The sequence below is a fragment of the Parasteatoda tepidariorum genome, chromosome 10 (assembly GCF_043381705.1).
Source record: "Parasteatoda tepidariorum isolate YZ-2023 chromosome 10, CAS_Ptep_4.0, whole genome shotgun sequence".
In the NCBI taxonomy this organism is placed as follows: domain Eukaryota; kingdom Metazoa; phylum Arthropoda; class Arachnida; order Araneae; family Theridiidae; genus Parasteatoda; species Parasteatoda tepidariorum.
The window spans coordinates 78218305-78290393 of record NC_092213.1 but is presented as its reverse complement, the minus strand read 5'-3'; the positions used below and the strand labels follow the sequence as shown (position 1 = coordinate 78290393).

Below are 72089 nucleotides of genomic sequence, written 5' to 3'. Positions count from 1 at the left end.
CGTCGAACAATGTGTTGACATCAGACGCAACCTAGATTTATTGATTTAATTTAAATTAATTTTAAACACCGCTATGTATTAATATATTAGTCATGTATATATAAGCATGACAGCCATATAATAGTGTGTTTAAATTCTGACAAAATTAATTTTAAAAAATTATATGTAATTGTAATTCAACCATTGTCACTTGAAAAAAATCATTGTTGGATAAAGCATAAGTTGGAAGATATGAAATGGTGGTTTGAAACTAGAACACATCGAATATGAGAAAATTCGCTTTATCTCCATACTTCTAAGTCGTTTATTTATTTACACCCATGCTTGTGAAAATTGTACCATGAAGGAATTATGCAAATTAAACCCAACTTACATGAAATATAAAGTGACGTAAGAGACGCAACTAATTAGAATTGCAAAGCGATTGCGCATCTTTATTTTACCACTATCAGTATGAATTTGTATATGTGGAATAAATTTCATTAATTTTTAGCAAATTGGCAAACCTCCAGAAGACCTCCCATCCCCAAACAAGGGTTCTATGACGTCAGCTCTAGCTAATCTTAGTCAGCAAATTGGCGTATTAAAGTTGAACAAAGTTTCTCTACATAAATTAGTTATATACATAAGTTAGTTATATGTTAATTAACTATAAGTTAATTAAATACAAAGCCGCATCACATATCGAATTAATTGAAATATAATTCCTTCTAGTCTACTTAGTTTAGACTTATTATTCGTTTATGCATTTTATTGTAACCGTGATATATTTTTGTTTAAGTATACCTGGGAACTTCGATGCATAATTAGTTTGTTTATGTTCCACATGCCTCCTGTCTTTGTGCTAAGTCTCAGTGTAAATATATAGTCAGAAAATTTAAATTTTCGAGAATGAATCTTTGTGAAAGAATTTAGAATGTGTCACTTAAGATAATTGATACTTGACAAGCTTAGCTTACTCGAAATAGAATGGAAAGAACATTTGATAAAGTAAACAAATGCCACGTTTCAGCAACCAATCAGGATCGAGATACCCACCCTTCGTTACATGCAGGTACCCCATTCCTCCATGGTGTTGAAAATTTCACAAACATTAGTGCATTTATTTATTGTTTCATATAAGCCCAAGTCAAATTGATGAACAGACAACTCAAGTCTGAGGGGGACATCACAAAGATGCATTCAAAATTACCATGGGATTCGAACCCTCTACCTCCACGCTAAGAGGGTCTGGGAAAGAAAGGTCCTTTAAAGTGGTTGATTAAAAGACGAGTAGTTAGAGAAATAAAACTATTACATTTTTAGTGTTTAGTATTATAGCTAAAAATAAGTGGTATCATTATGATATATCGGCCCCCACAATGGACTAAAAAAATTAGAAACTAAAATGAGCAAATAATAATAATTACTATCAAATTCTAGTGTGAGAATTTAAATAAAACCCAAACAAATATTAACGATACTCTTGTTAGCACAGACAGTACTTCATCAGGGGACACTCTGACATGCTAACTTGGTGGAGAATTTCTGTTGTCAGTGTGTCCCCAGATGAAGTACTGTTAGTGCTAACATGCGTATCTTTAACATTAGCTTAAATTTTTTTTTAAATTGTTTATATGAGACAGTTTTGGCTTTAGTTGCTTATAGCGCTTTTCCATTTTGACTTATTTTACTTAAATTCTGGTCTTCATTTTAGTTTCATTCAATTTTACATACTTATATTTGATATCAATTACTAGTTATAAAGGTTACCTTTTACTACCCCATTACAACCCCACTACCCCATTTCAATAGCGTGCCGAGGACAACAGCCCACAACACTTAGCGATAGAGGACTTCATTCGACGTCTACGACACCAGAGGACACTAAAACTCTAAAAACTGTTGTTTTTTTCTTAAATTGTAAAATCAATACTCTCAAGTAAAATCATTTTAAGGCGAATTAAATACGATTTTCATACAAATTTAACAATGAAGTTTTTGATCATTCAATATTTTTTACTTGTAAAAAGTGAAGAATATTTTTTTTACAAACTATACTTTTTATGATAGAAACTTTAATTTATATTGAAAACACATTTAGATTTTTAAAAACATATTAAACATTTATTTCCTCTTTTCAGTTCTTACCCTTTGCACGCGAGTGACCAACGCCTCCTATAACTGAAAGGCTCCACACGGTTTCTTATGAGCAGTCCGATCTGACCACTATGAAAAGGAATCAATTAACGAAAGAGCCATTTAATAGAAAATCTAGTAAAAATAAGAAAGTGGTTGTAAATATATGTCTAAAAATTTGTTTAATTTATGCACGTGATTGGTTTGTCTTATTTACTTGTTAACCACTACAGATTCAATTCTCAAATATGTATGATAAATTTCTCTCAATTACTTTTAAGATAAAATTTGGGTAAATGCGCACAACTGGTTCATTTTTTAAATAGTCTGCGCAGACTACTTATTAAAATCAGTGTGGGGGGCTTTCTGATGTTGGAGGTGATGGACAGAACCGATTTTAACCCATTAATGCTCAGCCACTAAGAGTGAACCATACATATGAAATAAGTGGTAGTTCTTATTTGTTTATAGAAGTGGATATCTTTTAATTTTACTTATCACTTTTAGCTTTAGAAAAGGCAATTAATCTTCATTTCTGATGCAAATATAAGTATTTAGATTGTCAATATATTGTGATAAACGAAATAATCTCGACTCTGAAAATGATAGTCTAGTTAGGAAAAACATGTACTACCACTTTCTTTTTTTTATATGAAAAAACGAGCTGTCCTTTAAAAATAACGCTAAAACAAGGAATGAAAGCACTGCCCTTATTTATCAGAACAGAACTACGACCCCTATAAGAACACTTATTCTTTAAAAACAATAACTACACTTACCTTTCTTTATGTAGATAAAATCAAAAATTGGCGTTTACAAGGGATTTAAATTCATGGTACAATTTACTCTTTGCTTGCTTATCTTTCAAACATAATACAATTGGGACTAAATACATACGTTATTCTAAGTCTGCGGTTGAAAGAGGGTGCATATTCAGTTTTGGAAAACATATTCGAGTCTCGCGGGAAAAACATGCTCTCAAAGGTATCCATAGAAACGGTCACGTGACGTCACGAATAGAATATAAATGTATTCTTCTCCTTGTTCTGTTTTTTCTTCTTCTTTGAAATACTACGAGGGAAAAAAAGAAGAAGCAAAAATAAGATTCTCTGAGGACTAGATACATCCTCTTAGATTTTTGCTTTTTTAGAAAAGTTACAAAACTTTTCAAACAAAAGATTAACAGTTTCAAGATCCCTTTCACTTTTAAGCAAAGCGTTTTACTTAAAGTTGATAGAAGAAAATACTTTTCTCCGACCGCGGTGAAATTTAATCTTTCTTATTTTAAAGCTCAAATCATTCCACATTAATCTGAATTATTTTGCATCAAATTAAATGGTGAAAACCTTTTTAATTAAAGATGTTTTTTAAGCTCAAACCATTTTACATTTATGGAAGTTATTTTTCACTAAAATAAACAGTGGAAGCTTTTAATTAAAATTGTTGTCCAATCTCAAATTACATTAATCAAACTTTGTAGCGTAACTACCACTACAAATATTAAATACCAAATTACTAGTATATAAGACATAGCTAAATATTTTCTTATTTGAGGTGCCTTTTGATGGATGAAGGTTGACATAGTCGTTAATTAATTCCTCTTAAACTTAATTTGTATTAAAGTAAATTTCAAACTAAAATCATTTTTATTTATAGAAGTTATTTTGCATTAAAATAAATATTAAAAGCTTTTATTTAAAAATGTTTTTCAAGCTCAGATCATTTTACATTTATAGGAGTTATTTTTCATTCAAATAAATTGAGGAAGCTTAATTAAAAATGTTCTTCAAGCATACGTCAGAGTTGGTCTAAAACGAACATAAAGTATAGTCGTTTTAGTTAGATATCTAATTTTGATTTAGAGGAGATAAGAGCTTGAAGTTTAATTTATTGCAGCTGTTGATTTGTCTAGGGTGTTTTTTACGAGGTTTTTCCAAATGACATTTGAGTTTAGTAACCACACCAATATAAGTCACTTTTGAGACTATACTCGATCATTGAGGAGAGTTAGAGAGTTGTTGATTTTTGACTTCTCCTTATTTTTTTGAAGTGAAACTTCTAATGCGACTTCCAACAAGGTTGCGTTAAACGTTCAACGCTACCATGTCAACGAGCGGCCTGTGATCCTTGCAGGAGATTTTAATGTGAATTTCTCGTTACGTGAAGCTGAAACATTATAAACCTTCCTTAAAGATAAATTTGGATTGGAAATGATAAATGGTGGGAATGATCCACAACCAAAGGGGGAACTACCACTGATGCAGTTTTTGCAAGAAATATTGAAAAAATAGAACTTAAACATTTCGTATCTTACTTTAGTTATCATAATCCCATTGTAAATGTTATAGATCTGGATATTTCTCCACTCGAAAATTATAGTTAAAAGATGCGATCAATTGTGAATTGTAAGCATTGTTAATAAAATTTGTCTTAAAGAAACAATATGATTTCACTAAAAATCAATCTCTACCCCTTCCTATTTTCATTTCCACGTTACGAAGTTTCACTTCTTCAGCGCGGAGGGACTCCACGCACTGTTTTTTCTCTTATGATGAGTATGTTGTATTTTTGGACATTTAGTTTCTATTTTCCATTGGTGCCAGTTCTTAAATTCAAAAATCTTTGTCTTGGAGATATATACTCGGGAGCAGAAACCGTCTTGCACGGCAGCGAGAGCTTCAGATTATTTTTAATCTTAGTTTTGTTTTTATTTTTAACACGTTGAATGCTACTCTAATTTTACATGACTTGCCCGTCTGGCCAAACGGTAAATAACTACAAACTAAATTTGCAAATATTAGACAGATTTTGCTAGTTTTTTTAAAAGGTTTAGCATGCCATATCTGATAAAAGTGGTAAATTATATAAACCTAGGAATTGTTTAGAAATAGTGCAGATAAAAATTTACTAAATTAAATTTATTAAACCAAGAATCACAATTAATAAACTATCACTTGAAAATATTTATTCGCTGTCCGGAGCAAGTTGGCATCTCTGTGTATATAAATAAAACGATTTTTGTGTGTTTTATATTGCATTAATTTCTTCAAACCATTTTAGTATCGATAAGAAAATAAAAAAAATTAAAAGCATTAAAATTTTAATCGAATTGTGTATTTCTAATAATCTGGGTTTCGCCGGTCACCGGTGAAACCCCGAACAAAATCAGTGCCGATCACCGATGACCCCCATTGCAATCAACGTGCTAAAAAGCAAATAAACAAATGTGAGGAAATTGCTGAGACTCGTTTTCAAACAACTTCTAAGCTTGTTACTAGATAAAAATTTAAAAGTTGAATAGAGAGAACATAACAAACAACTAAGATAGAAAAAAATTTGTTAAAAAAAATCTATTACTTGATCACAAGTTTAACTAAATAGGAATGTATTATATTTTTTTAGTATCAATGCATGAAACTCAACTTAGATTTAAACAATATAAATAAAGTTTCTATGTTTAAGAATCTTATATTTCTCAAATTTTGCTGCACGTGTGTGTTAGACCAGGGGTTTCCAACTTTCATGAGGCCGAGGGCCACAATTAAAAACACAAATCAAATGGCGGGCCGCAACTTTATCAAAATTTTATGTAAGACTCTTTTATGTTTGAAGGAACATTAAATATTACTGTCAGTCTTTTACCAAGTTGAACAAAACAAAAGTATTGAATTACAAATTAAAATAAGAAGAGGATTTTTAAAAATATTTAATTGTTATTAATAATATTTAAAAAAAATAGTGCGTGGAGTCCCTCCGCGCGGAAGAAGTTAAACTTCGCAACCTGCGACGTTAATAGTAGAAGAATCAGCAGTCGTAGAAGGATCACTAGTTCTATTCAACGACTCTTTTTCCTGCTCCGCTCGCTTCCGTGCTCTGTAATCACGGTAATATTGTGCATTTTTCCCTCGTGGACCTCTTGAACCAGTGGAAGTGCTTGTGGTTGCCTCATCGTCTCGCCCTGGAAAATGTATTTGTATTAATAATGTATGTGAATGCGTCATAATGTAATTTCAAAAGAGAAAACCTAACAATCAATTGATATTCACAAGAGACGTACCTTGACATAACCTTAAATCCGTCGCATTGTCCGTGGGATTGTTTTCACTCATTTTTTACAATTGTTATCCACTAAATTTGAAAATAAAAAATACTACCGTATTAAATTATATGTGTATCAAAGCAAACTAAAAAAATATTTATAGAAAAACAATACTTTTATTATATTTATGCTAGTGAGAACCAAAACAATATGGAAATGAATGAGGGAAAACTGGATCCCACCACGTGATTTCCCGGCCAATAAAAATGTAGCGTTAAACGTTTAACACAACCTTGTTGGAAGTCGCATAAGAAGTATAACTTCAAAAATATTTAATTGTTATTAATAATATTTAAAAAAAATATTAAATAAATAATAAAAATTTGGGCTACAATAACTGTAATGTGCACCCATGTATTAAACAATTAATGTGCAACAGATATCTAATTGTTAAGATATAAAATTTTAAAATGTTTGGTATTAAAACTTACATAGTAGCCCACGAAATATTCCATAAGAAAATTGAGGCTTGTCTGCTGCAACCATCAGTAAATAGATATTTACATTTTAAATTTACAAATGTGTGTGCAAATATTTTCGTCCAAAATTAGTGGTTTCAATAAGTTAAATCAGAGAATATCTTCGAGAAAATTTCTGATACGCACATGCTAAATTATATTCACAAAATACAAAAAATTGAAAAAAAAGAGCAACATACACGATTATTTTTGTATTTGAATAAATATTTTCTTGGATTCAAAACCTGAGAAATAAATTTCTTTTCACCGTTGGTATGTTAAATTTCACAGAAACGAAGAGATTAGGTTTTTATTAACGAGAAAAGTACTTTAAACTCATATAGATTTTTTACGAAAATTGTCCCCAAAAAAATAACAACTAATATATTTTAGTTCGCGGGCCACAAAAAAAGGCTTCGCGGGCCGGATGCGGCCCCCGGGCTGCCTGTTGGAAACCCCTGTGTTAGACTAAACTGAATTTTTACAATAATAAACTCTGTCAGGCAGCTTGGAGGTCGCAGACAAATTTGAGTTTATGAAAATAATTCTGCAGATTCACTTCGTAAATTCTGTTACCGGAAGTGTATACAATTTTTAATTTATTAATATATTACCATTAATATCGCAAGGAATATTATTTTCTGAAACTACAAAAATTCGTTGTTAAAAGGTATGCAACCACCACCTCAGCGATTTTCAGAGAACGAAAATCGATAGCTTTCAAATTCATTAACAAAAATATCCATCACTTGCTCTCTAAAAGTTCACTTGTGGGCCCTCAAATTAACGTACTCATAAAATACCTTATGGGAGAGAAGAAAAAAAAAGTGAATCCTATTGTACCAGTTGCAATTAGGAAGTGACCAAAATTCTTTCTTCAAAGTTCAAGCTTACCCATCTTCAAAAACTTAAGATTCTAAAAATGTAGTTATTATTCCGGGGCAACAACATTCATTTTATGCAAGCACCGACTGCTTACAAAACTGTAAAAAAAAACTGTTAACACCCGTAAAATTAACTATCAACATTTTATGAGCTCACATAAATCTTAATTAGCTCGCCGGATCTTAAACCCTCTTTAAAATTCAAGTAATGTGAGATTAATTAATAAATGGTAGTAAATAAATCTAAATACCTAATAATTTCTAACACGACATGTTAACTTTTTCAAACCTTTATTTCTAATTAATTGAAGTTTTCCCGTGGGTGCCTAGGTTAATGGATCCAGTAAATGTTTTAATCACATTTTTGAAGGCAAACAAAAGGCAGCACTCGCAGTTTACCTAATAGCTTTTACCTAAATTAAACCTGACGACAGCTTTTACCTAAATTGAATTTCGAGGAGCCATTTTCACTTTTGATGTGGAACACTTTCTTTCAAAATGCATTTTTAATCCATTTAAAATGTTTATGCTTACTTTTTTATGCAAATCTCATTTAAAGTATTCTTTTGAGAAAGGATTTTGAGTAGAAAGATCACTTTTGACATTTCAAAAATCGATTGTTTGTTTTTTATTTAAAAGCAATTGTTTGGAAGTATTAAATGCGTTAAAAAAGTATAAAAAATTATAGTTATTTTTTTTAATAGTTCTAACATTAGAGTTGCCATTAGTACTATGGGGCGATTTTAAGATGGTTGGATAGTTAGAAATTATAACCTTATCCACTATTTTTAGGGATATGAATAAAAAATTTTATCCATCGATATTTTGTAATAATATATTAAGGCATCGATGCAAATTTTTATTTATTTATTTTTGTTGACAAAAACGGTAGAAGTCTGTTATAAGGACAATGCACAATAGAGGGTGGAAATGTCGTTAAAGCTATTTTGTCGCTATAAACAACTACCCATAGTTAAGGTTTTTTCTCCCAATCAATAGGCACTGAACTTCTTGATTTTCGCCTCAAAAAATGCCAGAACTACTGCTTATTTAACGTTACCCGGCGCGCATTTGTGAACCTAAGCGGAAGCGAGTAAATTATCCATGCCACACTGCCACAGACCGTTCATAGGGTGGGCCAAATTCGCGAAGACACCACACAGACAGAAACATCCATGAACGGAGCGGGATACGAATCCGCAACCATTGGCTTCGCAGTCAGGAGCGTTGACCGCTCGGCCGCATGGCCGGCACACAGTTAATGTTAAAATAGCAATGAGAAAAACTGAAGACTAATAGTGTCCAATAGTTTTAGACATCATTGATGACATTGAAAGATACAGGGACAAAAATATGGAAACACTTCGATACTAACTGTATATAAACAATCTTTTTTCTTTATCAGTAATTGTTTTCGAAAATTTTATGTGGCAAGACTGTTGATACAATTTGAAAGATCATGTTTGAAAATTTTAGAATCTGTCATATTTACTCATACCGAATTCGAATGGACCAAAATGGAGAGAGGTAGTTAATAACTGCTTTTTAGCTTTAGTGCGAGCAATTTTGAAATCATTCTTAGGATTAGAATTGTTCTGGTTACTCAGTACAAGCTTTATTGGGCTCTCAATGATTCATCGGATTTGACATGACTCAAAAAATAAGACTAAGACACGGCTAGGCATATAACCTAGAATATGGACGGCAGAAACATTAATATAGCAAAGAAAAAAAACGCACGGCTGATGGAAATAACCATATCATAATGGTATTGGAAAAGAAAAGAAGATTTTTAATTCCTTACGCTCATTTTTGAGGGTGCAAATTTTTTACAGGTAAAAAGGATACCATTTCTAAAAAGCTTCAGGCAAATTGGGGAAATTTTTCAAATTGTGCCAACAGTTCCGCCATATAAAATCTTCTTAAACATATACGGCTTAGAGAAAAATTGTTTACACATAGAGTTAGTATAAAAGTGTTTCCATATTTTTGTTCGACCCATGTAGATTACGATAGTTAGCTGCCATTAAGGAAAATAACGGGCTATAGTAGAAAAGTAGCCAAGAAAAATGTACAGCAGGATTCTTGAAAATAGCAACAAAAATTTTTTTCATTTGTAAAGAAGATAATTTGGTTTGAGGTTTCTCCTCATATATTTGCTTTATTTTAACATATAGTACTAAAACTGAAAGAAGAAAATATTGTGAAATGATGTTTGCTTCTGTATTGCCAACCCTTTCTGTATTGATACTTGTCATTAATAAAACTTCTTCCGATTTGCTCTTTTTCGTATAATTTTGCTCATTCAAACAGCTGTCAAATATAGGGTAAACTAACCAGTGAAGGAACATTTCAGCTTTGCTTGCCTTTTAAAAAATCATATTAATTTCAAAATTCGTAATTTTAGTTAAATGACAGTGTCAACATACTTGTTACTAATTACAAATTATGTAAAAAAAAATTGTAGAGAACTTTTATAGTATTGTTTTGGAGGTTCAAATAACAAGTAGTAAGAAGATCAAGTGAAGGAACAGCTCTTACCAGTGAATGAACACCCAGTAAAGGAACACTTAATTTTGGTTATTTTTTAATGCTCTTTATAAATTTATAAGCCACACAAATATTTAAAAGCAAGCCTATTCTTTAAATTATTACATATAAATACTTCAAAAATGTTAACTTTTTTTTGTAATCATGAATCGAAAATTAAAGTGTCAACATATTAACACATACTGTTCATTCACTGGGAAATCGATGCCCAGTAAATGAACATGCCTGTTCCCTCACTGGTTAGAAGTTGTTTTTCGTATTTTTAACATACTCTTGATGCGGAACATCACTGAATGTACAAGAAAATTAAAGTTTACCTTTTATTTTCATTAACTTAGAAAAAAACCCNACCAAATCTAGAACCCGACACTCGAAATTTTTGCTCTGTTACAATCGTACTCTGTTACAATTGACCCCACTCTCCCCTGCAGCAGGATTCCTGAAAATAGCAACAAAAAAATTCCGTTTGTAAAGAAGATAATTCGGCTTGAGGCTTCCCCTCATATATTTGCTTTATTTTAACATATAGTACTAAAACTGAAAGAAGAAAATATTGTGAAATGATGTTTACTTCTGTATTGCGGCCCTTTCTGTATTGATACTAGTCATAAATAAAACGTCTTCCGATTTATTCTTTTTCGTATAATTTTGCTCATTTAAACAGCGGAAAAATATATTTCCTCAAAATAAATTTTGTCGCAATAGCAGAAGGCTAACAATTTTTAAATTGTTATCAACATACAATTTTTGTATCTTGTAATTTAAACATTTTGACGGTGGACTTAACATGACAGGGTCGTTACATCGATTTTTAAGCTTATACTGCATATTAATTTATTTAATTTTATTTATTTTCTGGACATATGTTTAATCAATCTGCAATAGTTAAATTCTTTCTTATCCTAAAATGTAAAGATATTTTTGCCTATAACTGTAAAGTGGTTATCACTTCTCTCTTACTTGAAAAAATATTTCTTGAAAAGAATTATTGAGCTACATGAAATAAAACGTAAATTATTTAAAAGCTACTACTGAGTGCACAAATTTTACTTCACATGTAAACGTTGCTGCAGGTATACGGATTTAGGTTATGACACGCTCGATATGCTAGTCATCATTAGCTATGATATGGCACAGACGAATAACAAAACTCTGCATAACCCGCTGAAGTGCCGGAACATCGAGGCTGTCGATGACGTCCTGAATGGCAGTTTTCAGCTCAGCAATGATTTTGGGGTTATTCCTGAACACGTTGTCTTTAATATAGCCATGCAAAAATGAGTCACTTATGTTCAGATCTGGAGAATATGGCGGCCAAGTGAGTCCCATCCAAGCGGCGGCAAAACACAAAGCGATCCCCGAAATGTTCCTCCATGACATCAAGCATTCTCTTGGTCCAATGAGGTTGAGTTCCGTCTCGCGTGAAGCCATATCTTGTCGAATTTTGGATAATGGGGATGAAATCATTTTCCAAAACCTTCTCGTATCGTTCAGCAGTCACGGTGACTTCAACAACCATGACATTTTCACCTGCAAATGGCTGACGACAACAAGTTATGTGCGCATGCGCATACTAATTCTCACACTTCTCTGCGGTCAACCACGAAATTTGAACTTCATCACGCAAACCGTTCAGAAATTACGACTGTTTTATTTCATATTGTTCACTAATTGTCATCCAGTATGAAGATGCATACAATTGACTAAGCAAGGTCCCGCAGTGGACTGATCTTAAAGACACGGTTTCCCAGTAGGAAGTCAAGCATCGCTGGCTGCGGTCAGTATGCGGGTGGGTGACCAATTTGATCAGCCTGCTTAGAGATCGAGGGTGCACGGTATCTGTCCTCGTTAAACTGTTCTACCGTTAAGTGCTCGATTTCGCTTGCAGATCGTCGGGATACCAAAGCCAAAGGAGCCATCACCTCTACAGAGGATCAAAATTGCGATGGTATGTCTTCGGATCATCCTCAGGGATGCTTTCCAGACCGTCGCCAATAGCCCATCGTGCAGCTCTAGTGCAATGTAAATAAAGTACTTACTTACCTGAATAAGCGAATTCCACTAATACAAAAATCTTCCTTCTAAACCTTCGATATAATTATTCAATTTGAATATTTTGATTTATTAGATATTACTCATAAAAAGCTGACAAATATCGATTTTTCAATCTAAGTCTAATTTTTTTTTTTGTAGGCATCTATTTTTCTTCACTAAACTCATAGAAAATTTTACTTACCAGAAAATGTAGTTTTTGTTATTTATTGAAAATATCTCGGCCTGCACTTTAAATAAATTTTTCTCTTCATGCGTGTGTTGTTTTATTTCTAATCAAATACTAGAATAAAGAACTTAACTGAAAGAAACAAGATTTGTCCCAGATTTAAAAAAAAAAAAAAAAAAGAAAGAAAACAAGGTTTACGTTGAATAGTTAAGCTCGCCAATTGTTTGATTATCTGATAGTTATCGCATAGGCATAACACTAATGCAAAACCTTCAGAATGTATTGATTATTGGAAATGGATTGTTGTAAGCCGATATTCTTGATCGAAAATCCAATAAAACTTTCACGATTCAAATGCAAGACAATTAGAGGCATTGGTCTGGATTTAACTCTTTTCTATATTCAAAGCAGATAATAATAATCTTGCTAAGAATGATCGAAAGCGCCTGAATAGAGTGAATAGATTTAAAATGAAATAATTGAAAGTGGATTTATTTATTAATCATATTGCTAGAACAAAGCTTTCGAGTTCCTACGTAATTTAAAGGTACAAAAATTAACAACATAATTAAATGCTTGCGAGAACAAATTATGAGTGGTTAAGCGATTAAAAATATATGTTTATAATTCGTAATTTATAATTTCCCCGTGTACCGAATTTACGGGATAATACATTTTATATAATTGCTAAGAAAGTGTATGCGTGAATGGATTTAAGATGAAATAATTTTTATTAAGTTTATTAGTTATAATCAGAACAAAGCTTTCGTGCTTCTAATGTACTAATGTGACAGGAACTATTCTTAATAATGCATAATTTTTATAACCTCATTCATATTTAAGATAAACGAATTATTTTTACACATTTTTTATTGATATACAACAGGGGTTTCAAACTTAGATGAGGCCGCGGGCCGCAATTGAAAACACTAGTCAAATGGCGCGCCGTAACTTCATCAAAATTTTATATAGGACTCTTTTTTGTTCGAAGGAACGTTAAATATTACTGTCAAATTTTTATCAAGTTGTACAAAACAAAAGTATTGAATTACAAATTAAAATAAGTAGATTTTTGAAAATATTTAATTGTATATAAAAAAATTCTGGCAACAATAACTTTAATGTACACCTATGCATCAAACAATTAATGTGAAACAGATATCAAATTGTTAAGATATAAAACTCAAAAGTATTTTAAACCCATATAGATTTTGTACGAAAATTGTCCGCAAAAAAATGACAACTAATATATTTTGGTTCACGGGCCGCCAGTTGGAAACCCCTGATATACAACATACATTTGAAATTAAGCTTGTGTGCTCAATTAAGGCTTATAAACCTTTGTCAAGTAGAAGAACTGACATCACGAAGAATACATCCAGGGTTACGGCGGGATTCGAACCCGCTACCTCTACGCTTAACAGAGCGTTTGGTGGGCTATACCGCTTGGCCAGGGAGGCCCATACATATTTTTTTAAAACGTTCTGATTTTACCTGAACATTTTTATTTAAGTATAAAAGTGGTATTAATAGAGTATTCACATTAATTTCCACTTTAGATTAGACGCTGAAATCTAAATTTCTCAAGCTCCAAAATATTTTAAAAACTTAATTATCATAATCTTATTTTGGAATTATTATTGCAAACTATATGCGAAATTTCCATAGAAATAAAAGAAATTTAGTTTTCATAACTTAATTTTTGAAACATTTACCAATATCTAGCAGGATTCGCTCACAAACCCCCATCGTTGCTTTTAATTCATATTAATTTTTTTCGCTTACTCCTCATTATTAAACAAACACAGAATACAAACTAGGGCAAACAACGTTAAAGAGCACAAAAATATTTATAAAATACAAACAGGTGTTTCGGATGCTCAAAGGGCAATCTTCATCAGTGCAACAGGATGCTAAGGCAAACAACGTTGCTGTTGCACTGATGAAGGTTGCCCTTTGAGCATTCGAAACAGCTGTCTGTATTTTATAAATATTTTTGTGCTCTTTAACGTTGTTTGCCTTAGTTTGCATTTTAGCACAAAGGTTGCCCACTTGTGTATTTATAAACACAGAATATTTTGTTTTCAAAACATACACTTACTGTAGCTTTATGTAAGAACATTTTTCTAACATGTAAATCGTAACGAAGAAGACAATTACCTAGATTTAAAAATAATCTTCTGTATTTAACATTAACCCAAGGAATACAGATTGCGGGACTCAATAAGAAGAAATGAATGAAAAGACAGTTAACTCGATGCCGAAACTTATAACAATTAAAATAAGAAACGGTTTTTAACACTCTTTATTAATGTTTTATTTTTTCATTTTAAAAATTTTTTTACAAATGTTAAGATTGATAATAAACAGACAATAGTTCAAGCAAAAAAAACTGAAAAGTAATCATAAAAAATGACTTAAATTTGAAGTAACTTTCGAACAAATTTGAATTTTGAAACAAGATTTGTATGAAGTTCACAAATAAAAATGGTTCTTTTAGCACGCAAATTTTTAACTCCGTAGTTGCATTTCAACAGGCTACAGATCGACCAAAAATGGTATTTTCCCCCCTCCCATTTTAACAGTTAATACGAACTCATAGTCGAATCTTAGTTTTCCTTTCTTCTTTTTTTTATTCCATCGCACTCCCTGTAGGTTATTCTACTGCGTAATTTCAAGTTTCTACATCTGATAGATTTTGTGCAGCAAAGCAAAATCTAACATAAAGCAAGAAGAAGTGAGAAAAAAAAATCGCAAGAAAAAAAGCACTAAAAATTGCAATTCGGAAAAACCTCCAATATTTCATAAACAAATATGGCTCTTTCAGCATAAAAAATTTCAAATCTGCAGTTACAGTTATAGTACTTGTTGAGCGGCAGAATATAGTTTTTTTCCTACTAATTTAACAATTAATAATCCTATAACTAATTATCAAATGTTAAATTTTTTATTCCATCGTAATTTCTGCACACTTTTCTGCGCACCTTAGTATTTTCAAGTTTTTAAGTCAAAACAGCGGCGTCAGTGGCCCTTAAGATTTTTTAACATAGGGGAAATATTAAACAATCTAAATATTTAGCCTGCGTCAAGGTTTTTTTTATTTTATTATCTTAACCCCTTACCCTGTGTGCTCGAGTTAATTCGAGAGAGCTGAACAGGCCAAACTTTGCACACTCGAGATAATTCGAGCGGCGTTGTATTTTATGCTGATATAATTTTTCACACTCGAATATAATCGATAATTGAAAATAACAATGTGAAAACTAAGAAAAAAAATCGCTTTATTGATATTTATCATTTACATAGCATTGTAAGCTATAACACTTATTTATCAAAGAATAAAATATACAGAGATGGCAACTTGCTCCGGACAGCAAATATATATTTCAAAGTGGTAGTTTATCAATCGATTCTTGGTTTAATAAATTTAATTTAGTAGATTTTTATCCACCACTATGTCTAAATACCCAAATTTAAATCTAACTTATATTACTAAATATTCATTATTTTTTTTAAAAAAATGAAAGATTAAATTTAATAAAAATCTGACAATTGAGTGAGAAATGGCTGGTTTTATATTTTTAGAAAACTATCACTGAGTAAAAAATTAGGATTTTTATTTTTAACTACGATTGTATTAAGTAAAAAATAAAAGAAAAGAACAGAAAAGTTTACCACTGCACGAAGGAGTGCCTCATGCTGTGAGTTTTAAGTTTTTCCAAAAGGAGGACATTTTTGCTTTAAATAAAAAAATTAATGAAAAATAAAAAAAATCTATAAAAGCCAATAGAAATGATCTTATTATTAGAGACAATGCTCTTTAAATTTTCGAGAAAATGTTTCAGCCTTTCTTAAAAGAAAATTTATGAATCGTTACTCTTACAGGGTGCTTAGCCAGATTTTTCAACAAAAAATAAGCACCTTTTAAGCACTTAAAAAAAATATTTCAAATCACTTTCCAAAAAAAAAATTCATTATTAGGATCGGTCCAGTAATAAAAATTATTTTTTCTATCGTTTAGAGTTCTTAATTTATAAACATAAAATCAATAAAATTTAAAAACTTTTTCAAAAACTTTACATAATCATGATAAAATAATTAGTTTCTGATAAATATTGCAGAGAAAATTGTGAAAATCATGCATTTTTTGCAACTTAGAACAATCGACACGCCAAAGAAATTTTAAGATAGAAAATTAAGTACTTTTTACAAACCCCAAGTTAAAAAAAAAGCACCTTTAAAGGCTTTAAAAAAACGTAAATCAAAAATAAGCACCTTTAAGCACTTTTTAAAAACGCTGCGCAACCTGTCTTATTTACAAATTTAAAGAAGTAAAGTTATAATTTTTTTTAAATTTAAATTATGGACAAAATAAAATGCAAATAAATACTTAATAATAAATTATAATTTATTAATATTTCGTAGCAATTTTCAAGAACATCAGAATTGCATTGTATTAACATATGTTTTTTTGATATTCTTAAAATTATTTGAACATATAGAGTTATTGATGCATCTAGAATATTTAATGTTACTTTAATCGTTACGATATTTTAGTCGTAAAAAAGAAAATTCGAAATTTAAAAAAAAAAAAAAAATTCAGTAGCACAAAAAGCTCTTAAAATAAAAATATATCATTTAAAATTCCTAAAAAAAAAAAAAATTAGAAAAATAAATAATATGGGAAAATGACCTTATTATTTTATGATGAAAACAGCTGATGCAATGAATCATAACGATGTAAATGATGACGATAAATAATAAATGATGACGCAACATTTTATGATGAAGACACTGTTAGTTTTAGTTACTGTTTCACAATTGTAGTACATACATTAAATTACATTTACTTTCATAAAAAAATATGTAAAACTAATCAGTCGAGGCACGAAATGAAACAAATGAAATTTAAAATTCTAAAGAAATATTAAGAACAAACTTTTCAAGCTATTACTAAATCATCTCTTCGGCTTAAAATATTTAACGAATTTAAGGAGTGACCAAAAATGAAATGATACTTTTAAAAACAAATTAGTGTGCGAAATTGCTTTGCTAACAGAGCGAAATGACGAGGTTTTTTACTAATAGAACCGAGAACGAAAATCTTTGACATCATTCATACTGAGTAATGCTTGTATTAATAAAATATATTTTGAGATATTTTAATTGAACAATTTTTGATTTTTATGTACAATGAACATTTGCAAACCAAGTAATAATGATTTTAAAAATTATGTACAAAAAAAAACTTTATTTCGTACTAAAGAATACAATGGTTTTCAACAAAGTAAAACATTTGAATGAAATTGGGAAAATTATGATCACAAAAATCAACAGGCCAACAATTTAAATAGAACATAATGAAAACAGTGTTATGAACTATTACTTTCTGACAACAGCTTTTACATAACAGTTTCAAATGGAATGATGTGAAAATAATTGCACTGGTCGAAAGTAAAAATTAATTTTCAGAATTTATTATTTACTTTAACTGAAGGGCTTGGAGTAATATACACACAAGTAACATTTTTTTTCTAAAAATTATGTTTTCAAATCACACTGTTTAGTATTTTATCCAAATATTATTTTCTGCAACTGCCACTACAAAAAAAAAGCGCAATACGCAGAAATACATTATAGCTTACATGAAAATTGTACTTATTCACCCTTAAAAAAATGTTATCCTGAGCAACTGAAAAATGTGGCTTATGATTATATTGCTCAAAAACCCTTCAATTGTAAAATGGAAAATAATAATAATTATATATAACTCAAAAAAAGTTTGAATACTATTACAATTTTAAAAACAACAACAAAATGCCGAAATAACATAATTTTTGACCAAGGTGAAGCTAATTTTTTCAAAAAACATTTTTTTACTAAGCAATATACTAAAGACAATATACCCTGACAAACAAAAATTAGCATAGCAAAAAAAATGAATTAATAGAGAATTAAGGTTGTTAAGTAAGCCGAAATTCAATAAATCTTTATAAAAAGGAGCTATCGTATTTTAAAAAAAAAGAAGAAAAAAGATTGGAAACTACGCATAAATATTAAAATTTGACCTGAAGGAAATGTTTACACATTTTAACTTTGTTTTCCTTTTTAAATGTTCAAAAAGGAAAACTTTAATATTTCAGCAAATACTTTATACCATATAGTATTAAATAAATTTATTTAATCTATATACAGTGCACAAAATAAAAACGGAATCTGTGAAACATTTGTGATCTAAGGATCGGATTTTTACGTCTTAAAATGCAATTCAAATATTTCAAAGGGTAGACTTTATATATATTAATTACTCAGAGTGAAGATATTTTAAGTTACGAAATCAGACACAAAAATGTACACTATCGCTGAAGGATTCAAATTTTTGTCCCTCAAAACATGGGGAGGGGGCAGTCAAAATCTGGAAAATACTATAGTTATAAAACTAAAAGAAATCAAAATATTTTTAAACTCATTGAATCCAAGTAAAATTTCGTGCAAAAAATTTTTTTAAAAATTATTTATTATATAGTATTAATCATTTTAATAATGAGTGAATAAACTTTCAGTTGTAAAATACACTAACTTTTATAACACTTAAAACTAAAATAGAAAACTGAAGCCATAATCACTCATATAGTATTTGAGTTACCGACTTTTGATAAAGTCCAGTTTTTAAATCTTCATTTCTCAAGAAAATTTGAACTCGAACTATTCAATATTTTGAAACTGTGACCAATAACTATTGATGTCAAAAGGAACAAAAAAATTATTGAAATAATCTAATTCGCTCAATAATAATTTGATTCATTTGAGAATAAATCTAAGTTAATATTGAAAAGTTAATATAATAAAAGTAGAACAAAAAGGAATATGTATAATCTAAAAGAGAAAAATAGCTTTTACTTTCCAGTACAATCAATTTTTTTAATACATAAAACAAAAACTAATTCCTAAATGATCAAACACAAAAACTGAGCATTCACAAATAAGAACAAACATATGTGATTAGAAAAAGGGGAAAAAACAGGAAATATTATACTTATTCCTATCATTTCTTAAATATAAAAGAATATTATCCTCTTTATTTCTTAACAAATGTAAAAGAATAATATTCTTTTATCCTTTCTGATTTATTAAGGAATATTATCATTTTATTCCTGAATAATTGTTAAGGAATATTATTTTTTCTTTTATCTCCTTAGAATTATTACTCAGAACAAAAATCCAAAATTGGAGCAGAATCAGTCATGCAGTATTTGAATTACCGAATTCCGAAAAAGCCCCATTTTTAAACTTACTTTTCCTGAGAAAATTTGAAAAGGAACAAAGAAATTATTAAAATAATCTAATTATTTTGATAATAATTTGAGAATAAATCTAAGTTAATAATGAAAAGTTAATACTATAATAAAAATACAACAAAAAAGAATAAGTATAATTTAAAAGAGAAAAATAATTTTTATTAAACTTTCAGCACAATCAATTTTTTTAATACATAACTAATTCCTAAATGATCAAACAGAATAACTGAGCATTAACAAATAAGAACAAACATTTGTAATTAGAAAAAAGGGGGAAAAAGCAGGAAAAAAAAACAGGAAATATTATACCTATTCCTTTTTAAATGTAAAAGAATATTAACCTCTTTATGTCTTAACAAATGTAAAAGAATAATATTCCTTTATCCTTTCATATTCATTAAGGAATGTTATCAATTCATTCCTGAATAACTGTTAAGGAATAGTATTTTTTTATCCCTTAGAATTGTTATTGTTTTCCATTTTATTAGTCCTCGAAAATTTTTAGGAGCAATATCTTTTTTTATCCACTTATTCATTCATATTAACTGATGAAATAAAACAATTTATTTGTGCACTGGAATTATTACTATACAGAATTAATGGAATAAGGAAAAATGTAAAATAACAAAAATAGTTTATTCAAATTTTGGTAAATATAATTGAACATAACAAGATAAAAACAAAATGTTGTTTTTACAAAAACAGTGCATTATTAACAGTAAACACTTAAATCAGCATTTTAGACATAAAGTTATGTTGTTAATAAAAATGAATGAGAATTAAGCAAATATTTTTTTAAAATTAAAACAACTTGAATTGTTTTTAAAAAGAGAAAAAATATTTCTAAATAACTAACTACTTCTAAATACATAGACAAAGATTTTTATAACTTAATAACTAATTTATTAATCTTTAATTTTAATTAAAACAAAGAATTTTTTTGAATAGAATTCATATTAAAATAATATAGCACTGCATTAATGAGCAATTTGCATAATACTGTTGTGTTAGTTTACAATCTAACTACAATTCATGTAAGCACTTAATGGTGAACATTAATTTTTATAAATATTGCAGAAATTGTTAGCTGTACATTTTTTGTGCAGTAATACAAGCAAAATAAAACTTAAAATTCCTGTATAATCTTGTTATTATTAAAGATGATTTATTTAATATGAAATTTGGGCAAAAATTTTGTACAATTTAAGAGCATTATGAAGTTATTTGGCATGTTGAACAAGATGATTGAAAAAGAGTCACTTGTAAAGAAGAAAAGTGAGAAAAAGTATGAAGTATTAACAATTTACTAAGTGTTACATAAACGTTGTAGTTTCATTTTTATTACGAAATATATTTATGTATTCCAATAGCATAGAAGGGCATAAAAATATTACAGGCTCTTAAAATTTATTACATTTGCTAAATCGAATTTTTTCTTCCGTAGAACAATGGGCTTAATTTAATAAAAAATATATTATGAAAGAAATAAACTGTTATGCAATGCATATATAAATATATATTATCAACTTCTCCAATACACAATGACCAAAATTTACAAAGTCCACCATTTTGAAAAGAAAATTTCATATTAGGAAATTACGGGATTCTTCAATCATCAAACAGTCGATGGAAGGAAGCACATTCTTTCCAAAATGCAGACCTTCTAACACAAAGTGACTTTGGAAATATGTATCCCTCCTCTTCACTATGGTACAATTTTATAACTCTAGTTAGAGTTATAAAACTTGTGTCTAGGGACAGTAAAGTGGCACCGGGCAGCAACAACAAAAAAAAATTTAAAGTCACTTTACTTAGCCATCTGTTTGAAAACTGTACAAATAGCATTCCTGCTTCATAAAATAAATGAGGCAAACTGGGCTAAAGAATTGAAAAACATCAGTAATTTAGACCAAAACTCAACGCTTACAAAATGCATTTATTTGTTCGTAATTTCCTAAACTGTAATGTGATATAACGGTCTTAAAAAAATACATGATTTCTTCCAAAACAACAGAAACAAGAGAAGTTTGATTTCATTCAAAACAAATGATTTCTTCTAAAACAAAGCTATGACAGAAGCTAGAGAACCGAAACAAAGCTAGAGATGATTGAATTTCAGAATAAAGATTTTATGATGAAATTTTGTTTAAAGCTATTTGNTTTTTTTTTTTTTTTTTTTTTTTTTTTTTTTTTTTTTTTTTTTTTTTTTTTTTTTTTTTTTTTTTTTTTTTTTGAGACAGGAATATTACTTTTGCAAATTTTCCATCAGGTGGTGCTTATCCACTTTGATATACCTAAACACAAGTTTCATAACATTAGTTACAGAAGTTCGAAAGTTACAAGGGTGAAAGTAAATATTACTGGGCACCCTATATACTTGTCACAGTGTATTTAGACTATCAATAATAACAATTTTTATATAAAGAGAAAAGCTCTAAGGTAGAAAAAAATCAGAATACATCTCAATGAAATATAATGGTTCGAACCCCCATATCTCAACCCCTAAACCCCCATATATGTCCAAGCTACTAATATTAGTATTAATGCTGTCTTCATCAACAGAGGTGACATTAACTTACATCATCTAAATTATTGCACATGCTAATTTTAATACTACTAAGACAACTGTAACAGAATTTAAAAGAGAAATAGTACATGTAAGATTGTATACAATATTGGAACTATTTATAAAAATAATCAAAAATATGCAACAATTTGTGATTATCTAGGAGTAGCAGAAGTCAAAAATGACTAACATTTCTATAAAAGTGAATCATTCAATTCATCTGAAAAAGTACCAGAGGAATCGGATTCAGGAGGGAATCGTGATTAAATCTATGTTTAGTATATATTTTCTATAACTTTTTTTTTCCTTAAAATTCATAAAATATTTTCCTAAAGATCGAAATGTGCACTTTACAAAATTTGCACACCTAAAGACAAACTATGCACAACCTATTGAGATCAAACCTGGGTCTAGCACTCACTCACATTCCTGAAATAATATTTCAAAATGAAATAAATATATTATATATTAATCTGTAAATATATTAAGTACGCAAACACATAACAAATAGTTTCTGAGCATTGAAATCAAATACAGCAATACATAAAAAACAAATTTTAAGTTTTTTTTCCTGCCGTGCACCATACTTGAACATGAGGAAAAACAATTCTCTAAGCAACATCTCACACAGAATCAAATAACACTTATAAAATATTTTGTTATAACAGGATTGCCACTCAAATCTGGAAAAAAAAAATTCCATGTGTTATCTCTGTACATATTATACACAATATATTAAGAGAAAACAATTACTGTGCTCTTGTGTCAGCTATATTGGGTTAACTAAACTAATTTTGAGGGAAAAACTTAAGAGGAAAAAAGGAACAGCACAACATACTTAAATAATGCTGTAGTAAATGAAATAGTTTAGTATAACTGAAATATCATGGATAATATCCCGAAGATTACGCTTTGAGTGGTCACCATTTTTTAAAAGACAAAAATAAGAAACAAAATTCCCTGTATTTTCCTAGTTTGTAAAGAAAAAATCAAAATTCCCTGTCATTTTAGGTGAGTTTAAAAGTTCCCTGTATTTTCCCAGTGAAGTAGCAACCCTGTGACAAAAAACAACAAAACTGTAAAATGAATAATCCGTCATTTGACTTGACAGACATAATTATCAGTACTATCATACAGAAATCATCATTTTCTGCATATAAATGATATTAACAGTGTTAATCAGACATGCACAGCAAAATGTTATTTTGAGTGTGCATGACTGATGAGTCATGCCCACTCATGCTACCTAATCAGTCATGCACATTGAGTGTGCATGACAGTGTTTTTCAGTCACGACATTTATTTGCCTTGTCATATTAGACATCATTACTAGCACTACCATTCAAAAATATCATTTTAACAACAAAATCGATTTCCCTTTTTAATTCAAAATAATAATGACCAAGAACATCAATTTAAATTACATTAGAATTAAAGATTTCAATGAACTATGAGCTTAGAAAGAAGGTGCCATAAAGTGAAGGTGAGAAAGTTTGCGAAAATTGTCACAATTGCAGAAAATAAACTATAAAGTAAAATCTTCAATACATTTTTATTATCTATTTTACAGTCAGAAATTAATTCTTCCAGCATAATTTGAAATACAGTCGTCCATGTCACCTTCCTTTTGCTCTCTAAACCATTTAAAAATCACAATTTTTCACACCGTATATAATAAAACATATTTCCTGCATTTCTATCATCATTTTGCTTCATTTGTAACAAAACTAGATAATTACAGGTTTGCAGAAACACAACTTCTTTCACCGACTAATTAGTCAGTTCAATACTTTAACTACCTAATTAGTTCGATTAGTCTCAGCACACACTCCAGCTCAACACTTGGAGGACACGCTATCATATCTTATCCAAAGTATACTAAAGTGAAATTTTCTAAACAATATGGTTATTCAACATAAAGACCCAAACCCAAACTTTCTTTAATGCATTTAAATGCAATAAGTTCTAAATATCACTTTAGAAATCATTTTATTAAACTCTCTGGTGGTTACATACAAAGAAAGTCTCATTTCAAGCTGCATTTTTCTCTGCAAGGCAAAACTAATTTTTTTAAATGTTATTTAGATAAGAAAACTACCTATAAACTATTCAAATTTTTTCATTAGTATGACCAAAAATGTCGTAACTAAATAAATGTATCTTGATGAAAAAAAAATTGGAAAGATTAAATGTTTAAATAAATTACTTGTCTTAAAAAAGTGCTTAAAATGGAAAATGAAACAGAAAATTTTCAATGAAACTAACAATAAATATTTGGTTTAAATGTAGATAAAATACTATTAAACAACATCACCTCCAAATATAATATTAGCAATGCTATAATTTAAAAAAAAAAAAATTTTTTTTTGCACTTTTTTGTATTAAAAAGTACAATATGAGATTAGAAAAAGTTGAAAATGAGAAAAGATTTAAAATTGAGAATGTGCACAACCATATTCCCGAGGGATGTTTATTATTTTTTTATTAAAGATAAAACATAAAAACAGCTATTTTTCTAATAAAGAAAATATTTTGATATTTTTAAGTAGAAATAATTCTTCACAAATATCAATTAAATCATTTCTAATATTTTTTGTTGACTTAAAATTTGTGTTATTAGCAGTTATCTGTTTTATGCTAAAACATGTTAGGAAATACTTAATCCTAATAAGAATTAAATATGCAGCAGGAGTTTACCTGCTGATGTACTTTAACATTCCCTTTAATAATGTTAAGTGAAAGATACTACTTTCAATAAATTAAATAATTTTTAATTTTTTTTAAAGTTAACATATTCTTCAAATATCATCAAATGATATGGGAAATTTTTAAAAAAAAGTTACGTTGGCAAAAAAATATTCCCAATTTTTACACCTAGAATTTAGTTATCATAATAACATTTGTCATTCTTACACATTACATTAAAATAAATTGCTCTCTCACACAATTGGCACTAAATCTTACACTATATCCTTGGCACTCATATCAATTTCTAACATGTGAGTGATACACTAAAATTATATCAGCTTTGTCTGGAGAAAAAAAATCTGTAATGTAATTGAACTATAAAGTATCTTACACACGACACCCAAGCAATGAAGTCCTAATACAATCTTAAACCCATTAAAGAAAGAAACATTAAAACCGGTTTTGCAAGTTTAAGTTGTTCTTACTTTGTTGTTCGAATACTTTCCTCCCCAAAACTAGGATGAAAAAACTTTCTTTAACCACATGTTTTATTATCTTTACACCCATTTAAATATCTTACATTTTATTATCTTACACCCATCAACACACCCATTTAAATAATTTTTGACGTCTAACTTTTTTTCAACAACTGCAGTTTTAAACCCTAACTAAAACATCAAGAATTTTATGTCAAAAATCAAACCACCATTAATTCTTATTGATATTTTTTATATTAAAATTTAATTTGCATAAATTTGAATATTTATTTAATTCATTTATTGTTTCCTTTTTATAATCTAATTCCCATTTATATTACGAAAGAAAAAGCAGAAAAATTACTCAAGTTTAACACAACAATAATAATAAGACTCTAATCCTTGACTTATCTTATAATTAGGAATAATATTTTATTTCATTAAACTGAAATTGGAGAATAAAAAGACTTTTACAAAAATAAATAAGGAAAGTTAAACAAAAATAAAATTATTTTTATTACATTATATATTTAAATCACTAATCAAAATAACAAAAATATATTATTGCTTTTTTCAATGGTACATTCTTATGCATTTAATAAAACACCTTTAAGCTATTTATAACAGATAAATAACAGGAAGTATTACAGCTATCTAACAGAAAATGCATCAGTGCATAATGTACAATCAATAACTTTTAAACAGAATTCAAAATAGAAGTTTTACAGTCCTAAATATACATGGCACCTACTTATTAATCAATATCAAATAATATAACCGCTAACATCAATAATCCCATAATATCACAGGTACGCCTTTCCTTAGTAACAAAATATGTCATGAACAGAATAAGCTATTGATAAAACAATAAGAAAACATTAAATGACAACAAAAAGTGAAAATTCATGAGTGAGAAGTGCTTAGACAATGGTCGGCTTAAACTTTCATTTCCCTTCAATTCTATGTCTAGAATCTAGAATTTTAAAGGTTTATTACTGTGACTTGTCTTTGTCATTTTTGGTCTTTGGAATGAATAATCTGACAATGGGTGCTAGAAGTGGCCAACCCAAATAAATAGCATGGCCAATAAAGTAAACAGACCCATACACCTGCAACATAAAAAGACAAACAAGTGATGAATGTTGAATAAAATATATATAGAAAAGAGTATATGGAGAAATGGGTGCTGAGATTTTCTGTAGACATTGTTTTCAATTTCTGAATAGTTTTCACCAATTCAAGTAAAAGACACATTCTTTTTTCGGATTTGGATTTTTTTAGACTACGAAAAGGTTTGAATGGGATATGCTTTTAAATATTTTCTATAAAGTGAAATACACTTAAGATTTCAACTATTAACTTATAAATATATGTCGCATAGCACCAATGATATTCTAAAACATACATGTTTTCAGTTTTAGAACTGTATTTTTTCATTTTAGAGGAAGGAGTCATATTTTTTAGGCCTTAGTAAGATATGAAATAAGTATTACAATAACATAACATAAAAATTACATAGTGCCTTCATTATTCTAGAATATTTTTTAATTATTAAGAGTGCCGTGCTAATTTTTAGGTATTTTATTTTGTAATTAAATTAAATTGCTTCAAAACAGTATTTCTTCATATACTGTTTAGAAATAGTACTGAATAATACTGAATAGAAATTACAGTATTATACCAAAAGAAAACTTTCAAGAAATAAGCAACAATTGCCCCATTCTATTATACTATGCCTAAATTTGAACTAATGTTCCTGTAATGCCGTAATTATTTACATTCACTAACTTGCTATAAAATAAAAAGTTTATACACTTCATCATTTCTTTTCAAATATAACCTAAAAAATTATTTATAATTCTAAGTTTAACATAAAGTCAAGAAAAACATAATTATTCACTACAAAATTTTATGTATATTATGTCATAGTAATTTAAATGGCTTCAAAACATTATTTGAAGAATTACAGAAAAAAAAACTTTCAAGAAATAAGCATCAATTGCCCTATTCCATTATACTATGCCTAAATTTGAACAAATGTTCCTGTAATGCCCTAATTATTTACATTCACTGATTTGCTATAAAATAAAAAGTTTATGCACTTCATCATTTAGTTTCAAACATATCCTAAAAATTTATTTGTAATTCAAAGTATAACATAAAGTTAACAAAAACCTAATTATTCACAACAAAATATTTTATGTATATTATGTCTTAGTTAATACTTTTAGGGTAAAAAAGACTTTTGAGCGTTATGTGAGTTATAAGAGGTAATTTTAAAAGAGAACAATAAATATATTTATTATGTTATGTCTGTACTCACCTGCATGTATCGATCCCAGGACAAGAGGACAAAACTAACAAGGCAATATCCCATAAATATGTCAACATATATTTTCAGAATAATGTTCACTGGGATCCTCAAGGCACTTTGAGTCAGTAACTCCTTCAGTTTGGGCAATCGCTTAATCAGTAGTGATTCCACCTGGAATAATCAAGTCGCAGCACTATTAGAAAATGTCTTTTTTAAGAAATTACTTGTAGACATATTACAGAAGACATAACCCTTATATAATGTAAAAAGAAAAAAACATTTTAACTAAAATACTTATTTAGAACAAAATAAATTCACTGTAGCTATTTCTAAGTCAAATTTGCTAGAATTCAATGGGAAATAGCTGTTACACAATTTACTCTAATAAATTTCCAATAAGATAAAGACATTCAAAATCTTAGTTTAAGCAATCACTGATTCAATAATGATGAAAGAACAAATAGAAAATATAGTCTCGTTCATAATGTTATTAAAACAAGAAATTCTTAGAAATAAAAGATCATGTAAATTTATATAACCTCATATATTTTTTAAAAAAATATTAAAAAGGTACTTTTTGCTAAAATATTTAAACTTTTCTTGAAAATAAATTCACTGTTGCTACTTCTAGCAAAATTGTTATAATTCCACAAGAAATAGAAAAATCAAAACAAAAGATTACATTCAATTATGTAATCTTTTGTTTTGATTGTATACCAAATCATATTATTTAAGTATTTAAAGTATTCATAAGATTAATGTAACTTTTAGTATTTCTTAATATTTGATGTAAAATAAAAATGTGTCACATTATTATTCTACAAACATCTTTTTATAATTTTCTAGATTTATCATAAATTTCCAAATTATAACCTAAGCCAAATAATATCAAATTATTAAAGAAAATTAACTTATGACTTCTTAAAAAAAATATTTTTCTTTTCTTTGTATGACATAGCTTACAAATAATGATGACCATAGTATGTGATTAACAAATAAATTTGGTGAAGAAAGTTATTTAGTTTCCATTAAAGGAATATGATCACTTTTCCCCCCACTTAATTTGAATATCATGACACCTATTACTGCTATGCAGAAGCATTTCACTGACTGAATTAATAGCAATTTTCGGATCAACCGCATTAAAATGCACCAACACAGTTGTCAACATTTTTAAGGAATGTTTTTTGCTGTTGTTGGTAGCGAAATAGCAGAAGCATTGATTTCTAAACAGATTTATTATTATGATTAATATTACCAGCATCTTAAATCTGAATGAAATACCTATTAGAATTATCAAATATCTATCAAACTTATTTTAAATCGCATAAACTAAAACAAGAATGAAATATCAAAGTTTATATTTTGCTAAAAATAAAATTTTCTGAAGAAGGAACTGGAAAATCTGGCAGCTATGTACTAGTGCACCGATGTTATTTATAAAATTTAACTCTGCTTGCATCAGATTTTCTCTTTTACTTATTTTTTTATATTTTACTTTACGACATCATGCTATGGGGCTCAGCATGAGGCTCAATCACTTAATATTATAAGCGAATTGCCAGCAGCATTATTTTAAGTCAACTATCAATAGTGTCAGCATTAATTACTCATGTGTAAATAAATTAGTAAAAATAAAGATCCCAGCCATGTAAGCTATTATGGATGATCTCTTCTTTTGCTTATATTCTACTATGCTTGTACTTCTATATTCATGACATTTGTCTGATGATTATGTTGATGCTATTGTCAGTATCCATGTTGTATTATCATTATTTATTCTATGATTCAGATTCAATTGTAAACAATTGTCTGAAAAAGTCACTGTTATGTCATTCATCTGCCTGATTTTGATAATGATTGCAAGACATGCCAGTAAAATTTTCATGCATCTACTTATATTCTGCTAATGCTTGTACTTCTATAGTCATATTTTTTTATTGTTACACTATTGCTATCGTCAGTATCCATGTTGTACTGTCATTATTTATTCTATGATTGGGATTTAATTGTTAACAATATTCTGAAAAAGTCACTGTTATATCGTTTAGCTTCATGTTTATCAGCCTGATTTTGATGGTAATTGTAAAATTCTTCTGCATCTACACAATAAAAATGAACTGCAATCTTAGAGTAAAAAGTGTCAGTGTTACTTTACTTATTGTGCATTTACTTCCTTTTGTTAAAAAGCAAAATAAGGTTGAAAAAGATCGAGTCCCATCAAGTTGAAGTATGTCATGACACATATTCCCTCAATAATCAGAGTTCACTAATTAAAATGGATAAACAGAAAAATTAATCGGAAAATTTTAATTCTCGGAAGTAGGTTCAGTCTTAATTACTTTCAGTGAATGAGGTTCTATTAAAAATACAAACATTAAAAATTGACAAAAAACAAACAAAATATAAATAAAGAGAGAATATTATGACTTACATCTTTCTCAAAATACATCACAATGAACTCATTGAAGAAACACACATAATATCCGGAATGTAAACCGTGCCAAACTGCAAGAAATGATAGAGCGGCAGCTTGAGATAGATAGCGGTTTCCAAGGAACTTCATCCGTTTAAACACATATCTGAAAATTTGACCATGTTTGTAATTGCCAAGAAACTACTCAATTAGAGAAATAACTAGATATTGATTAATGCTTTAGCCCTGTATTAATTACCTGTGTCAATTCTTATATTATTAGTAAGTAATGAATGTTATATCATTACCTTTTGTAAGTACTTATTTTAATTAACATAAATTTTTTCATACAAATAAATATCAATTCATACAAATTAATATAAATAAATATCAATAATACAAGTAAATAAAGTATGAAAAATTAAAAAGAATGGCATAAAACATAAAAGTTATAAAATACAAAATTTTCAAAGATTATAGAGTTATTTTAAGTCCTTTAACCCAGCTTTCTCGGGCAAAAAAGAAAAAGACATACTAGCAAATACTTCATTTCTTTTGTTAATTAAAATTAATTTATTATTAATTTTTTCATGTGAATAAAGTACTAATTCTTTAATAACAGTTAATGATCACTTTCGGAAAGAAAGTGAATTGCTTGTTTTTAGTTAGGTTCATAATTAGGTTAAAAATTTCATTAGGATCAAAATGCGTGAGGTGCAAAGCTTAAAAGTTTGGAAACATTGAAACCAGCTATTCAATTAAAATTAGTTAAAAACATAATTTTAAAAAAAAAGTAGTATTATAAACAAATGAACTATATTCAATCACTTATAATTTACGTTTAGATTTTATATGCAAGTAATGAGAATTACATCATCATCATTTATAAATATATATTAATATTAAACTTTAAATATTTTTTATATAAAAAATTATGAAACTTAAAAAAAAATGTTTTAAAATATATTTCAGAGTGATTTTAAACATTTCCCAATTCAATTTCTACCTGTAGATAAAGGTGACTTATTTGTAGCATTTCATTTCAGTCAATATTAATTTATTTTAACTGTTTATAACAACTCAATAATATTTTTCAATAATAGTTAATATTAATTTTATTAACATTAATTTATAATAACCACCTTCAAAAAGAAAATGCGCTACTAGCTTCTTAAAAAAAGGGGGTATCACAAAATCTAAAAGTTTGTGAAAATTTCAAAGTATTTGGAACATTTTCAAAACATTGCACAGTTTTTTAAAAAAATACAGATTTTAAGTTATAAATGATATTTATTTTTGTTTTCTTTTCTAAATTTATGAAAGCGTTATTCTTTTATATAATCACTTATATTATAGTTTATTTCACTTTTACTAGTCAGCATTGAGAAATGCAGAAAAAGGCAACAGTAACCTTGCGCATAAGATCTTGGTTGTTTTAAATATCAAATAACTAAAGGAGTACAAAGCTGTAAATGAATGTCATAAAATATGAAAATGCTGACATAAATATCACAAACATTAGATATGACTATTTTTGAAATATTTTAATTATTGAAAAGAGGACTTTTAAGAGAAAAAAAAAAAAGAAGAATGATACATTAATATAGAGAGAAAAATACTGACTGTCCAACCCATAAGTTGGTGTTGATGTTAAAAGCCTTAATTATTCCTTCAAAAGTTGTAGTTTTAGAAAAGTCCCATAGCTTAACATTGGCACATCCATCCCACAATTCATTCCCATTGTTGTCCATTCCATTATATGTCATTCCTGTCAATATACAGCTTCCCTCCTGAAATGCAGTAGAAATTATATAGTACAAGCAGAGTTCTCCTTAAGAATAAAATACGACAGGGCACTTCCTCTCATAAAAGGACACTTTGAGTTTTAAAGGGCACTCACTTCACCCTGTAAAAATTTATCAAAATGTGTCATATTATGTAATAACTGAATTTTATCCTCCAAATTTTTTAAATTACTTTCTAATACTATTTTATGTGCCTGTTTGAAAGTAATTCTCACTCATTATAAAAATAAGAGAAACATTTGTAGTTTATAAAAATAATTAAGGGCATGCTAAAAGACAATATCTGCGCATAAATTTTTTTCAAAAAAAGTAAACAACGAAAAAAAAAAGATTAATTCATAAACAGCTTGAAAGCTCACCTCTATAATTTAAACTGAAAATTATGAGAAAATTAACATTTAAAGGTGCATTTAGAAGGGAAAAAAAAGCTTTTAAAATAACAATTTAGAAACTTAAAATCACTTAAAAAATTTATTAATATCCTCCCACTTATAAAAATAATTAAGAGCATGCTAAAAGACAATATCTGCGCATAAATTTTTTTCAAGAAAAGTAAACTAAAAAAAAAAAAAAAAATTATTAATTCATTAACAGCTTGAAAGCTCCCCTCTATAACTTAAACTGAAAATTATGAGAAAATTAACATTTAAAGGTGCATTTAGAAGAGAAAAAAAAAGCTTTTTAATTAAACAATTTAGAAACTTAAAATCACTTAAAAAATTTATTAATATCCTCCCCCGAAAAAAAAGAAATACTTGCAAATATTTAACCAGTTGAGAAATGATCCCAACACAGTAAATATTGTAATAGTAATCAAAATTAAACCTATTAACTCAAATAATTTTACTTGGTTGCAATTATTATTTAAAGAGTTAATTAATCTTTTAAAACTCAGCCTTTCATCCCTTCAGTGGGTCGATAAATGAGTACCAAGCATGCTTGAGAACTAAACACTGGGGGTTCCGCGTTCGACTGACCACCTGACCGGAACATCTGCTCCTGCATCCTAGAGCCCAAGGTCAAGAAAACTGAGATGGGCACAGTAGGCCTATGCCCTCTACGGGCTGTCGCGCCTCTGATTTTAGTTTTTAATTTTTTTTTAAAAATGCAATATGAATAAAAAGGCAGTGTTTTTAAGGGATGTTTATGTTTTATGCTTCTGGAAGAAATCTTGATTGTTTCTTCAAAGTCTGCAATTAATTAATTGAATACAAATGCTATGTAAAAAATAGCAACACTTTTTATTGTTGTAACTTTTCCAAGTGAAAGTTAACTGTTCATCAGAGAAAGTACGTTTTTATGTCTAATTTGGGTACTTAATTCATAAATAGTACTAATTAGTTGAAACATATTTAAAGTGAGTCCGATTGAGCGAATAAGATTGTATTTCAGTAAGTTGAAATATGATTAGATACAAGATGATACCTAATTCATTTCAAACACTGTACTTAATACAAAATGCAGCATTTAAATACCTTTAAATGAGTCATGGGATTTAGCACATCATCTAAAAGTTGTCAAATGATTTGAAGGAGAATAAATTTAGTAGCATATTTCAAGTACAACATAATGGGACTCTTATAAGCAGATGCATCAAAGAAGTAACGTCTTTTAATAGGACTATAGTATAGAACCAGAGAAACTTTAAAGTAAACAATAGAATGAGTAAATTATATAATACTTACTGATATCAACCAACATGAAATATACTTGTAAAGGGTAACTTTACCCCAAATCCCAATGATAAACAATTTTTTCCATAAAGCATAATTCTGAAAACAAAAATATAACTTTATGACTGCAAACCATTTTATTAAACATTTGAGAATAAATTAAGAAGCCAATAAAGATATACATATATATCATACACAGTGAATTCCTAGAGAAATTTCGCAGATAAAATTTTTCTCCATCAAATGCAACCATGAATAGAGTTTTTAAATAATACTAGTATGTTGTTAAGAAGGTCTTACGAAATTTATGAGATATTTTGTCTCTTCAAGATTTAGCCATACAATATTTCATTGGTGTGAGTCACTGTGCTTTGACACTTTGTCCATCTATAATGCCTAACCAGCAAATATCCCTCCATTGTTTTTTGCATTAACAAATTGTTTTTTAAATAAAAAGCAAAAATATAAATGAAAAATATTTTACCACTATAAAACACATACAAATGACTTTTTTAATGATACGGATGCCATTTTATAGATTTACTGACGAATTTGTCAAAGTGCAATTATTACATCCCTCGAATTAATGAATAATCAGAAAAATACTATGCACACTAAAAATTATAATTGAAATGACTTTAAATATATAGAAAAAAGATAAACATTATATTCAATTTAAAATGATTAATTAAAACATTAGATGTAAGAGATTCAGAGCAAATTGTACTGGAATTGTAAATTAGTAAGGTGAATTAGTATATTCCAAATGTAATTTTACAAGAGAGTGGCTCAAAGCCATTGTTAACTTTGTGTTAAATGGTTTTGTATTTTTTTAAGCCTTTTTATTTTTTTCAATGTCTTTTAAGGATTTTCAATTTTTTTTCATTACCGTAAAAAAAGACAAGCATTATATCTTTCCACATTTCTCACATTCAATTGACTAGGCTTATTAATTATTATAATAATTTTTTTAATATTTATGAATAATTTTATGAATAATTTTTTATACAAATGTCATGAATATTTTTTATACAAATTAATTTCTAAACATTGAAAAAATAGTGTCCCATGAAAATCAAACATTCTTTATAAAAAAAGTCTTACAGTTCTACTTTTAAAAAAGAAACAGATTTTGATTTAACTACGTACAATACCAAAAANAAAAAAAAAAAAAAAAAAAAAAAAAAAAAAAAAAAAAAAAAAAAAATTTGAATATAAAGTAGGCTAACGTATTAGCAGTAAATTAAGTCTTGTTTTTAACTAGGATGTTAAAATTTAAAGGAACTTACAGAAAAAAGTAAAAAATGCACGATTAAAAATTGGTAATTAAAAAAACATATTCTTTAAAACATCGACTTATTAGCTAATTACTTTATAATTAGAAAATTAGTCAAAATAGCCTGCCAAGTAATTTCCTCCTACAGAAAAATAATATTGATACAAAATATTTTCTCCATGGCAGTCCATCTTACTGCCATGGACACTGTAAAAAAAATGGAATTCCATCTGAAATGGACAAATAAAAAAGTCCCAACAGACCATACGTTAAAAAACATTAACTTGTTTTGTATCAACTGTAATTTGACAAGGACATGAAAGGAAAATGATCATTATAGTTTCCTTTCAGTGTATTTCAGGTAGAGACAATAATTAAAACTCAATAGCTTTTGCCAAATAAATGAAAAATTCCTTCATTTCTTTATTTAAAAGTAAGCTATTACGTTTTATACAAATAATATTTTTTTTACTTGCTTGAGATTTCTTAGATGAAAATTAAAGGAGCAGTAATTACATTCAATATAGTCAGTCACAGATTTTTTCGACAGACTTAACTACAGTACAAAATGAAGTAATAGCACTAGTTTATTCAATGAAATGATAAAAATGATTCTAAAAAAATTAGCTAAGTTTTCAAAAAAAATAAAAATAAATAAAGACTGATTATACACATAGAAACAAACAACAAAGAATTTTCGCTAAAAAAATTGGAAAACTGTATTTGCAAGAAGTAACCAGATAAAACATACCATGAATTCATCAGATAGCAAAACTTTTTCTGGGACAAACATATTTCCTACTTGAAACAGACTTAACACTAAAATACCTAAACCAAGACGTTTTACTGCAGCACCCATACTAAAAAATAATAATAAATACAATTATTACAACAGAAAAAGCACAATTTTTTAAACAAATAAAAATAATAAAATCAACAACTAAGTTCTGTTTTTTTTTTTTTTTTTTTTTTTTTTTTTTACATTAAAACCATATGTCATTCTTTTTTTTTTTTAGCAAACTGACAGATCATATAAGTGCAAATATCTACAATATACATTCATAATTATTTAAAGTACCATGAATTTTACTATATACAGAAATCGTATTAAAACAATAAAAATAAAATAATTCATGTTTTTAAGAAAAAATACACTAATTTTTTCACCCTAAGAAACACTCCAAAATATTACTATATATACAAGTTCACTAGGGAAAAAAAGAAAGAAATATTTACATAGCATCTAGTTGTTTGAAAAGATACAGGATATTCATTAAATTCTCCTACTAATTCCAATCATTCATAATTATTCATCTATTGACAGAAAAAAACAACGAATTTTTTAAAAAAGAACAATTATATTTGAACAAACTACGCTTTTAATTAGGACTGATCTAACACCAGAAACAGCAGTGAAGAAATTTGATACTCAGAATTACTCAAATTTTCTCCTTAGTTATTAACAAAAAAAAAAAAAAAAAAAAAGAAAAAAAAAGAAGAATGTTTTTCTACATGAAGTTTAGCTAAAATTTTACTTGCATAAACCTGTAGGGGCACATTTTTATTCTTTTTTTTGTGCTGGAGAATTATGTGTCACAGAAAACACATCATAACTTATTTTCGCAACCTCTCTACCATTTTTGGCATATTTGTGTCCAGCACATAAGCAGAATCACAGACTTTCTTTACAGAGTTCTCTAATTACAGGAAATGTATTTTGTGTGGTATGTCTTAAATCCATACTAACCACATATACAGTTTTGAAGGTTGTGTTACAATAGAACAAAAAGTTTCATCAGCGAAGACAAACTGATTCCGAGCATGCTATGGGAGAATGCTCTCACTTTTTTTCCTAGGCAAGTAATATTTTGTACATTTTTGTTTGTTATTTTATTTTTTAAAGCTTCAAATGCATAATGATTTTTGGAGAAGATCATGAGTTTTATATTTAAAAGTCACCAAATGAGAAATTAAGATAAGAACCATAAAAGTCACCAAATCTTTTATATTTGCTGTAATACAAATATTGCGTAAGAACTTATTTGGTGTCCATCCAATAAGTTATTTAATTTCTTTTCAAACTGAATAACAAATTACTGAAAAGCAAAAGTAATCAACTGGAACTAGTTTATATCATTAAATTAAAACAGAAATAAGAGAAAAAACAGAGATTTTACCAAGATGGCTTTTTGGCCAGGGCTTTTCCGGGAAAATTTCCTTCAATGAAATCAATATAGCGCTTCATGGGAAACTAAAAAAACAAAAGTATTTAAAAAATCAGAAAAAAATTATAAAAATGTACCTAATTAAAAGAATATTGCAATATCTTAAATTACCTGGGGTCCAACCATAAAGCCTCCAAAAAAATATGTATGCCCAGCAACTTCCAGAATAGATGGGCAACTCTTTAGAGCAGTTTTCTTTTGATCATTAGATAATTTATCCTAAATAAAATATTAAAATTTTGTATTTCTAGCTTCATTTGTTACTGAATAGCCAGAAAAGAATTTTTAATCCTTTTAGGCACAAAAATTTTAAATTTACGAAACCCATTTAGCCATGAAAAACTTATGAATTATTACTAGAGTTCAGCAAAGAAGCTTATTTAATAATTTCTCCAAAATAAAAATATTAACAAAATATTATGCCTTATTTCATTTGTTACTAAATTGCCAGAATCGGATTTTTAACCCTTTCAAACACAAATATATTAAACATATAAAGCTGATTTAGTTATTAAAAACTGGTCAATTATAATTGTCACATTCATTTAATTTACTATGGATCTCAGAATTAGAAAAAGCAACTTGGTAGTTAAACTTGTAAATACATGTGTTGAATATTTATATGTATGTTGTAATTTATATATTGCATGCATTTTTATGAATCAATAGTTTTTGTTAAAAAAAAGGGGGTAACTAATATTATTATGGCACATTTTTGATTAGCAAGTGGTCACAAAAAAAGTCTCATTTTTCAAAGGAAGGAGAATCTTCCAGGTCTGCTCCAAACGTCAAACTGAGCAGTCTTCTCACGAACACATCCTGAACTGTTTGAGATTTTCCAGAGAGGACACACTCATCCCCCTTTTGGTACTCGATTTGCTTAGGGTCAACAGTCTGATGGACCTTGTCTGAATTCGTCAGACATTTGGAGGATAAGCCACAACAACAATGGCACATTTTATTTAAATGATCATGTAAATAATTTATACTAAATGTTTATTTATTCTCTATTTTTCAAATAATTTGTAAAATGAGACAATAAAATTTATAAACAAATTTAAAAAATATGAAAAAAATAAAATAAAATGGAATAATTAAAATGTATAGCAATAAAATAAAAGAAAAACAGGTAAATAAATATAAATTAAGAAAATTGTTTAAATATAACTTATTTCAATTACCTAATTACATTTTACTTGTTTCATTGTTAAAATGATAGAAAAAAAATTATATGTTGAACAATAGGACAAGTAAAGTGGTCACTAAAAGATTAAATGAATTTTCATGTCATTTTTTATTTTATCCTCAATCAACAAAGCTATTAAATTATGTACTGATGGTAAGTACAACTAAATAGGTTCTGATTTCTAAATTTTAAGAGCTTCTGTTTGATTATGTGCATGCTAGTTTTTTTTTTTTTTTTTAAGTGGTCACTTTTCTAGGCCTGGAAAGATAGAAAGTGACACACAGTACATTGTCATCAAGCAGGTATGTAAAGTAAATCTGCAACATAAAAAAATCACTTTACTTATCTGGTTACACAATTAATGCGCAGAGCTTAATGTCTTTAGAGACACATGATCATTTTCAAAGCATTTGCAGGTTGTACAAGCAATGCAAAAAAAAAAAAAAAGAAAGAAAAAAAAAGAAAGAAATGAAAAAAAGTATATAATTCATACGTGTGGTTTCTGCCCATCGAAGACATCCAAAACAAGACCTTTAAAATAAAAGTATAATTATTATTGAAATAATATTTCATTGTAACAAATAAAAGTACTAAATGAAGATACTATACCAATTAATCGCAGTGTTAAAACACATTGCGGCATGCTCCATTTAATGTCATAATCATCTGTGCCCGTAATATAATAGCCAAATATTAGATAACCCTGAGAAAAAGTTAAAAGTGTTAATGTTATTGAAATGCCATGCTATATTAATACAAATCAGTAAAAGCAATAGATACAAGAAAACAAATAAGCAGTAGATATCTTGACAATAGAATATAAAAATAAAGGGTATACACTATGACCCATTTTGAATGTAAATTAAAAGAACCCATTTTAGAAAATAAAATATGCTGAATATCACACTTATGGCCGTCATTAGGGCTTTCCTTTCAATAATTAGAATCAGGCAACTAAAGAATATTTCCATTAATCATCAATCTAAACTCATGAAGATAAAATCAAGAAAGAGATGAAATTCCTTAATTAATATCTAATACAATCTTGCAATTTTAATTGATCACACATAACATTAGAGTGAAGCTCATGCTATCACACTTTTTATTTGGACAAAGGTCATAATATCAAGCCAACTACAATTATAATTTAAATAAATTAACAATATATTTACATAATAATAATCTATTGAAACAAAATTAATCATATTGGATAGAGTAAAATTAACTTTAGAAATTAAATTGGTATAAAATGTGGAAAAAACACAAAGAGAAAGTATCTTCATTTTTATATTAATTTTTTTAATGTTTATTTGGTTCCACTGTTCAACTTTCATTTAATGAATCATTACTAATAAATGATTCATTAATACGCTTTATTAACAAAAATGACTGATTTTGGTAACAATTACAAAATATTTTGTAAGCAAAAGCTAACATATAGTTTCAGTTATAGCAGAAATCAAAATAAATAAACACAGCAATGAATGTTAAAAAAAAATCTTTTTAAAATTTTTTGATTCAATGCTTCAGTTACACACATTAATGGCAAAAAAAATCTAAATTACAATGATGATAATTTCTAATTATCCAAAAAATAAAACAAAAATCTTTTATTTTCAAAGGACCCTAAAAAAAGATTTTTTCATTCCAAAAAAATTAACTTAATTAGTAAACAAATGTAGTCAAAAAATTTATAACAATAAACAAGATCAAAAATAATAAGATATTAAATATATTTTCAAAAATAGTATAACTTATAACGATATCAGTATAAAATAACATCTACAATCTTTTGTCGTTTTTAGTATTTTTGCTGAATATTTAACATATTTTTTAAAATTTTGTATTAAAAACATATTTTAGATAAAATTGCACACTTTTCATAAAAATTTATATGCACTAAAATTTTTCTTAAAAAAGTGTTAAGATAAAAATTTTAAGATTGGTCCTAAATGAATCTGCATATATTCTGATGTTTTATGATTATATTTATGTAAATCACTAATGATTAAACTTACCATAAGGAATAAGAATGACATAATGACTGATAACATAGTTCCTCCGATTGCGACCAAAAGAATGTAAGTAGTAAATACGCAAATGACAGAATGTAAGATGTCAAACCCTGAAAATTTAAGTAGGCACTTATTATCAAAATTATTTATGGAAAAGTTATAGAACTTGAACAATTAATTCAGGAAACCTAATCTATTTTTTTGATAATCTTGCATTGATTCTCACGATTACAAGTTTAAAATGTGATTATTTTTAAAAAATAGATGAGATGCGAAATTCTGATAAACAAATTTCAGTGCAACACCCATTTTTTTTCATTAAAACATAGTATGTTTTTAGAAGCCCTGGATCTGTCTTTATTTGGGGGTCCTTTATGAGTAATTTCAAAAAAAAAATTTTTTTTGAATAATTCTTAAAAATTATTTTATTTCAAGAATGAAAAAAGAATAATACCTTATTATTAAAGCTTTAATACACTATTTCATAGCTGCCAACATGGATAGGAAAAAATCCAGTAGATTTTACAAAATAATATAAATTTCATGAAAATTGTTGCATAATGTACTAAATACTTTACACATAGGGAATTTTAGGGATTTTTATAGCCCTCAAAATAGGAAAACTTCAATATTTTCCAGTTATGTTTGACATTAAACATACTTAAAATTTCATGTATGTTTACTCATAATTTCGAATATTAATAGGCACTTAATTCATCAAACGCAGTTAAAAGATTTTTTTAATTCATTTAAAAAGAGACCTCTGAATAAAAATAAACATTTTAGAACAAAAGGAGTTTTGAACTGATTTCTATAAATGAGGTTCACTTCATTATGTATCAGTAATACTTATTTAATTATTCAAGCAAGCAAGCAATAATCGGTACAAAAATTCTATTTCAATACGGATTTTTTTAGGAAAGTTACTCAATTTTAGGGTATTTTCTAAAATGCACAATCTAAATGCACAGGGGAATTTTAAATAAACCAGTAGACCAAGAGAAACTACCAAAATTCAGTAGTCTACTGGAAAATCCAGTAGAGTTGGCAGCTATGCTATTTGTATAGAAAGTAGAAGATAGTAATACATTTTACGCTTTTTGTGAGGCAAGGTCTTCTATCACATCATTAAAATCAGTTTCCTGCAAGACATCATATTCAATGCTCTTGATTGACAAACGATTTATTCTTTTTTAAGTCATACTATTTCTTAGCTTATTTTTTATCAATTTTAGTCAAAAGAATTAATGTTCGCCATTACATTTAGTTATCATGAGACAAAAATATCCGAAAAGCAAAGATACTAATAATGATTTTTACAAGCATTTTCTGTTATTATTCAGTCCTTAATAAATATATTTAATCATTTATGTTTTTATGATGTTGTAAAAAACTACAAATTATTTTACTAATTTTTAAAAACAGGGTTTTGTTTTTGTAATTTCGTAAAAAAAATATATATAAAAACTAAAGATTTGTTCAAACTTTATGAAAAATATCCTCTTTTTTTATTAGAAAAAAATCACAATATACTTTACTGAATCTAAATTACTTTAGAATCCATTTCTTTCTCACATTGTCCAGTTTTTTTAATACATGAAAATAAAACTCTGTTTTTGTTTTATTGTGGGGTAAAATAAAAAAACATGTTTTCAAGGAGTTGTAGTTTTAAAAACTATTAACAAGTATTTTGGGAAGGCTCAATTTTTAAAACAATATAATTCGAAAAGGGTCTGTTTTTACAACAAAATAATTTGTGAAGGATCTGTTACTTGTTCCAAATTTAAGCTACAATGATCCCCTTGTATTGAATTCAGAACATGGTTTAAAATAAAATCACTGCTACAGCCTTTAATAGTTTATTCATTTATATATAAACAATGTTATTTATAATCCAACATGCATTTTAAATTCAAAATTGTTTTCCTAGAATTAAAAAAAAAATTTTTAATTAGAGAATTGAAATATATGATATAACTTTATATTTCCATAGATTATAATATCTTTAAAAATATTTCCTAGATTATAGCATGTTTAAATATAACAATTATATTTTATTTATTAAATTATTTTATTTTCACACTATTCCTAAGTATTTATTCTATGTTTGAAAAGAATTTAAAAATATCCAGTTATAATGAATTTAAATCTTTCTGGTAAAGAAAATAACAAACAAAAACTGTGACTGTACAACCTTCTATTAAATAGCAGCCTAATTTGAAACAAATAAATTTTACTACTATTAAAAGACAAGACTAAACTATAACAAAGAAATATGATAGAGTATAATTTTTATTTTCTTTAATTGAATTAATTATCTACATCTATTTGAATGAAATAGATACCATTAAAATTTCAATATCCTTAAATGGCTAATTTAAAACTTTTTTTTTAATTTGTAACAAATCTATAAAAATGTTAATAACTGTTAATCATTTCATACTAATGTGATTCTGCCTTAAGAGATTAATATAGTATACACTCAATATATTAGCTACATTGCATTCAAAGAATTTAGCTGTAACTTTAATAAAATAATACAAAAAATAGAATAAATAAAATAATACAAAAAATAGATCATTAAATTCTTAGCATTAGTAACATTCAATCACAATTAAAATCTAAAATATAATACTTTACCACGTATATTGAAAAAAAAACCCTGCTAAACAATAACATTTTGATAACAAAGATAAATAAAATCATAGTAGTGGAAACAAATTACTCGCCATCTATATGTACATATTGCATTGTATAGCCTAAAATGATTAAGTTTTCTTTTTTATTACAAGTGAAATATTACACAAGCTTGATTGAAAAATTATTTCAAAAAGATTTCACTTCTTTTTAATCGAAGCCTTTTTAAAAGCAAGATAAATTATCTTTGACATTACATTTCCCTCATTTTTTTTTTTACTCTAATGATGAAAATTAATGATAAATTAAAATATGCGATCAAATTCCTGATCTAAATCATTAACATTATATTTATCAAAAAGATTAATGCATTATCTATAGTTGAAAAGAGATTATTATATGCATTACTATATATATTAGGTTGAATGAGATCAATTATATTTCTATTTACCATAATTGAAAAATCCTAATGCAAGGCCACAAAATATAAAATACAGATGTTGAACAGCAGGAGTTTTTCCAAATAACAAATATCGATGCAGCAATGCTAAGGGATACCCTATAATAAACAATAGATATTAATACAAGTGCATCATACAAAGTCCATACACAAATTGAAATGGTTTCCTTCTGCTCTTACTTATTTCCTGATGAACGTATTTTGCTAAATTTTAATAAATAAATAACAAGCAATAAGTAAATAATTAAAAACTAAAGTTAATTTAAATAATAGTGATCAAGATTGTTAAGTATTTTAGAGGTGTTTAATTGCTTCCGGGTGATAAAGACGAAACTATCATGAAAACACAATAATAATAAAGCATACGAAACTAAAAAACTACATACCGAGTAATATAGTGATTAATAATCTAAGCGCTGGCTCTGATGAGCCAAAGAATTCGGCTAATTGACCAATTGGTCCAACACCACCGGCACTCGTCCAAGCCATGTTTTTGTCGTCTTTTACCTGAAATGATTATTTTTCGAACCCGAAACTACAGGAAAAGTGATAGTTTTTGAAGATGATGCCAAATCGTACGATAATCTGCAAAGTTCGATTGCCTACTGTTCTAATTTTTATTTCAACTTAATCAGATAAGAAAATAAACAGTTTATTATGACATATAACTTCTTTAATAAAAGTGTCAAGGTTTTCGATTGTCTTAACAAAATTTTGTAACAAGATTTCATGACGGTAAATAATTTCAAGTTTATTTTCCTTGCATCAGTTTTGGAACGCAGTGTCATTTCTTAAGAAAGTAAAGCACACGCGTGCGTAATATGTTTTTACACAAAGCTGTAAGCTAATTTTCCCTATGAGTATAATTCCAAGTAACAAAGTCTAATATTTTGGAAGTGTACAAGAATCTTACAATACTTTAAAAGATAAATGCTGAGAAATTATTAAATTAAACTATATTTCAATGTGTAAAGTATAGGTATATTTTTTAGCCATATCCTACCGTACTTCTTTCATTTTTAAATAGGGAAATGATTTACGTTGTAATATAATTACTATTTTATCGTGCAACAGGAATACTCTTTTAAAAAGAATTTATTAATCACGTCGACTCTCATTTATGTATCCATCATAACACCTCACATTTTAATCTAAATTCTTATTGAAATTTCTATTTGGATAACGGTTCTGGAGTTATGTGAGAGACACACAAACTCATCATTTTACTATTATAGATGATCGAATTTTCATTTACAATTATTTAAAGTTAGTAAAAGTTATCGTGTTCTGCGAGATTTTGCACATGCCCAATACAGAAAAAATATTGTATATATGTTTATGTAAAAGTTACATTAAAGCTATTGTATTTTCAAATGAAGTCTTAACTCTTAACAATTTATTCTATTTTACAGAGTTTCAGTTTGAAAATGCTAAAATCCACAAAGTTAATTTCTTCTCTGTTTTTGAAAAGAATCGTAAGTTTATTTACATTTGCTCCATATTTATGTGTGCAAAATTATCATTGTTATGTGTTTTTAATTTGTCAGTTATAGTGCGTCTTTGAGGAGAACTCCTCCAAACTGAAAGTCTGGAACTGTCTGCTGCTATGGTGACGAGCGAGAGCACATTTTTAATGGGGGTGAAATGGAGGAAAGAAGGTGATGATTGGTTTACTCACGACGACCTATGCCAAGATTAAGACAAAACTATTCACCAGGCCGGGATAGCCTGGTCGGTAGGGCGCTGGGCCCATATCCAAGAGGTCGTGTGTTCGATCCTCGCCGGCCGAAGACTCCCCGTGTAGTAAATGGTGACTGATGCACGTTAAATCTGTCGAGTCTCAAAGTCCTCCATGTTCCCATAACAAATCAATACCTCTGGGGGTACTGATCCAGGAGTTTCCTTGTCTTCTGGATTGGTTCAAAATTACAAGGCTACGGAGTTGAGCGTTAGTAGTCGTAAACCCATGAAATTGGGTCGGCTGTTCAACGACGGTTATAAAATAAAATAAAAACTATTCACCCTACACCCCTATTCGTAGTGACCTTTCCTCATAACTATAGTACCCGCAACGAGACGGGTGTCTGGAGGAGTTCTCCTGAAAGCCACACTGTACGTGCATTTGCTGTTTGCTATAAATGTAAAGATATAAGTTCCTTTATAGGCAATAGTTTAAGAATTAATTAATAAAGGTATACCTGTTTTGTTCTTGTGTGCAGACGCTGCCTTATTAATTTGAAAGAGTGGCCCATCATTCTCGGTAACATGTAGCTCAAACACATCATAGCATCTTAATCAATGTTAAAGCTCAGAAGTGTTCTGGAATGTTGAGATCTCTCATGGCTATGCAATTATATAAAACTTTCTTTTTGTCTACTAAGGGATATCTATTTTATTTATGATGATTTGAGCATGCAATTATTTGCTCTAAGGTCCTTGACTCTTATCATAGCCTTTGCCACCCAAAAATATGCTACACATTTTTTTTCACCTATGTTAGAAAGTAGACAAATTAATCTTTATTTATTCACTGACCAGACTGTGTAGGGGTCATAAAACTGGCCTTGCATCTAAAAAGTTCTGGGTTTGAATCAAGGGCAAGGCTTGGATGATGTTCTTTTATTCTCTTTACTATCTGTAGGAGCAACGCTGGCCCACCTAATATGGTGCCTCTGAAAGAGTGGCTTACATTTCTGCCCTGTAAATGCCTGAATTGACAAAATGTTAACACAGGTGGGCATTGAAAATAGAAAAATATATTTATTTATGTTCTATTCAATTAAGTTTCCATTTTATCACTGGGAATGCTAATTATTTAGTTTGAAGGAAATTAAAATGATTCTGATCACAAATTATTTTTATATCCGCTATAGAGCAAGAGTTTGTGGTTCAAAAATTTTGAGCTACTGTTGAGGAAATGAATGGGAGAAATATTGCCAAAATAAAAATGAATAAATAAAAAACATTTGTTTTTTCAATTTGCTGTTAATTATTTAGAATTTTTTTATTTATCCTATGATGATATTTCTATAGATATAGTTCCAAAGCCATAACAAGGTACATATATACTCAATTTGTTGTGAAAAAAAATTTTCTATTCTATACCAGAATTTCTTAATTAACAACATTAAAACAATATCATTTGTAAAAGATAAAATTTACCTTTTTTTAATGTATTTTGCAATTGTTTTTTCTTCGGGGAAGGGTACATAGATTAAGCATCCACTTAATTAAATTCATGTTAAGATACTTTTTAAGTTCCACTTTATTAAGTCAAATAAAGTTCTATTTTATCATTGGGATGACTAATTATTTAGTTTGAGAAAATTTTGAAAATTAAAATGATGCTGAGTATAAATGGTTTTTATGTTCACTATAGAACTCTAAGTTTTTATCTATATGTGCCCTTCAGACTGTCACACAAGCATATATTATCTATTTTTTCACACTTTTGTAAAAAGTAGACAATACTTAAAGAAGTAACTAAGTAAATTAATATTAGTTAATTTGTATTCAATTAAGTTTCTATTTTATTATCGGGATGGCTGATTATTTAGTTTCAATAAAATTATGATAATTAAAATGATACTGAGCACATTATTTTTATATACACTATAGATCCCTAAGTTTTCATCTGTATGTGCCTTTGAGACAGATGTTCCTCAGATATTAAAGCCAACAGTTGAAAGTTTAGCAAAAGGTAATATATTATTATCTAGAAACTTTGTAATTATTTTCTTTTCTTTCCTTTTTNGTCATTGCACATTTTTTTTTTTTAATGTCTGATTTGTTCTAAAATATTTTTGTAAATTTTTTCATCTTTCTTTGATAGTGTTGTTGCTTCATAAAAAGTTGCAATAAATTTTAAAAAATTCAACTCAACTTATTTAATTTTGTGTTAAAAAAATTATTTATCTATTCATAAATACATTTGTCTAAATGTTTGCAAATCAGTATTTTAAAGTCTTAAAGATACAGATATGTATATATGTAACTTAATTGAAATTGTATCATTATTATTTATGATGTAATTATATAATGTAATACAATTATATAATGTAATCAAATATATAATGTAACTTTTCATTAGTGAATGTGTAATGTTAATTTTTAGTTTAAAATTTATTAAAAACTACGCAAGTTTCCATAACCACTTATCTCTCCTTCATGATTAGGAGTAAGGAATGTTAGTAATGATTTACAGCAGAGGTTCCCAAACTTTTTTTTCTCGTGAACCACTTTCAAAGTCTTACTATTTTCGGTAGACCCCCTGCTGCTACATTTCTATTGTATTCCCAAAACTCCTAAAAAATATCACCCTAAATTGGGGGTGTTAAGAAGAAGAAAAAAAAGTAGCACATTTTCTTGTGTCCTATTTATTAAAATAATACTTGTGGTTTTACAAAATTATAAACATTTATATAGATATTACAAACAATCAACAATTGACAAAAAATCCACAATGAACTTGAAATGTAAATCAACAATAAAAAATAGTCATACTTTTAATGAAACGTGTGTACTTGATGAATTGACAGCAAATAATCAATATTTGGCTTCAGTTTTGTAAGAAGTAATCTCAAATCTCCCCATTCTGTGATGTTCAATCTGCTCCCTTTTTTTGTTAACAGGTTGGTAATGGCGCTAAAACTTCTTTCGACAAGAAATGAAGAGGGAAACGCTATCAAAAATTTTCTCGCAATTTCCCACAGCCCAGGATATTTTTCGGTGATTTCTGCCTGCAGCCAAAATGCTTGATAGCCTTTTTTAAATTTCACCTTCAGTTCCTTGTTGGTGCTGAGCTCAAGTAGCTCCTCTTGTAATACCACATTCACCTCTTCCATTTCATCAAATGGAGTTATGATCCATGGTGGTATTTCCATCGTCAGAATATCTTCAAATTTATTTTTGAAGTCATCATGCAGGGTATTTAAATTCGAGCGGGCGCACAGGCGGCACTTTGCAAGTCTCGACATGTGGTGTACACTTGTACTATTATCTACTGTTCTACTCATTTATGTGTTTGAACTGAGTCTCGAATATTTTTGAGTACCTACCTAGTGAATGATGCTACCTGCCTACGTTGATAGGTAAATCCAAGCCAAAATTTTTGTTCTTTATTATGAAAACCAGAAAATTTTTCGTGGATCCCCACTTACAACTTGTGAACCACTGTTTTCTTTTCACGTCTATGTGGACCCCCGTGTGGTCTCCTATAGACCCCTGGGGGTCCTATGATTTACAGTATTGGCTAGTAATGTACAGTTATATGCAGTATTCTTCAATTTGTATATATATATATATATATATATATGTGTGTGTGTATCTAAATCTTAATTAACAATCAAATATTATTCATATAAGGAAGTGGTTGTCTTCCTATAATAAATTTTTGGTGTTTAGCATTTTAATTTCCTTCATTTTTGAAAAAAGTTGCAACCCAAGTTAGGAATTTCTGTGTAGTCAGTTTGTTCTTTCATGCATACTGTTTCTAAAATTACTTCATTCCAACAAAAAATGCGTTTTAAACCCACTCTTTAAATGTGAAAATTTTTATAAAAATTTGGTAATGTAAACTTTAACAAAAACGCATTCATTCATGAGATCAAGAATTATTCAGGGTGTTCANCGAGTTTTTTTTTTTTACTAAAACTTATTGTTTCGCATTTACTTTTATATAATTTATTGTGCAGCATAAATTTGTCAAATAGAGTTGCATGAGTTATATAATTAAGTTTTTAATATTAGTAAAGAAAAAGAAACTCGAATCTTCATATAATTTTACAGTAGGTACCTACTATTGAAAACTTCTAGTGGATTTTTTTCAAAAAGTAATATTTTAATGATATTAAATCAAATAAAAATTTAAATAATATACTCTGAAAAGATCAATGTTTCAAATATAGTTGCATGCTTTATATATTAATAAACGGGTAATATAATACATACAGGTAATATAATATATTAAAAAAAATTTAAAGGGAACAATTTTTTTCTTTTTTTACCAAGTGATACATTAACAAATTTAAACAGTTTTATTTTCTAGCTTTAAAAAAAAAGCTATAACTTTTTATAAGAGAACTTTTTAAAATTATTTATCTAAAAATGAAATCCTTTTCCTAGGGTTAATTATTTGAAAACAAATGGGACAAGTAACTGATACTCTTTATAATTATCCATAGTTTTAATTTCACTTTCTATTAATCTTATTATAGAAACATGTAAGACCATTAAATATTTATTTCAGTTTTTTATTTAACTCAAATCAGAAGAAATTTTAGTTTTTACTGATTATAAATATTTACAGATTATAATTTTATAATAGGTAATATCCATATGTTTAATAAATATAGTAAATAAATGTGTGTGAAAACAAAAAGATTAATAAACTTGTTCCTTTTANTTTTTTTTTTTTTTTTTTTTTTTTTTTTTTTTTTTTTTTTTTTTTTTTTTTTTTTTTTTTTTTTTTTTTTTTTTGTGCACTGTGCATATAAAAAAAAAAATTTTAAGGAATTTCAGTTGCCAGCTTATAAAATTAACCACTTTTTAGAATGGAAGGATCTCAGAATGAAATTATTTTTAATGGATGAAGTGTACCATACTTAGAAACTTAACCCTACTTAGTAAACTTAACCATACTTAGTAAATCTAACCATACTTAGTAAACCTAACCATACTTTGTAAAATATCCAACTTAGAAGTTTATTTTACTTCTTCAATTTCCGCCTGTTTCTTCCCAGCCTAAAAATTGTGCTCTTTTCTTATAAGAAACTTTAAAAAAAGACCCATTCTTGGAATGCATCTGTAGACCTGTTATTTTTTCGACAAAAATTGTCCAATTCAGTACAAGTTTTGCATTATTAAACTCAAATTTTATCAAAAAATCTTTTAAAACTTACTTGTGTACTAGAGATGTACAACACGGGCTTATGATAAAGTTTTTTCCTACTACTTTCAAATTAAAGAAATGCATAAAATTTTTATCATTCAATTATCACTATTTACTTCATTGCTCCTCTTTGCATATCTGAAAATCTAAGTTTGAATTGGATTTTCTCTGCTGTCCTTATAGTTTAATATTGAAAACTGCTTTGCACATCTTCTAAAGTGCTTGTCTTTGTAAAGGAAAAGAATTGACCACCAGTCAGTTCCATCGTCGAAGGACATCTTGTTTTCCTGCATTTAGAGGAATAATTAATTTGGTGTTAACTATTGCAGTTTGAAGCTTCAGTCGTTTCCTTTCTTATTTCAGTTTTTATTTAATTTTCTATAATTTTGTGTTTATTATTGCAAAGATTCTATTGTTTACATTTACGTTGGGTCTCAGTCAATTTATAACATAGTATGTGTAGTTTTGGCAGATGTGCGCAGTAGCAAAAAAAACTTTTTCCCCAGAAAAATTTCGACTACATTTCTTTTTTTCTGTATTATTATTCTTCACTTTTAAAAAGAGTGAAGCAAAAGAATAAAAGGTAGCTAGAGACTTCCCAAGTTGTTTTCAATTATTTAAATATGACATATTAAATAGATTGGTAATTAATTCTATTATTTAAACTAGATTTTGATTTTAAACTGATAAAAACTTGTTTTAATGCTTGATATGTACTTTTGAAAAAGGTTTTCTTCCTCTTTGGATGAAAGAAATCTATTTCTGCCAGAGCACTTCTTTTCGTGGTTTTTTCTACGGTATTTACCAATGTGGAAGAACCCTCCCCCCATATTTTTTGTTACTTTTTTTTAATATTGTTACTTATTAATTATTTTTTTATTATACTTATTAATAATATTTTTTTATATTATATATTATTACTAATTGTAGTGTGTCTACCACCGCAAAAATACAATTCCAATTCACTAGTATATCAGACATGTTAACTGGATTCAATGGTGAGGTACCTTTTCATAAATGAAGGTTGACTTTGTCAATAATTTTTCTCCCCCCCCCCATTAGTAACCTTCGGACGTGATGTGAACATACCTACCTTGACAGAAACTCCCACTTCGATATGAACATGCCTATCTTGACTGTAACGCCCACTTTGATCTGAACATGCCTACTTTGATGGATGGTCCACATTGAACAGTTGACTTGCTACTTGTGACTGTGACATTATCCACCTCCTCGCGCTGTTACTACTCAGTCTCGATCATACACAGAGTATACACTCGACTGGTAAAAGGAACACAGTAGTGACCATGACCGTGAACTTAATACACTAACAAAAATTTATCACTAAAAAAAGTACAATGATCTTAATTCAGCTCTCCTGGCTTCTCACAAAACAGCAATGTATCAACTAGTGGTTCCATTAATCAAATTCTATCAGATATAATTCTGGTGGGGGTGTACTGTAGGGTGTCTGCTACTGCAATTCCAATTCACTAGTATATAAGACATGTTAACTCGATTCTATGTTGAGATGTCTTTTAATAGATGAAGGTTGACATGGTCGATAACCACTATCCCCACACTAATATTATTATTACTTATTTTAATATTTTCAGACTCTGTTTATTCACCCCCATCATCTGCCGTCATCGTACCATGTCGTCCAGAACATCCTAATAGGTACCTTGCACCCAGACAAGCATGGCTTTCAAGTATAAGTACTGTTGAAGAACAAAAGCTTGGACTGGTTGAACTTCATCCTTCAGTTTTCGGAGTCATGCCAAGAATAGACTTAATATGGCAGAACAAAAATTGGCAAGAAAAGATTCATTTTATTGTAAGTCTAGCAAGAATCACTGGCTCAATTAGATGTTTATAGACTATGGTCATTGCACATGTACTGTACTCTAAAAAAAATACTGTAATACAATGAAAATACAATGGGCTATTGATATTATTAACTATATAATAATATAGTATAATATAGCATTAACTGTTTATTTAAAGAGTCCTGAAATCAGTTTTTGTTTCCCTAATCTCCCTTGTAATTTTTTTGAGAATTATATGCAGAATTACTAATTATATTTACTAATTATTTTAGAATATATATATATATATTGAGAGCGGCCATTCTGAATTCCATTGTAAAATGGTCGTTCTTAGAGGTTACCTTCATTGACTTCAAAATTAAAATTTTTTTCAAAGGTACCTGATTTTTTTGCTAATGATTTTAATTATAGTCAGTGTTATTTTCTTGGTGCGGAAAGTCCACTTCTGTTGGTGTCTTGAAAAGACGGATCTATGAATAAAATTTAGCATGTATAAAAATTATCCCGACTGATATGAATATGTGCAAGAACAATTTTACCAAATCAAGCTATTTTAAATAAATAAACAATTATGTTTTTTGTTTAAGTTTGCATATAATTTTATATCATAAAAATTAGTTAGCTTTAAAAGATGAGAAGAGGTTTGATTTTTTGAGTCACAAATAGCTTTTTTTTCTTTCTAATTTAACTTTCAACTCTACTGAAAGTAAGTCATTGACAGCATTGTCTTTCGTGCTCTTTGACTGCAACATGTATTGTGAAAAAAAGCTCTCTAAATAAGAGCCTCACACAAATATTTTGAATACATTTTAATCTACTTATTTGTTTTGTTAAATTTTTTGATTTAATATTTTTTACTCGTTTCTATAATTGACCTTTTCTGCATTTGGTGCAGATGTTTTCCTGGTAGCTAGGAGAGGTTTTAATTAGTCTCTCTTAAAGGTTTTCTTGAGGCCCGGTGGCTGAGTGGTAGCGCTTCGCGCTCACATGCCACAGATCCAGGGTTCGATCCTCGGGCTGGGCAAGGCAGAATTACTAATTATATTTACTAATTATTTTAGAATATATATATATATATTGAGAGCGGCCATTCTGAATTCCATTGTAAAATGGTCGTTCTTAGAGGTTACCTTCATTGACTTCAAAATTAAAATTTTTTTCAAAGGTACCTGATTTTTTTGCTAATGATTTTAATTATAGTCAGTGTTATTTTCTTGGTGCGGAAAGTCCACTTCTGTTGGTGTCTTGAAAAGACGGATCTATGAATAAAATTTAGCATGTATAAAAATTATCCCGACTGATATAAATATGTGCAAGAACAATTTTACCAAATCAAGCTATTTTAAATAAATAAACAATTATGTTTTTTGTTTAAGTTTGCATATAATTTTATATCATAAAAATTAGTTAGCTTTAAAAGATGAGAAGAGGTTTGATTTTTTGAGTCACAAATAACTTTTTTTTCTTTCTAATTTAACTTTCAACTCTACTAAAAGTAAGTCATTGACAGCATTGTCTTTCGTGCTCTTTGACTGCAACATGAGGTTTTATTGTCAAAAAAAAACTCTCTAAATAAGAGCCTCACACAAATATTTTGAATACATTTTAATCTACTTATTTGTTTAGTTAAATTTTTTGATTTGATATTTTTTACTCGTTTCTTTAATTGACCTTTTCTGCATTTGGTGCAGATGTTTTCCCGGTTGCTGGGAAAGGTTTTAATTAGTCTCTCTTAAAGGTTTTCTTCAACACAAAATCTGTGGAAAAAATTCCATGCCTCCCAAAAGTGGTCAAAAAAAGCTCTCTAAATAAGAGCCTCACATAAATATTTTAAATACATTTTAATCTACTTATTATTATTATTATTTTTTTTTTTGTTAAATATTTTGTTTTGATATTTTTGTGTTTCCATAATTGACCATTTCTGCATTTATTGCCTAGTCCCTGTGAGAGGTTTTAATTGTCTCTCCTAAAGGTTTTTTCAACACAAAGTCTAAGGAAAAAATTCTATGCCTTTCAAAAGTAGTTGTAAATAGAGGTGGTCTTTTCTGGAAGTTTGACTGTATATATATGTTTATAAATATTTAGCTTTTCCCATAACTGTTTCTTGTACTCAACTACTTAAAAGCTGACCTAATTGTAAAAAAGGGAGAGAGAAAATTGTAAATAGATATATAATTAACGAATCTCTCTTAGGATTATAGAAGTGATAAGAGCCGTGCAGACATGAAAGGTGGTGGCCGGAAACCTTGGAGACAGAAAGGTACTGGCAGAGCTAGGCATGGAAGTATTCGGAGCCCAATATTTAAAGGAGGTTTGTTTATTATTATTATTGCAATTTACACTCTTTAAATCGTGTATTCTCGATGTGGAAATTAGTTTAAATATCATTTTAGTTTTTAGAGTTTTAGTTTTGTTCTTTCTGTCATGAATGTTAAATATTTCAAAGGTGTATTGGTTTGAATTTTTTGTGAAGTTATTGTTCTAAAAATAAATTGACATTTGACTAAAGTATGTCAATATTTCATGGATGCCTACTCTTTTTGTTTGTTAATGAGATTCCACAAATTTTCGTGTCTTGTTAGCTTTAAAAAAATATTCTCTCTACTGTTAGGAAAAGTTTACGAATTCCCTAAAAAAAAGAGAAAATATTTTATTAAAAAAGACTTTGTTTAAAAAGTAAAATATTTTGATATAATTCCCTGTAAAAAGTATATTTATATTCATGAAAACAAAATTCTAACAAATATTTCACAGTAGAATAACGATTTGTTCAAATTGAATCATTTGTTTTTTTCTCTGATGTATTTTGGAATTTGTATTGAAAATTTTAAAATTACTTTACAAGGAAAATTACCACATTAAAAAATTATGTCCAAAAAAATTAACCTTAGCACCTATAAATAAACAGGGCAATTTTGATCATTAGTATGAATGTTATTAATAACTAAAATTTAAAAAAAAGTTATTATTTCCAAATGTTGATGTCATCACTTGACTTTCTGAAAAATATCAATTTTTTAAAAAAATTTAAAACTCCAGAAGAAAGAAAGTTTTTACTTAAACATATTTTAAGAGAATAAGAAACATTGAACAAACGAAAAATAGTCTACTTATTATTTTAATTCTTTGCATGATTACAACTTAATAACTGATACTGTATATTTTTGTGTACAACTCGAGGGGTGGCCGAACTTTTTTGGAAAGCAAAAAAAGATTAACTTATGTTGAAATATATACAATAGTTAATCTTGCTTGTATCTAAGAAATTTCTTTTTTATTTAAATTTGTTAAAAGTCCTGATTAGTGTTTACTCTCAGTTCAAAAACAGTTCTCTATCTTTTAAATTTTTTAACTCTGCATTTTCTAGCTTTACTTATGTTATTTCTAGTATTTTTCAACCCCAGGTGTCAATCCAAGTTACATTTTTTACTGCCCACTTTTGTTTAAAGTATATATGTAAAATTTTCTCCTTTAATCAATCACCAGTCTATTAAATTATGATGTTAAACAATACATGAGATTCTAACTTTTTTTAAAAACATTACAGTGTTAACTGTAGAGAATAACAACTATTTGCTGTTCACAGTTAGCAATAATCTAATTATAAAAAGAAAATCAAAAAAGATTTTATTTATGCAAATTTAATTTTTTACAGATTAATCAATACACTGATTAAATGTATTAACAATACTTAATATTATTAATAAAACTAAAACATGTAATGCTTATAACTAAAATTGTTAAATGCTATTAAATTAATTATTACAAACTGTTCACTGAATAAATGAATTTATAGTTATTTTTTTCAGACTTTTACCTATGTTCTTGTGGCAAATCTGCCACAACATTGTGATAAAATTGTAAAAATTCCTTTGTGGATGGCTTTGGTTTTTCATGTCAAATATGCCTGCAGTAGTAACTGATGCTGTTTACACAACTTTTACTTTTTAACGAACTTTAAAAGCATAAAAAATTTTGCAATACATAAAGGAAGCCAAAATATTAAAATTTTACAACTGATAAAAAAAAATTGCAGTTTCTAAGAAAACTTTAATGTAGACAAAAAATAGGATTTTATTTTTTAAAAAAAAACAGCATGGTACGTCGTTCCCTGCACACCGCGTCCCTACACCTCTGCTCAACTGCCTTATGAACTGTAAAAACAAGAAGCCAATTTATCAGAAATAAGATCATGAAAAATTAAAATAAACTATTCTATTTTTAGCAGAAAAATCTTTACTCATGGTTTAAATACATTAACTACATTTTTGATAACATCTATATTTATATTAATCTTTATATTAATAATTTAAAAATTAATAGAAAACTTTATACTACATACAACAAAATTCATAACTATAATTTGAGAGTTAGACTCTATTCTATTGGTCTACTTTTTTTTCTCTCTTTATCTTTTGGATAAAATATTCACTATTGATAAAATTAAATTTTGAAATATATAGCAAAAATATTTATTATTACTTAAAAATATTTATTCCATACTATGTAAAAATGTTTTTATTTTCCAAATGATATTTAGTGTACTGTCAACCAAAAAAGATTGGAAAACACTATACTATTTATTCCTTTTTTAACAAAATAAAGATAGAAAATTTAATTTCTATAAGTGCAAAAATCAACTTTCCCCTCCTAATTTCTTCAATTCTTACAAAAATTTAATTAATTCAAGTAAAATGTAATATTTTTAAAGTGAAAAAATGGTAACATGAGAAATAAGAGTTATAAGATCTATGTAAGATCTATGTAACGCAGATGGAGATCTATGATCGCAATGGAGATATGGAGATCTATGTAACGCAATTCTATGGATCACAATTCTTCATAAACTGCATTTACATACCTGCCAACATTGGAGAAATAAAATAATGGGGATTGATTTTACTAGCGACATTTCTTAGACTACAAGTAAAATTTTGATTCATCATGCATATCATGTAAGTCAAAAAGAGAAATTCAAAGTTGAAAATAATATAAGCAGTTACATTTAGCAAAGTAAAAAATATGTATATAAACCTTAATCTGAAAAATATTTTTTTAAACCATTATTTATAACTACTTAAACTATGTATTAACCCTCAACATACTGCAGTGCATACTGCAATTTCTCCAATCGCACGATCTTTTGAGGAATAAGAAAAGTATTTTTGCTATCAACAGCTATTTTATCGCCATTTTTTTAATTTTTTTTATTTCAACAAATACGGAGAAATTTAAGAAAAATACAGGTAAACAGGAGATAGTGGTAAAATACAGGAGTTTTTCTTTAAAAACAGGAGACTTGGCAGGTATGCATTCACTTTGTGAATGTAAATAATGGAATTTGCAATTAAAAAATTTCTGTACTTGAGCTGATAACTTTTTGTTTGATTATTTACTTAGAGATTCCTCTTTCTTTTTTAGTTTAAGAGCAACCAAAATTTATTTGTTTGTTATTAATTTAATGCTCTTGAAAATTTTAAATTTTTCTGTTTCATATGTATATTAGCATGCTTATTTGTAAGTTTAACAATATGATTAGTGATCTACATTACATAAAACTCTTTAAAATGCCCAACCTAATCCTTCAAGGTTTCCATCTGAAAGAACTTTTACTATATCATTATTTCTAGACTAATTATTGTAAAGCAGTATATAAATTGTTTATTTTTTTAATTTATGCATTTAAGTTAAGATTTTTGTTAATAAAAACTAATTTGCTATTTTCTATTTTCAGGAGGAAAAGCTCATGCCAAGTGGGGACCAAAAACCACATTTTTTATGTTGCCTTTAGCTACCAGACTTAGAGGACTGTCTTCATTGCTCACTTGCAAGTTTGCACAGGTGTTAATTTAATCCATTTCATAACTGTTTAAAATAATTACACTTTTCTAGTTCATTTTAAATTATTATTATTTTTTTAATATTTTATTTATTAAGTTTCAGTGAAAATGTTTTGTTGATATTATCTGTTAACTGATAAATCAATAACACCTGACAAGGATAATCTTTTGTCATCCTAAACTGAAAGTAATTAAATTTTAAAATTGTTGAAACTCCATCTAATACTATTGAAAATAAAAAATAAATATGTAAGTATATATTTCCTATCATTTAGTTCTAAAAAGTTGTTGAATATTGTTACAAAAATTCCCTGTGTCTGTAAAATAAGTTATTGCACTCAAGAGCCAAAACTTTATGACCACCTCTTAATAACGAGTTGGTCCACCTTTATCCCGCAACACAGCTGCAACCCGCCTTGGCATGGATACCACAAGTCCTTGGTAGATAGCCGGAGACAAATTGTACCAGATGTTTGAGCAACGGTCACGCAAATCTGAAATATAGCGACTTAGTGGCCTTTGAGCTGCCGTTCCATGACATCCCAAATTTGTTCTATCAGATTGAGATCCGGTGAGTTAGGTGGCCAGGACATTAACTGGAATTCAGCATCATGTTCCTGGAACCACTCCAACACAATTTGAGCCTTGTGACATGGGGCATTGTCCTGTTGGAAAATTCCATTTCCAGCTGGAAAAACAAAGGCCATGTAAGGGTGCAACTGGTCCGCAATTATGTTCAGATACCCTGTAGCATTCATGGTCTGCTCTGTTCAGAAATACTTGTGCAGTTTCAGAAATACTTGTTCCGAGCCTTCGAGCCAATACAATCTGCCCTCTATCAAAATCGCTTAGATCCGCAGCATTTTCCATCACACTCAGAAGTAAGTGAAAGAATGATTCTTCAAACTCTTCAGCAACAGTTCCATACCACTTCTGATCACGTGCCTTCCACATCCTCCAGGAGAGTTCATTGCAAAATGTAGGGGTGGTCATAATGTTTTGGCTCTTGAGTGTATATTAAAATAAGGAACTATATGTATTGCAGAGATTCAAACACATACTATAGATGAAACTTGATTTTGAAAATTTATAACAGTTTTGTGTAGGTAATTAAAATAAAACTAACAAGCTGCTTTTTATTTAGTTTTTATGCATTTTTTGAAAGACAAAATATTAACTTTATGGATAACTTAATTCCCATTCATATTAATTAATTTTTGACATTCTTCACAAAAATAATTCTTTTCAGTCTTGTGGATTTTTAAGCATTGTTTATATAAAAACCATGTTCTGTATAGTTTAAAATAAGAGGATTTGGAGCATATATTTTTTAGAATATATTAACAAATTGTGTATATTATGATAAAATACATATTTTCATATAGATTCAGTTAATTTCAATAAAGTGTTGCAATAAATTTATGACAGACTTGTGCCGTAATAATTAAGTTAGTTACTTTCAGTTCAACTATATAAAAGGCATATATCTTTGTCTAATGATGGAAGTTAAATTAATAAAATGAGTTATGATTTTTCTTAATTTAATTGTTATTTTTAAAAAAAGCTTTTAATACTTATCAAATAACTGCCAAATCTTCTAACTTTAGACATAGGAGTTCTGGAACAGATGGTTTATTGTTGTTTTGTTGTGCCCCCAAATTTTTTTTTACAACCTTAATAACAAAATTATTAAATAAATAATTAAACAAAATTTCAATTGGTTATAGATTCTCAAAATATGGCAAGTTATAATATAATCTGTATTTCTAAATCAGAAGATCCCCAACCAATTTTTTTTAACGTCATACTTTTTTTCTTATTTCAGACTTATATTCAGGATATTTTTTAAATTTAAATAACATTTTTCTAGCTTGAATTATATGGCAATAATATCAAACATTAATCAAAATTTACATATTATGAAGCGTAAATTTATGTAATTGGCGACTGACTTCTTTAGTAAAATTGGCAAATTTACTTTGCTGTGTTTTTTCCTTCTTACAGTATCAATTCAGTTTAAAATTACATGAAACACACGCAAAGATATATATATTAGTTAATAACCAAAAAATATCTTACTTAATTGATAGTATTAATATCATTGAAGCCATAAATTATGAGATTTTCATATGAATTGTTTAGCCCAATTTAGTTATAGGCCAAACTTTTCACAAAGGTAATATTTTTTACATCTGATTGGCACTTAGTGTAATCTCCAGATTGATATTTTACAAGCTTCTAATATTTCCACTATCATGATATTTCTATGGCATGATACACAGAGAAATTTTACTGTGCACAGTACCCAAAAGATAAAAATATTTCACCTTAAAATTTTACTAAAATTTAGTTCTGATGGTCGGATTTTCATGAATTAAAAAAGCCAATATTAATGATTCAAATGGGTGTTAACAAATATGCTAATTAATTTGTGCAGACTATATTCAAAACTATGAAATCAGACACAAAACATAGTTTCCCTAAATAAATATCTATACAGTCGGACCTCTATTTAACGAAGTCAATAAATCCTGATAATAAGTTCGTTATATGGAAAATTCATTAAATAGAAAATCACCTTTTAAAATACTTAAGCTACACAAAACAGGATTTAAATCCATAAACACTAGACATAATTAAAATAGCAATTGATGCACTTTTATCTTGTAAACTAGTATCTACTATTTATTTTATAAATCTTAACCATAAAAGAGATCTGCTTGGAAAGCAAGAATAAAGCAAAACATTTTCCAGTGTTTCACTATCATGCTATATATATTTTCAACTAAAAAAAGGCTAAATTTATGCATAAAATTATACCTGCATTTATTATAAAAGTAATTTTAACCTGCATTACCACATGCGTTAAGTTAAATTTCTACGGATAAAATCCGTTAATTTAAGCATAGTTTTTCGTTTGAAGTGCAAACAAAAAGGGAAAAAGGAATTTACTGCTTTCTCTAAGATCATTTTTAGAGAAAACAGTAATACATTTTATAAAGCAGTGGCTTCGAAAATTAATTCAAGGTCATTTCCTTCATAAAATGCGTTAACAAGTTTGAAATGTTAAGGAATATTTTGGAAAACTGGGAAAGTGGATCTCTATGAAAAGTTCTTTAAATAGAAAATTCACTTCGCTATTTGGAAGTTATTTTACGAAGGAATTTCCAAATTGTTCATGGTTCCTCGAAAAAATTTGTAAAATAGAGCAATTCGTAAAATGGAAGTTAGTTAAATAGAAGTCCGACTGTATATATATTTTTTTTTCAAGATTTAGATTTTTGATTATTAAAATATAGAAGGTAATTGAAGTAAACAAAAATATGGTATTAAAAGCTTAGTCAGAAAAATATTCAAAAATTTGGGGCTCTAGTTGTTAATTTAACTTTCTGCATTTTTACTACACCTCAAGAAATTTGTATGCATACAAGTATAAAAGATGATAAAATAATTATAATTTTTTTATTGTTAATGTTGTAATTTTGAATGACTTCTACTAAACTATGAAACTTGGAGTAACAAAATTAAAGGAAATGGATCAAATAGTTTTTGAGAAAGAAAGCTTTTTAAATCAATTTGACCAATTTCAATTGATTTTGTCATTTAAAACTACGTGGTTTAAAATAATGTAAAAATATACAGTAGAGCGCCGATTATCCAAACCCTTATTATCCGAACGTCCAATTATCCGAACTATGTCTAAATTCGATTTTTTCTTTTTCCTTTNAATTGATTTTGTCATTTAAAACTACATGGTTTAAAATAATGTAAAAATATATATATTTTATGGTTCATAATTTAATAAAATAATAAATATTATAAGTAATTATTAAAAATCATTTCTTACATCTTTAGATAAAGAAATTTTATAATTGTCTGCAAAAATGCTTTATTCTTTTCTAAGGAATGGATATTGCAAAATACTCAAAAAATGTTGCAACTTCTCTCCATATTTTGATGATTAAAAATCCCATATCATTAAAAAAGATGTTTTCTTTAGAGAAAGTATATATTTGAATCTGATTTCATATCTTTATCAGCTACACTAATTAACTAGCATATTGGAGATAAACCCTTTAAACCATTAAGATTTGTACATAGTTTGTGAATATTCAATCAATACAACAAAAGTTATTTGTGGCTTATTTTAATTAAAATTATCTAGATATTGCATCCAGCTCTATATTTATGCAAGTATATGTATTTCTGCCATTTAATAAATAATGAAACTTTTCTATTAAAGTTATTAAGAAAATTATTTAAAGTTTTTATTTAAATTAATTAAGTAATTTTTTAAAGTTATTAAAAAATATTTCAAAGTAATGTTAATCTTTATAATAAGTAATCTAAATAGTTTTTTTTTCTAAAAATATTTCTCTATTATAAATAGCAATTAACTTAACATGTTTAAAGCACTTGTATAGATGTTGATGTTTAACATTAAAAATGTTTTTGATAAATGTATATTTTTATTAAATATCTTTTCCATATTAATGTTTGATGAACTTTATTTACATATGAATTCCCATAGTTTATTTTGAAGGGCAGAATTTTTACTTGACATTTAAATCCATACGCTATTGGAATTTTACCTTTCATTCACTTTACTATATTTTAAGTGGAAATAATAATAGTTATAAATATAGCTTAGGCCACATGTTTTCTATTTGTCTAATTAAATTCTTAACAATTTCTAACATTGCCGTTTTGTACTTTTTGCAAAGCGAGTTTAGGGGGGGGGGAGTCCAAAGTTTTTCTTTTTTTTTAATTGGCAATTTATTAATTTTTTTAAATTTATTTTCTTTCAAATTTATTTTCTCTTTAATTTATTTAATTTTCATCTTTCTAGAACCTTTGGTAACTGTGATAAATATTTGTCATAAGCTATATTTGGAACTTTTGCTTTAAACTACCTGAATGAAGTTCTTAACTTTAAAAAACATAGGATGATTAAATCAGTTGTTCTATTTTTTAGGATAAATGATTTTCCAAAAACTTCATTCTGAAAATATGTGTTTTATTTTTACCAATTATATTTTCCTATTTTATAAACTGAATTATTATCTACACTGTGGAATAACACTTTTTAAATTTAAACTTCACAAATACACTAAAATTTAAATTCACTACTACTCTTATATTTTATTTTTACTACAAGTAACTTTTGACATTTTAACTAAGCATGAGATGTAATGCTTAATTTAGAGTAGGGTTTTAAAAAAATCAGCATATGTAATTGAAAAGCAAAATTTGAGTTTAAAATTCAACATAGTTTAGAAGTTTATAAAAGTTTCAATATTTCTTTTTCTTTGCTGTAAAGTTCATTTAAAACTCACTGTGCTTTTCAGACATTTATTGTTGGTAAATTTACCTTTGTAAATGAGTGAGTGGGTTTGGAATATTTTCCGTAACTCTTTTCTACTCATAAACAGTTTTAATCTGGATTCCTTTACAGTACCCTACCATAAGTCTTATAACACTCACTCCTCAATAGCTGTAATCCACATCTGTAACTTTGTTCTTCTGTTTATAAGGAAAAGTATTAAAATTTTAATTTATTTGCTACACATCTTTCAAAACCTAAAAAAATAGAAAATTCTAATTTAGCCAAAAAAGGGAAAATTTTTCATTTTTAAAACATATGCTTTGCCAAAATTTGATTTTACAAAAGGGCAATAATAATTTCATTAAAGGCTGGTTTTAGCATGTTATGATATTGTTATAATTCTGCTCTTGTAGATGTGATTTTCATAAGTAGCTGGATATAAAATCCAGTGGTTTTATTTTGTGACAGTCATTTAATAAACTTTATTCTTCAAAAGTAGAACTATAGTTTAAAAGAACTTTTTTATCTGCAATAAAGTCAAATGAAGCATATCTAATTAAGAAAAAAATAACAAGAAAGCAGGAAACAAAGGAAAACAAGAAACTTTATATTACAATTTAACTGTCTTTATTAAACATTCATTGATATTTAATTGAAAAGTAAACTTTTTCTTAAATTAATAATTAGATATATTATTTTTTATGATTATAATAAGTACATTTATTAAAATTATGAAAATTTCTCATCTTTGAATATCATTACATTGTATAGAAATCTGAACTTTTATAATTTTCTTATATTTTTAGTTTTTTATTTTTCCTTTTTATAATATTAATAAAGTAATGAAAATTACAACTACAAGACCAAAAAAGAAAATAATAACAATAATATTAATTGTATTTAAAAATTATTGTAAGAGGCTGAAAGTAATTGATAATAATTATTCTTAATAACTTAACTTAAATAATTTTGATTTATTTAAAAGAATTTTTCTTTTTGTTTAATATGTTTTAAAATTAGACCTCTTAATCTTTATTCTCATTCGACAAAACGCCTTTTTGTAACCTTAGTAATGATATTTTCTTAAACAATATCTTTCTTCTCTTTTTTCGTGACATATATATGTTTAGCATTCTTCTTTGTTTATGTTGAATTTTTTTTTTCATTTGTATTTTTATTTTTTCTAGGATGATTTAGTTATTGTAGACTCATTAGAAATTCCTTCAGATGATCAAAAGGTAAAAATAAAAAAAAAATGCTGCAAACATTTTTATATATTAGTAATTAATTCTATATAAGCAGTGGCGTACGCAGAATTTTTTTCAAGAAGGGTGTTCATAATTTTCTGAAACTACTAAAAGAAATTAGAGTCTGTAATAAAGCACTATTATTTCCCTAATTTAGACAGCTAGACAATTTTGACTTTTTATTTAGACAACATTGTTTAGTTAAATTTTGATTTAATTTTTTATGTTTAGGAACATAATATTATATCTTCTGAAAAAAGTCCAATGTCAAATGGGTGGGAAGTAACACTTTGAGGACCACTTTCACATTCATCAGATTTTGTTATGCTAGAAACGTTTTCTTCAACGGAAGTATCACATTTCTGTACAACAGAAAAACTTACATTGGTACTAGATGCTGTCACCTCACTAATTTCAGGTCGTGATTTTTTCTCAAAATAATTAAAAATTGTTAAATTCTTGCATTTTTACATCCTAAAGATCCAAGAACAGCAAATATATGTATATATATATATACATATATTGGCACATAAATATCCGCTATGCTAGGATCTCAAAGTTTCGAGCTGGAATGAATAACTTCAACGAGCACAGTATCTCCAATGGTATTGTTACTGATTTTTTCACTAGTCGAAACGGTGGCGACGGCGGGTTCGGCGATTGAATCAACTTTTTGTTAAGACAAAACAGATTTAGCGACAAGCTCCGAAAGACAAGCGGCATAGATAACTCTTAGTCTGACTAACTAACTCCACTGTGCTCTGTTCCCTCTTTTATATAATTTTTCACCGCATCTCCAAAATTCTTGAATTGTCTCTAAGACGACAGAACGTCTAGGATACCAGAATCATCACATAAAGACCTCGCGAATGACAGATAGTCTCGAAAACTATACTGGCAGGACAGAAAGGAACCAGTCCGTAACAGTATCACGTGAATTTGGTTTTAAAAGTACAACCCTCTTATAGTAAATGTTTTTTCAGTATTCTGAGAAATACCGTGAGAAAAAAAAGTAGGCNTTAAACAATATCTTTCTCTTTTTTTTGTAACATATATGTGTTTAGCATTCTTCTTTGTTTATGTTGAATTTTTTTTCTCATTTGTATTTTTATTTTTTCTAGGATGATTTAGTTATTGTAGACTCATTAGAAATTCCTTCAGAAGATCAAAAGGTAAAAATTAAAAAAAATTGCTGCAAACATTTTTATATATTAGTAATTAGTTCTATATAAGTATTTTATTTTCAATCCTCAATTGGTATTCTCATGTCTAAAATCATAATATGTTAATATTTTTAAAAAAAAAAAAATTAATCATTGGGCTCATAGTTGTCCTGATTTCCTTGATAAAAAAATATTTGATCCTTATTTGTCTTGATTTTATCTTTCGTCCTGTCGTTCCTAGGTTTTGTGCTCAGAACATAGTTTTTTTCTTCTTTTTTTATTTAATAATATGAATGCGTATTTTGAAACAATTCACATAAAGAATCAAACAATGGGAATTTTTGCTTCAATATTTTAATAAATAATGCTTGTAAAAATCAGGATTTATTGTTTAAAATCTTATGGGAATTTTATGAAAAAGGAACTTAATTAACTATTTTAAATTATCAAAAATTTATAGTGAGGAATTCAGGTCTCATACAATTAATTATTATTTTTAGAAGAGGCAATAACAAAATATTGCAGAGTGCCTTTTTATGGCTTCACTATTATTGACTGGTCTCGTTGTTTGGTTTTAAAATTGATGTGTTCCAATTAACAATATAGTAATCTTATTATAGAATTGAGAAATCATCCATAAAAATTACTTATGAACAAAAATGTTTAATGACATATTAACTGTTTTCAGTTCAAGATAATTGAAACCCTACTTTAAAATTATTTAATTAAGGAAATATTGATTTTAATTAGGAATTTTAATTATACGCTGCTTTTACAAGCTTTTTTTTTTAATTGTACAAAAGTTTTAAACTCGCAATTGCATTGATTTACATTTAAATTATTTTTACATTTATCAAAATCACTTTAAGTATAGTTCTGAAAAACTGTAAATTTGCTTACGTTCTCAGTTTTAATTCTTCCGTTCTTTTTCTAGTTCATTGAAAACCTTATAGAAAACAGAAAATGGGGTGTTTCTGTTCTGTTTGTTAATCAGTAAGTTGCTTTCTCCTATTTGTAGTTTTAGAATTAAATGCAAAAATTAAAAATAGTTTTATATCATGAATTTATTTTATTTTATAGCTCTGACATTATGCCCAGAAATATCACGCTTGCAACAGAGAAATTGGAATCAGTGGCCTTGATGCCTTTCTATGGTAAACTATAATTGCATTTTTATATCTGTATACTTTAAGCACAAACAAAAATTAAAAGATACCCCCCTATGATGTGCTAAGAAAAGTGTTTATCAATAGTTACAAATTGCTATAATATTTAATGGGATTAAAATATGCTTCTAGAACATCGAACAAACTCATTTATTTTGTTTTCCAAACGAAAATGAGATAGAAATGAGAAATAATAAGTGCTTTGTATTTTGAAGCGTAGTTATTTCTAAATTTTGATACCCTTGATTCATTTTAATTAATTTATTTTTTTCAAAAACTTGTTTTAGATCTGATTTGGCCCTGGTGGTATAGAGGAGAATTTTGAACTTAAGAGTTACAGAAACATTTACTTTAATAAGGTTAATTAAAAAAATTAATTTTATTTATTCAAAAAACATAGTACATGCTGTGGATTTGTTGACTCTTAAAAGTTCTTTTTAGGTACAAAAGTAGTTTCTTGAATGTTTTCTGTCACTAAAAAAATTCCAGTATTCAGAAAAGAACGAAACCACTTAATCTTAACATTCAAAATTCCTATTATTTTCATATTAAACCTTCAAAAGCATTAAAATCAAAACTATGATTAAAGTAAATTTTGTAACATGCCCAATTTAAATTACTTCCAAACTCAATAAATTATTTTTCTTTTCTTTAAAAAATTTTTTTAGCATGGAATTAATTACCCTCCTAAAACCTTTCGCATTTTACACACCATTCTACATATTAATATAGGGTGATAATAAAATAAATAGAGCAGCATTGAGATCTAACCACTAATGTCTTTTTTGTAGAAAATAAAGAAACATTGTGCTTAGATCTTCAAATCTGTTAACAACGGCATGCCAACAGAAATTTAAATTATTGATTTTTGTTCATAGGCTATTATTAATAGATATATGTAGATCTAAGCACTATGTCCCTTTGTTTTCAACAAAAGTGGCAAATGAATTAATTAATTTTTAAATATAAAAGGTGTGCAAAAAATAATAAGTCAACAACCTAAATAACATTTGATCTAATGATAGAATTTTCACATTCTTATTCTAATAAGTTGGATAGATGATATTTTAAGGACAAAATTGGACAATCTGTAAATAAACATACATTTTTCATTGGATTTAGAATTTCAACCCTAAAAATACGGTGGTAGCTGTAATCAGTAAAATAAGAGTATATAAACAGATCAGGAGAGCGGTTGACTGTTTGGACTCATTAATGTAATTTCACTTTCATGTATGGTTCATTATATCTTCCCAACTAATGAAATAAATCTAAAAAAAATTATAAATTACTATAAATCGCGCTCATCCAAAAATGATTCATGCAAAATATATGTATTTATTTATTTTAATAATGAACTTGAATGATAAAATTTGAATTTTAAGTTACTATGTAAATGTATGCTAATTTAATCTGTAGTTTTAAGGATAAAATCCAAAATTTGAAGGTAATTGACCCATTTGTTCTAGAGAAATAAAAATATGTCTTCTTTTAGATGTGAGAATTCACAAAATTTTTTAAATAACATTAAGGTGTCCAAACTTTAAATCGCTGTCCCAACCAAATTATATGGACCATGTTTTTAAAGGTCCAGAGTCTGACGGGAAAAAATGCTTGCTTATTTTAAGAAAGTATTTTTTTGATTTTTTAACTCAGGGCTGATTGGGCTCCGGAAAAAATCCGGATTTCTGGCTTTTTTGCTAATCGTGATCCGGAAGTTTCCGGAGATTGAAGGTTCAGACGTTTCAAAAAATCATTGATCACAAAAGTTTCGGTGAAATTCTTTTTTATTTAAGTGGAACTTAAAAACACAGTTTATTTTATTTGTTTGTAAAGGAGAGCCAGAGAGATACTTTATAAGCTTATATTCATGATTAATATTAATTTTTTGTCAGTAAATAGTTATTATAATCATAAACTCTAGAAAGAAAGACATGTTTGTAAATTTCAATTACTTCTCCAGGTCATCATAGGTATGTGTAAAATTATAAATTTTTTTTAAGTAAACTAAGAAATATTGAGAAAAAGAAAAAACCTTGTTTAAATTTTTTTCTAATTTTTCGATTTAAAATTTTTTTTTTTCCTCAAGAAATTTTCCGGAATTTTGACTCAAGCTCACAATGACCCCTGGTAACTTAAAATGTCATTTCCATGAATTGTTGTTGTTGTTGTTAATTATTTACGTCGCACTAGAGCTGCACAATGGGCTATTGGCGACGGTCTGGGAAACATCCCGGAGGATGATCCGAAGACATGCCATCACAATTTTGATCCTCTGGGATGGCACCCCCGCTTCAGTAACCCGACGACCTGCGCTCGAAGTCGAGCACTTTACGGCAGCACAGTTTAACGAGGACCAATACCGCACACCCTCGGTCCCTACGCAGACCCTACGTAANTGCTTATGATCCCGTGCCTAACAATGTGGCGGTCCAGGGCGCTTTCCTATTCTGGCCTTTTCAGAAGAACTTACACCGCTAGCAGTGTATGACGATATTTCCGGCTTGTGTTCTTATGTAGTTTTAATCCTGATAATTTGCCCTAACTCTCTAAGAAGTTTGTTGCAACATTTATGTGACCTCCTGTTATATTATGTAACGTTTTTAAACTTGTACATTTCAACAAAATATTTATTAAAAGTTCCATTTTACATAAGAAACCTGTATCTTGTAACTTATATCTTGTGAAGATTTAAAATTAGGAACGTGAAAATATCCAAGATCTGTTTTAAAAAAATCTCAAGCAACAGTAAACTATCAAAATATTGCTCCCCATTGTTATTTATTTAGAATTTACAATCAATTTTTTTTTTCTCAAACTAATTCTCTTAGCCCTATATCTATACCTCAAATGAAGATGAAACAGAATTTGGCATAAAAATGTTTCCCTCCATATAGCTTCCTCTTAAGATTTCTCGTGCTTTGAACATAGTTGATTACCTTTATGCATATTTATTTTCATAATTTTTAATCACCTGGAATTAAAAACTCTTACTGTAGCGAAATATAAAAAAAAATGCTCTAAAAACTTGATTAAGATGTAGCAATCAAAGGTTTGATTAGAAGAACTATTAATACAGCAATTATTATTTTCTTTTGTAGGACTTAATGTGTTTAGTATGCTGAAGTATCACACCATGGTAATTACTTGGGAAGCATTAAGCAAAATAGAAGAGAGGCTACTGTTCCATCTTAACCGAGCTGACAGTCACCAAGGAAAGTTTCATCGCACTAGGTTTAATCAAAGTGTACTAAGAGATAGCTCATAACCTTAAATATGAAATTCTGTATTGTTGTGTTCATTAAAATTTTGATTTAGCTGTTTCAGATTGATTCATAAATATGCGATGCAGAGTAACAAGAATTAACTTAGACACGTGTAATAGGAAATGCTAATACTTACCAGGAGTTTCCAAATCCCAGGGACTGCAGAACCAGGGGGAGCTTTAGCCCCCTCACAAACTATCTTAGAAGGGACACGACCCCTTCTACGAGGAATCAAAAGAAATCTTTTAGTAAATATTTATTACTTTTTAATATTTTCTTTAATAATGGTCAAAAAAAATTTAAATTCTAAGGTATGTAATTTTTTACATCATTTTGAAGAACGTGATTTTATATGACAAAATACAAAATTGGTGGAATTAGTTCCTGAGAAATGGATTTTTTTAGTATCTGACTTTTTTGAAATTCTATTTCTTAGTAACAATTCGACCAAATTTGTTCAAATAATGTATTTTGCCTTGTAAAATTACATTCTTTACAATGATTCTACTTGTAAAATTACATTCTTTGCAATTTTATACCTTACAATTCAAAAATTTTTTTTCAAATATTACATACAGTAATAAAGATATTAAATAAAATACTAAAATAATTTTTTTTTTCGTGGAATCATCTTTAGACAAATTTTATAATTGTGTACAAAAGTTTTTCAATTCGCTTTAAAAGTTCTCGAGATATAGCGAAAGCGCAAAATTAACATTCAGTGATTCAAACTTTGATTAGCTCTCCTGACCAATCTGTGAGAACCATACCTCCTAGATTGCGGCTCCCCTATATTTTGGAGGTCAGAAATCCAAATTCGTTGGGGAAAAAATGTTTATTCAGTGAAAGTATATTTTTGTGTCTGATTTTGTAACTTAAAATATCGTCTGCGCTTCTTATTTTAGTTAGCATTATTGAGGTCACCCCCTCGAACCATAAAGATTCGAGTCTTAAAACGTGAAGATCCAATCATTAGATCAAAATTTATTTAATGATCTATTCTTCGTAATGGCTAGTTTAAATATTAGTTGTACGTGATTCTAAATACGTAATTCCTGTTAAAGCAGGGTTATTTTTATTCTATCCATTAATGAACCCAAGAAGATTTGTACCCATCAAATTCGAAAAATTAGTTTAGTAAATAAACAAGATTCCAACAAAACTAACGTCAAAAGTAGTTGCCAGGGATCACTATAGTTTGTCTACAGTAAGAGCTACCCCCGCCACAAAGTCTGAGGCCGTTTGTTGCTATGGAAACAAGAATAGAGCATTTCAGGGAGGGTAGCTTCTCTTCACTCTAGGGTTAACACAATAGACGGAAGAAAAAGATTCCATTTTTTTCGCCGACCCCACACCCCTACTTGAAATAGTTATACCTCGTTACTATAGTCGTCGCCACGGGTCTAGACGAATGGCAAGGGAAACTGTTTTTTTTTTTGTATCTCACTGCACTACTAACTACAAAAAAGAGCAGCTACTCCAGTAGTACTTGTAATGCGTTACTTTCGACCGCTGGTTCCAATTCATTTATTTTTAAACTAACAAAAACTTTCTAGCTATGTGTATTCATGGTGTAGCTGTTGAGCTGCCCGTTCTCAACCGTCAAGTTGCTAGACTTTGAAATTAAAAAAATACAGCTTTATCTGAAAAAGGACTACTTATTTTTAAGCGCCATCTACAGTAGTAATTTGAAAGTTTAAATAATATTAAAAGGATAAAATACTATTAAATGGAAAATACCACGGCGACCGCTATTTAAAACGACGCAAGAATAACGCCAATCCAGAATAATTCACGTTTAGTTTGTGCTTCCATATCTGAAAGTTTATCGCTGTCATCGTGGAAATCGAGATGTATCCAGTTGGCATATTTCAAAAATCGTTTTCTACATCAAAAAACTAGAATGGCACTTCCTTTTTATGTAAGAATTGTTATTTTTTTTTTTTACAAAAAAACATTACANTTTTTATGTAAGAATTGTTTTTTTTTTTTTTT

General features: G+C 27.9%; 3 protein-coding genes across 7 annotated transcripts in view; 1 reads left to right on the top strand and 2 right to left on the bottom strand.

Moving 5' to 3' along the window:
• LOC107442942 (uncharacterized) overlaps window positions 1-3057 on the bottom strand; it is a 103553-nt gene extending 100496 nt beyond the window's left edge. The window contains exon 1 of the mRNA XM_021144629.3: window positions 2898-3057. The gene's annotated coding sequence lies outside the window, so the exon portion shown is untranslated. The remainder of the gene's footprint in view (window positions 1-2897) is intronic.
• A 22793-nt stretch (window positions 3058-25850) lies between these two features.
• On the bottom strand, window positions 25851-43892 carry LOC107438939 (lysophosphatidylcholine acyltransferase 3 protein nessy). The gene is made up of 13 exons (XM_043053378.2): window positions 43752-43892; window positions 43357-43464; window positions 40272-40378; window positions 38863-38956; window positions 38747-38784; window positions 37179-37286; window positions 37020-37093; window positions 35594-35702; window positions 33579-33665; window positions 31712-31878; window positions 30107-30254; window positions 27682-27843; window positions 25851-26467 (listed from the first exon to the last, which is right to left on the bottom strand). Exons 1-13 carry the CDS (start codon window positions 43852-43854, stop codon window positions 26351-26353), a joined length of 1422 nt encoding a protein of 473 aa, XP_042909312.1. The 5' UTR covers window positions 43855-43892; the 3' UTR covers window positions 25851-26350.
• A 76-nt stretch (window positions 43893-43968) lies between these two features.
• LOC107438940 (mitochondrial ribosomal protein L4) lies at window positions 43969-70152 on the top strand. 5 transcript variants are annotated; one of them, XM_016051364.3, is made up of 10 exons: window positions 43969-44100; window positions 44778-44840; window positions 46984-47065; window positions 51871-52091; window positions 54280-54397; window positions 57821-57927; window positions 64440-64490; window positions 66597-66655; window positions 66743-66816; window positions 69930-70152. In XM_016051364.3, the coding sequence occupies exons 1-10, from the start codon at window positions 44095-44097 to the stop codon at window positions 70094-70096; spliced, it is 948 nt and encodes a 315-aa protein (XP_015906850.2). In that variant the 5' UTR covers window positions 43969-44094; the 3' UTR covers window positions 70097-70152. The 5 variants fall into 5 exon arrangements, with proteins under 5 accessions (XP_015906850.2, XP_042909313.1, XP_042909314.1 ...); XM_043053379.1 differs by lacking the exon at window positions 64440-64490 and adding an exon at window positions 65621-65671 and having other exon boundaries at window positions 44077-44100; XM_043053380.2 differs by lacking the exons at window positions 43969-44100; window positions 64440-64490 and adding exons at window positions 44224-44344; window positions 65621-65671.
• Window positions 70153-72089: the final 1937 nt, after the last annotated feature.

Bases quoted from the DNA above. Each gene is read 5' to 3' on its own strand.
- LOC107438940 (XM_016051364.3), top strand. The intron at 64,491-66,596 runs GTAAAAATAAAA...TTCTTTTTCTAG, and splicing joins TTCCTTCAGATGATCAAAAG to TTCATTGAAAACCTTATAGA. The intron at 66,656-66,742 runs GTAAGTTGCTTT...TTTATTTTATAG, and splicing joins TCTGTTCTGTTTGTTAATCA to CTCTGACATTATGCCCAGAA.
- LOC107438939 (XM_043053378.2), bottom strand. From the start codon at position 43,854: ATGGCTTGGACGAGTGCCGGTGGTGTTGGACCAATTGGTCAATTAGCC. The intron at 38,957-40,271 runs GTAAGTTTAATC...ACTTTTTCTCAG, and splicing joins TGTCATTCTTATTCCTTATG to GGTTATCTAATATTTGGCTA. The intron at 35,703-37,019 runs GTAAAATCTCTG...ATTATTTTTTAG, and splicing joins CTGGCCAAAAAGCCATCTTG to TATGGGTGCTGCAGTAAAAC.